At 41.3% G+C, this 69,545-nt stretch overlaps 4 protein-coding genes, 1 long non-coding RNA gene and 1 other non-coding gene across 11 annotated transcripts in view; 5 read left to right on the top strand and 1 right to left on the bottom strand.

Moving 5' to 3' along the window:
* The window catches only part of LOC103476353 (mitochondrial Rho GTPase 1-A-like), an 11,104-nt gene extending 4,279 nt beyond the window's left edge, over positions 1-6,825 (top strand). Inside the window, exons 8-19 of one of the 2 annotated variants that reach the window (XM_081615711.1) lie at positions 647-760; positions 1,049-1,147; positions 1,275-1,383; positions 1,475-1,595; positions 1,916-2,000; positions 2,129-2,274; positions 2,415-2,509; positions 2,729-2,859; positions 3,984-4,067; positions 4,188-4,310; positions 4,388-4,593; positions 6,592-6,825. In XM_081615711.1, the coding sequence (XP_081471837.1) occupies positions 647-760; positions 1,049-1,147; positions 1,275-1,383; positions 1,475-1,595; positions 1,916-2,000; positions 2,129-2,274; positions 2,415-2,509; positions 2,729-2,859; positions 3,984-4,067; positions 4,188-4,310; positions 4,388-4,593; positions 6,592-6,706 (1,428 nt within the window). In that variant the 3' untranslated portion in view covers positions 6,707-6,825. Of the gene's footprint in view, positions 1-646; positions 761-1,048; positions 1,148-1,274; positions 1,384-1,425; positions 1,596-1,915; positions 2,001-2,128; positions 2,275-2,414; positions 2,510-2,728; positions 2,860-3,983; positions 4,068-4,187; positions 4,311-4,387; positions 4,594-6,591 lie in introns of both variants that reach the window. The other variant, XM_081615712.1, reaches the window with a different exon arrangement.
* Positions 6,826-8,992: 2,167 nt separating this feature from the next.
* Positions 8,993-13,954, top strand: LOC103476354 (hepatitis A virus cellular receptor 1 homolog). Its single transcript, XM_081615754.1, has 7 exons — positions 8,993-9,548; positions 9,954-10,301; positions 10,853-10,921; positions 12,081-12,145; positions 12,362-12,446; positions 13,348-13,480; positions 13,614-13,954. The coding sequence occupies exons 1-7, from the start codon at positions 9,515-9,517 to the stop codon at positions 13,645-13,647; spliced, it is 768 nt and encodes a 255-aa protein (XP_081471880.1). The 5' UTR covers positions 8,993-9,514; the 3' UTR covers positions 13,648-13,954.
* Positions 13,955-14,936: 982 nt separating this feature from the next.
* LOC103466164 (uncharacterized) lies at positions 14,937-22,719 on the top strand. Of its 3 annotated transcripts, none has more exons than XR_014090927.1 (5): positions 14,937-15,005; positions 18,351-18,408; positions 19,295-19,370; positions 19,532-19,732; positions 20,917-22,719. It is a non-coding gene; the product is annotated as an uncharacterized LOC103466164 (long non-coding RNA). The 3 variants fall into 3 exon arrangements; XR_014090928.1 differs by lacking the exon at positions 14,937-15,005 and adding an exon at positions 15,158-15,172; XR_014090929.1 differs by lacking the exon at positions 14,937-15,005 and adding an exon at positions 15,247-15,278.
* A 2,989-nt stretch (positions 22,720-25,708) lies between these two features.
* On the top strand, positions 25,709-34,017 carry LOC145554864 (hepatitis A virus cellular receptor 1 homolog). 2 transcript variants are annotated; one of them, XM_081615660.1, is made up of 8 exons: positions 25,713-26,851; positions 27,141-27,374; positions 27,715-28,062; positions 28,943-29,011; positions 29,215-29,279; positions 30,612-30,702; positions 31,726-31,750; positions 33,098-34,017. In XM_081615660.1, the coding sequence occupies exons 2-8, from the start codon at positions 27,341-27,343 to the stop codon at positions 33,249-33,251; spliced, it is 786 nt and encodes a 261-aa protein (XP_081471786.1). In that variant the 5' UTR covers positions 25,713-26,851; positions 27,141-27,340; the 3' UTR covers positions 33,252-34,017. The 2 variants fall into 2 exon arrangements, with proteins under 2 accessions (XP_081471787.1, XP_081471786.1); XM_081615661.1 differs by having other exon boundaries at positions 25,709-27,374; positions 29,218-29,279.
* Positions 26,030-26,101, top strand: trnad-guc (transfer RNA aspartic acid (anticodon GUC)). Its single transcript has one exon. It is a non-coding gene; the product is annotated as a tRNA-Asp (tRNA).
* Positions 34,018-35,333: 1,316 nt separating the features above from the next.
* On the bottom strand, positions 35,334-38,388 carry LOC108166853 (uncharacterized). Of its 2 annotated transcripts, none has more exons than XM_081615662.1 (5): positions 38,222-38,388; positions 37,088-37,192; positions 36,837-37,004; positions 36,648-36,755; positions 35,334-35,770 (listed from the first exon to the last, which is right to left on the bottom strand). In XM_081615662.1, exons 1-5 carry the CDS (start codon positions 38,268-38,270, stop codon positions 35,487-35,489), a joined length of 714 nt encoding a protein of 237 aa, XP_081471788.1. In that variant the 5' UTR covers positions 38,271-38,388; the 3' UTR covers positions 35,334-35,486. The 2 variants fall into 2 exon arrangements, with proteins under 2 accessions (XP_081471788.1, XP_081471789.1); XM_081615663.1 differs by having other exon boundaries at positions 37,088-37,232; positions 38,222-38,385.
* Positions 38,389-69,545: the final 31,157 nt, after the last annotated feature.

Below are 69,545 nucleotides of genomic sequence, written 5' to 3'. Positions count from 1 at the left end.
GAGATCTGGTTCGGTTTGTCCAACTTGTTAGCAGAGGATGTAGGCGTGAGATGCTGGTGGTTTGATAACTCTGAGTAAAAGTATCAGAGTTTACAGTATTTACACAAAAATCTCATATTGTTTCCACAGATAACATGGGGCTGCTCTGGGACAGCGTGTGATCATCACAGAAAACCCCCCGTGTCTCTGACTTGTTGTCCAGCATCAAACACTTTCACCTGCGGAAACAATATGAGATTTTTGGAAATGTAGCTGGTTAAAACCTTTGTTTGATTTTTAACAATTAATTAAAATCCCCACCCCCCAAAAAAAATTGGTTCCGTTTGCTACATTTTTGTGAGGATTTGCAAAAACGGTTTTAGTTTTATACATTGCTAGATGTTAAAAACTGCAAACAAAAGGTGAAAACCTAAATTTGAAAGAGATTTGTGTTGGTGTAATAAAATCAACTCTAAAGTCAACAGGAGGCATTGACTTTGGAGAAAGAAGTCCCTTTGTGTGCAGAGTAAGTAAATACGTATGAGGAAATGTATCCTTATGAGAATACTGCATTAGTATTTTGCATATGTATTTATCTCCATCATTGAATCTCTACTAAGCCTTTTTTCTGTGCAGATTTCTAGTTGGACATTTCTTTTCCCCACAGTGTTCTGCCAAGAACCTGGAGAACATCTATGAGGTTTTCTCCTTCGCCCAGAGGGCTGCTCTCCGCCCGATGGGAGAGAAAGCTTTCCTCCTCTACTGCCCAGAGGAGAAGAAGGTGAGGTTTGTTAGAAGCAGAACACATTTTGGATCATCTAGGAATTAGGAAGTCATCGTAACATCGAGTTTATTTTCGAAATGCTGCTTCTAGGATTTTGATGCTGAAGGTCTGACCAGCTGATGCCAGTTTTAGATTATTCAGATTTATCTTTAATAGATTCAAGCTCAATCCTGCATATAAAAAAGAGGAGAGGGAACTAAAGAGTACTTTTCCTCTCTGATGTCACCTTCAACAGATCTAATTATTTTAACCCTCATACATTTCAACCCCTCCTGTGTGTTGCAGCTGAAACCTTCCTGCATTAGGGCTTTAGCTCGGATATTTAAGATCTCCGATCTGAACAACGATGGGGTCCTGAACGACGACGAACTTGACCTCTTCCATGTAATTCTTTAATTTGATTGTCAGATCTGTTGCTACAGAAATTAATGTAACCTTATTTAAAGAGCTATATTTAAGTATGAACAAATCTGGGAAAAATATCTCAATGTGTTACTGCTTATGTTTACAGATAGTCTGTTTCAATACGCCTCTGGCACCTCAAGTCTTAGAAGATGTGAAGGACATGGTGATGAGGGACATAAACAACGGATTGAGATATGATGGACTCACCCTGAGAGGTCAGACTTGTGTCTCTTTTGTTTCCTTTACCTCTCTGTCAGGTTTTGACCGGATCCCAGATCCCATCCTCTCATTGGCTGGTCGTTGCAGGCTTCCTCTTCCTGCACGCTCTGTCCATCCTGCATGGTCTACACGAAACCGTGTGGACGGTGCTGAGGAAGTTCGGATACGACGACAACCTGGAGCTCACGCCGGCATATCTGTTCCCTCTGTAAGCATTTACTCAAGACACAGTTCTGTTTGACACTAGAAATTATAAAAACATACAGATAGAGGAGTCTTGCTGAAAACACTATTTCCCTTCTCTGCATTTAAGAGTGCAGTCAAATAAAAAAACAACACCTCAGTGATTCAGTCTGACTCTTGAAATGTTTTATTACCTCATGGCTATGAAAACCTGCCAGCAGTCATATGGTCCTGTGTGGTTGCCTTATGTAACACAAACTGACCCAGAGTCCGTCTCTGTTTAGATGCTGCTGTTGGAAACTCGTCAGGTCAGCTGCTGAACTAATGTTTGCTCCTCTATTTCAGGATAAAAGTCCCTCCAGGCTGCACCACTGAGCTAAACCACAACACTTACCTCTTTCTGGAGAGCGTCTTTGACAAACACGACAAAGTGAGTGGTCATGCACAACAGAGCTGTTTAGCTAGTTTGTGCCTGTTTAGTTCAAAATATGCTCCTAATTTTTAATGCAGCAGTTTTTCTGCCAAAGCCAAAAGTTTTACCTGATTGGTTTAATGCAGGACAAAGACTGTGCGCTTTCCCCAAAGGAAGTGAAGGACCTGTTCAGCGTGTTTCCCTACATGCCCTGGGGTCCAGATGTCAACAACACGGTGTGCACCAACCACCAGGGATGGATCACATACCAGGGATACCTCTCCCAGTGGATGTGAGTGGCTTTCTATTAATACATGCATTCAGGCGCCTCTATCCCACCAACTTTGATTAACCCAAATACCTTCAACACAAGGTCAGACACCAGAGTTTCAGAGCATCTAAGTTCTGATTTCTCCTTGTTGTTGCTGGCAGGTTAACAACATATCTGGACTTCCAGAGGAGTTTGGAGTATTTAGGTTACCTCGGCTACTCCGTCTATGAACCTGACTCCGAAGCTGCTATTACTGGTAATGGATCAGATTGTGTTTAATGTTAAATGTTTTTTTTAGGTAAGCTGCAGCTGAACAAGTAAACAGGGATTTTTAAAAAACAATGGATGTTATCAATTTAATCTAAATGGTTTTGTTTCTGTAAAAGTGTCTAAAAGTTGTTAAACATATGCAACGGAATAATTATTATATTTATTTATTTGTTGCTTTTATTTTGTGTATCAATTTCTTCCTTAGTGACGCGTAAAAAGCACATCGATCTGCAGAAAAAGCAAACGCGGCGAAGCGTCTTCCAGTGCAACGTGTTGGGGGAGCGCGGCAGCGGGAAAAGTGGCTTCCTGCAGGCTTTCCTCGGCAGAAACCTGCAGGTTGGTCAGAGCGACCATGAAAACACTTTAGAAAATGCATCTCATATTATTTATTTCAGATGTGTCACATTATTTATTGATAATAAATGTTTGTATTTGTAGAATGTTGCAAATTACAATAAATGTAAATGATTGAGAACATAAAACTGAGTGAGGAAATGTTTGGTTTACAGAAAAAACTAATAACTATCTTAGTAGAATTTGTTTTTATATACAAATAATCTATGATTTGCTACATAATTTGATTTTCACGTCAAATTTCATTTCATTCATTAGTATTTTGACTTACGAACTGCAATGCACTCATTCAAAAACCAAAACAATGAGTTTTCACTACATTTTTTAAAAACGATTGAGAAATTTTGAAGAATGTACATTTAGTGTCGGGTTAGCTTGTCTGTATTTATAAGTCTAATACTTTCAGATTTATAACAAGGCTAATTTATTTTAATCCAGACATCAAATAAGCTGTTAAACAGCCCTGTACCTCACTCCAAAAAAATAAAGCCAATTTCAGAATTTTGTTGCGTTTTGTTTCATGATTTGTGGAACCTTTAGATAATAAAACCCAAATATTAATTGGAGGGTTGTCTAAAGACTCCAGACTGGAAAAGTATATTATTTGAAATAATAAAAAGCAGCCGGAGCCCCAAAACAATTAAAGGGAATAGTAGTTGTTTGCTCATGACAATAAATGGATCAGCCAGTGTTAAAATGCTGGTCAGCATCTACAACGTGAAATTTAAAGATCCAAAATTATTTTCTGCTTTGATATTTTATGGAAAACTTTCACTTGTTATGAAATCTAAATGTAACACTTGTTGAAAACTGTGTGGAAATAATTTATTGCACTCTACAGTACTTGTAGCACATCACCCAACACGCTTATTGTTAATCCATTCTTCAAAATGGCAAAGACAAGAGAACATGCCATTCAAGTGAGACAAAGATTTGCTGGTTTTTACAAAATGGCTGAAAGAAAAAAAACAAAAAACCCTTCCACCCAACCTGGCTGTCCTTATATCTGTCTACTTCTGTCAACAAATAATTCAAAATTAACTTATTTTAACTCAAAGCAAAAATGTTCCTTAAATGGATATTATTGACTTCATTGTCCACCACAGAGACAGATCCGGATCAGAGAAGACCACAAGTCCAACTATGTCATCAGTTCGACCTACGTTGACGATCAGGAGAAGTACCTGCTGGTAAGAACCTTTTATTCTGAGCAGAAGTTCTCCGGATTACTGCTAAATAATCGCTCTGTGTTACGGCTTCAGTTCGGGGCTGACAGCTAATCCCTCTGTTTCTTGTCCGCTCTCCTCCAGCTCCACGAGGTGATGTCAGATTTTGACATCAGTTCCGAGCCTGACCTGACCTGCGACGTGGTCTGCCTGGTGTACGACGTCAATGACCCTCGTTCTTTCGAGTACTGCGCTAAAGTCTACGAGGTGCGGCTCCAGACGGTTAGGTTGATAACTTTCTGTGTCAGTATTAGAGCAAAACATTTGATTATTTCTTCCTGCAGCAATGCTTCATAGACAGCAGGACGCCCTGCCTCGTGGTCGCTGCCAAGTCCGACCTGGCCGAGGTTCAGCAGCAGCAGTACAGCCAGTCGCCCTTCGACTTCTGTCGCAAGCACAAGCTCCACCTCCCGCAGCCGTTCACATGCAACACGACCGAGGCGCCCAGTATGAACCTCTACACCAGACTCACCCACATGGCCATGTACCCGTGAGTATCAAAACACAACCAAACCTTTTCTCCTCATCTAACCTGTTTTTTTCTGGGAGATTATCTGACCATAAGAGATTAAACACCATTGATTTTATTATGTAACTTCTACATGATGTGATTCACCTGAAGATGTTCAAGTTTGGTCTCAGTCTCTGAAATCAAGTTTCCACTTTTCCACCGTACGTCCCAGGAAAGTGTCTCTAACTCTTAGTCTCTAATAAACCAGAGCTGAATGGTTTCATTCAGTCATTTAAGTCTCTCTAAACCTGATCGGGGTCTTACAAACTCAAAGCTCTTTGATCAGATTAGAATTCAGATTGGATTATGAAGCACTTAAAGGGATGTGCTTGTTTAATCTCATTTTAGCCCCATTCTTTAAATACTGAAATCACACAATCTGCTGAGTGCGAGTAGCTATTTTTCAGTTCAAATAGAAGTCATGGCAGACGGGCTTCTGGGTAAACTGAGGCTTGGTGATGTTGGGGATAAAATCTGCTTTAAACATTAGATTATCAGCAAAACCAGCTTGTGTTTGTTCTATTGATTCTCTGCAGCCTGACTGTCCTCATGCTTCACTTCTCAATAAGCAGAACTTAGTCGTGCATTTTAAGTTTTTGGTTTACAGCCAGCAGGTTTTTGTAGAGAATTGTTTTCACATTATTTGAATTTTTGCCAGATATATGAATTTGATGTGATCAAAGTGATAAATGTCTGACTGGACATGGACTCGCCTCAACACACTAAGCAGCATGGTCAGGATAAAGCTGCTGTGAGGAGGAGTATTTATCTTCATCTTTTCTTTCGATGGTAATGAAGGTATAAATGTGTGTAAAAAAACAACAATTAATTCTCACTTCTACAAATTTTGTTTTAATTTAGTTGTAATCTTTTGGCTAAAATTTAACTTAACGCATTTAACTTGTCTGCTTTAAGTCGGCTTGAATTTTACATCTAAATTATTATATCACAACTATTAAGGAATTTTAGTCTGGTTTTTCGTTTTATGCTTACAAGAACAACATAGTGTTTCGTTTCACTATAAAGACGTCTTTAAAAAGAAGAAAAACTGGCTTTGGTTTTCTTTTTCTTATGCTTTTAACTGGTTTTTTGCTCCTTTTTTTGCTTTCTGTTTAGTTCGCAGCTCATTATTGCCTTTATTCGGTTAGCAAATGTTAAACAGCTCTGGAGGAAACAGGAGATTATAAGATGTGATTTTTATAGTAATAGAGTTGAGAAATGTTCAAGTTTCAAGGATTTTTCTTTTTTAAATAATGTTCTTCGAAAGCCTCTTCAAACCTGCTTATTTAATAATGTAAATAAGCAGGTTTATTTACCTGCTCATTTACATTATTAAATAATGTAAATATTTAACAATAACTCATTAGTTATGGTTTATAATTATTCATGTGAGATGTAGTTATAGTGCATTAATTACATTTCTTTATTCTGGTTTTGATAGATACAATTTTGAGAACATGTCATCTGAATTAGATTAATTAGATTTTTAATGCTTTCTCTTATTAGAGTGAAAGTTCACCAACCTGATCTTAGCCTGTTTTCTCTGGTAACTAACTTTTCATGCACAAAGCTTGTAGCTCACTGTATGTTTAAAACAAAGTTTGATAGCTGTCCAGACCAGAGATAAAGGAAGGGCAAATATCATACTGTATATTGTTTTTTATTTTATCGTCTCATTTCCCCCCTCCGATTCCTCCAGGGCTGCCATAGAAATTGGATAATAAAGTTTTGTTGTTAGATTTGCTGCTTTTCTGACACCCACCTGTTTCTGTCCCTGCATCTCCTCATTGTTTGACCCTGGATCTTTAAACCAAATGTCAAAACAAAGCCCAGGTTCATGTTTCAGGCTCATTTTTATCCTTCGTGGTTCAGATTCAGGAAGTTGCCCTCTGTGGAAACCCTTCAGCTTTGCTTTGTCAATCAGAGAAAGTTGGGTGTTGACCCGCCCTCACCTCCTCGGCCTCTCTCCTCTCTCAGGCACTTGGCCCAGCCGGACCTGAACAACTCCTCCTTCTGGCTCAGGGCCGGCCTCTGTGCCGGCGTGTTCGCAGCGCTGGGCTTCGCCATGTACAGAGTGCTAAAACACTGGTGATGGCGCGGCACAAGACGGCGGCTACTTTCCACTTGGGTCCTTTTTGTTCCTTTCTACTAAAAGGAACAAAGAGACTAAAATAAAATAAAATAAAAAAAAGACTGCCTGAGCAAACCAAACCTGCCTCTCCCCTTTTCTGTCCAAGCAGCACAAGCGAGAAACAAACTTTTATACAATTCTGGTTTATCTGTATGTAGTTGGCAAAGAAAAGAGACACTATTTCTAAATAAATTACTCGTCTGCACTAATATGTTCTGGGACAAAAGAGACGCTAATGAGAAGGTCTCCCTCTCCCACCGCATTTTACTGAGAAGCACTGAGTACATCCTGGTTCTACAACTGAGATGACTGAGTCCTGTTCCCTGGCTGTCCCGTCTGAGAGCTGAGACAGACTGGACAATGCAGACTTCAGGATCAATGCAGACTTCAGGATCAATACAGACTTCAGGATCAATACAGACTTCAGGATCAATGCAGACTTCAGGATCAATACACACTTCAGGATCAATGCAGACTTCAGGATCAATACAGACTTCAGGATCAATACAGACTTCAGGATCACAGAGGAGCTGGCAGGCATGCGGTCAATGAAAGGGGGAGTGAGCTCTTGACAGAGGGAAATGCATGTCTGTGTTACCAGGTTGTATTTCTCTTTCGTTATAATTACACAAAATGTAATTCATGTTGTTCCTTACCTGACTGAAACACGTTTAAAAGCTGCCATGGTTTTAACCGTGTTACTTTAAGATTAGAAGCCCCTCCTTTTTATTTCTTCTTCTGTGGTATTGTCTTTAAATTGTTTGCGCCCCTTAGATCCTTTTGTCATGTCGTCCTGAGGGAGAGGTGTGTGCTGTTTATTTTTCATCTAAATACATCCAGTTTATTTATAGATCTATTAAGTTAATTTTTATCATCACTATTGCAATATATGAATATGATTGAATAAATGAATCCATTCTGTAATGTAAATATTTAAGTGAACCTACGATGGCAAAATAGCAGGAATTAACTTTAATTTTGTTATGTAGTTTTGTTTAGTGTAGGCCTTGGAGCAGGCAGACCATAACATGTTTTTTTTTCTATTTGTTGTTCTCATCAGAAATAAATTGAGAAACCATCAATTTTAAAGAAATCCCATGTCACAGCCCTGATCATTCAATAAAACCTGAAAGGATCCGGTTACATCTGGAAAGCTTCTCGCTGAAATGGGACAAACTGGTGGGCGTGACAACAGATCTGTTGGTCAGCTGTTCAACATAACAAACCATTTCAGATGTGAAGAGATTAACAAATTTAAAAATTAAATCTGATGACAGTGTTAATTTGACAGAATTGGTATTAATTCTCGTTTCAAACCTAATTGTTCGGCCCTGAACAATTTGTTCACTTTTATGAATATTTACAGAATATTCAGATTTCTTGTTACCAAAAGAAGCTGATTTAAATATTTCATTATTAAAGAGATGTGAGAAAACATATAATGAGTCGAGATTAAATTTGAGTCATTGTTGTTTCGGCCCTCCAACACATTTCAGATTTTTTGGGGGCCCCTGAAAAAATAAATTTCCCTCCACATCCTGTTGTAGAAGATTATTTTGATAGCAAAGCGTATAAAATTAATTAGCTGCTTTATTTTAACTAAACTAATAGTAATAAAATACACACTTTTGTTAACCTGTAGATCAATAAATTGTTGAACTATTTAACATCTTACTTTGTTTATGATGGCATATTATTATAAGCTAATAAGCTACTGATTACTAACTTGTTCCAAAATTCAGGTGTTTAAAAACAATCATTCTGTATGAATGTTCATATTCTACAACATTTGAGCTTGTGACAGCAAAATAGAATAAAATAGTCTGTGAAACAAATGGTTTACCATGGAGAGTAAAACATAAATAAATAGAATACATATAAAATGTTTCTAGATGCTAGAATGTCTTTTATGCATATTTTGTCCTCAGAATGTCCATGGATTAAATTCCCTGGGTTACAGCTTTACCTGACCTATAGAAAACAACACAGTGGTTTGGCAGCAGGTGAAGCGGCGTGGAGAGACACGGCGGAACAGACCGGAGCTCCAGAGTTGGTCTGGATATTCAGAAACTTGAACTGGATGGATGAAGAAGACTTCTGGATGGATGAAGAACTGGATGGATGAAGAAGACTTCTGGATGGATGAAGAACTGGATGGATGAAGAAGACTTCTGGATGGATGAAGAACTGGATGGATGAAGAAGACTTCTGGATGGATGAAGAACTGGATGGATGAAGAAGACATCAACAGCTGGCCAAACGGATCGGTCCTGATTCCTGGAGTGAGTTTGGTGGAGGCGCTCCAGGCCTGGAGAGTATCGGAGGGATGCTTCAGTTTTGGTTTGGGTTATTTAATATGAAGGACTGCAAGAATGACTGATTACTTTTTAAATTTTGGTTAGAGCAGTTAACTTTTGTTTACTAAACATACACATAAAATGTGTACTACCTGCACTACAAAGCTGAGGTGTTTGATTGTTTTTTCTGGCGTTAATTAGGACAGGCTGTTTAATCATGTGCAATCTTCCGTTTAAGCAGGGATTTGTTACAAGCTGTTTATGTCGCTTAGATGTTTATTAAAAGATGAGAGGAAGCAGCAGGTCTGGTTTGGTGTCTCCAGTTCCTGGAAGCTCTGAAGGCTCACCGTCCCTCAGCCCTCTCTACTTCCCCTCAGACCACTTTGAGGTTTAGTTCTTGTCGCCGCCCCGTGTGAAGCAGTGAGCAGCAGAGTTTCAGCAGCTGGTAGTCAAAACGTGCTGCTTGTTCATCATGAAGGTCGTGCTGCTGATCGCGCTGCTCACAGGTAATCATCCTGTTCTGATCTCATTAATGTTTTATAGACTAAAAGGAATAAATAACCTCTACAGGTTCTGCTGCCTGTTATAGTACTATTATAGGTCTGATTACATGGTTTAAAGCAGGATTTACAATGCTTTTGTTGTTTTAAATGAAGAACGTCCATCTTGTCTCTGAAGGTTCTGGTTCTTGTTAGAAACTTTCTCATGTCAAATCAGCCGCAGAGTCGAAGCTCTGCTGATCTCTGACATGTTCTTTAGAGTCTTTCAGACTCATCAGACTTTATGAGTCATTGAGGTCAATGATGACCATTAAATCATATTAAACCACTAAATTACAATAAACTGGTTTCTGTCTGTGAAGTGAGCCAGAGATGGAGACGTTTCACTGATTGTTAATCTTCTGTTTTCAGTGTCAGGATGTGACGGCAGGAGAGTTGTTGGTCAGACGGGTCAGAATGTGACTCTGCCCTGTAAATATGATATAAAGACTAAAGGAGCGGTGTATGTTTGCTGGGGTCGAGGAGAGATATCATCATATGGCTGCTACAATCAGCTCCTCTCTACAGACGGATATAAAGTTCTAGAAGAGACCAGAACTTCCAGCAGGTATCAGCTACTGGGACGACTGGATGAAGGAGACGTTTCTCTGACCATCCTCAACCTCACAGAGGACGATGCTGGAATATACGGATGCAGGGCAAAGATACCTGGATGGTTCAATGATGAAAAGCATCATGTTGACTTGACAGTTGAAAGAGGTGAGAAATCACAGATTTTCATTTAAATGTTTATTTTCTGAAGCCAGTTATCAAAAACTGGACAAAACCATCAAATTACAATTAAAATGTTTAAAGGATTTTGATAAAAAATATTCTAATTAATGAATTGCTTTATTTCCTAAAATGTTGTCAGCTTTGATGGGTAGAATTTCAAAGACTAGCAGCTAAAATTCTCCCTCTTAAAATTATTACTGGCTGTAATTTATGACTCAAACACTTTTCTTGTTTTTCAGTAACTACGTTAATATTTTATTATAAAAATAACTCAAATCTAAACATTAATTAAAGTGTTGGGCTGAGACACGCTTAGTCTGAAGTGAAACTTTTTAACTCGTTTAGGTAGAAAATGTCTCTTTTGCAGCTCAATCACTTAAATTTAGTTCCTAACTTTGGGATTTTTCCAAAATGTTCAGTAGAACATAATCTGGAAAGAAGTTTGTTTTGATTGAACCTGATGATGATGATGATGATGATGATGATGATGATGACGACGACGACGACGACGATGATGATGATGTGTTTGTGTCCAGCTCCGACCACCTGGACCCCATCAAAACCTCAGATGTCCTCAGAGAGACCAGCTTCTGCTCAGACTGCAGGTAGAAACTCAGCTGGTCCATCAGATCTGCAGCAAGAAGCTTGAGACTGCAGGGTCCACATGACTCAGTCTGATTAAAGTGTGAAACTTCCTGTTAGTAAAACAGGAAGTTGATTGTGAGAAAACGAAACATCAGAGCCTGTCATGGTTGTTCTGTCTGCAGAACTCTCTCCCTCATCTCTGCCATCAAGCATCTGATGCTGCTTGACTTTGAAAAAAACGTTGTTTATTTTAACATTAATACTTTGTCATTCAGTTCAGACATGACAGCAAAATTATGACTGATTAAACCTAATGATTTACCAAATAATGATTTAACAAATCTCTTTCTCTTTCCCCCCCTCAAACCATTTTATCATTACATAGATACTTTGTGGACATATGAGGAGGTTTTATAACAGGATGTCTGTGCATCCTTAAAAACTCTTAAATTCATGTATTTAAACTGAAGGCCTTAAAATATCTTAAATGTATTTTTTAAAGTGTAAGTTGGCCTTAAATCCATTCATCTCAGGCCTTATTTTTTGTCATTTGAAAACTATTTAATCTCTTATATTCCATGTAGTATTTTTGTTGTTGTTGTTTGGTTGGTTTGTTCTTGCTGGACTTTTCTGTCAGGCAAAAGTTTGAGTCGCACTCAGAAATCTTCATTATGTTCTGTTATTGTTGCGACTACCGCTAACTAGCTGCTAATATGCCCTTGCTAGCTAGCTAGCTATCATGGGGAAATCCAAGTTCATCGTCAGTTGGCCGGACGATGCTCACTTTTGTTGCCAAACCCATACAATGCTAGGTTGATTGTGTGCTCAAACACTCAGCCCTATCAGGGCTGACTGTTTATCCTGCAGAGATCCATATGCAGAGTTAGAATCACACAGCTGCTGCCCAGAGACACAAACAGACCAGAATGTCTCAGTTGATCTGCCCTGGAACGGCTAAAGCTCCCTAAGAAATGACAGGTTCTGATGCTACTTCATCTTTCAGTTCAATTCAAATGATCAACGTTCAATTCAAATGATCAACGCTCTCGCACTGCTGAGTCATCTGTTATTTTTAACCTTGCAAATTCACACCTTTCTACAAGTATTCACTACCCCTGATTTAAGACTTTGTTCACTCTGACAAGCTGTTCTAAAATCATCTGCTTTCATTTCCTCCAGCAGATCAGCTGACAACAGAGAGCCTCCTGACTTCCTGTTCTAATAGCGGCAGTTTCACAGAGGAGGTGAAACTCGATTCTGCCTCTAGACCAGTGAAATAATCCAACAGTGATGGTTTTCATCAGACATGTCACAGTTTTAAACCAGAGCTGATTTTAGAGACATTTAAAAACAGCAGTGCTTTTTTTCCCAGTCGAACAACCTGAAACGTTTATGAACAGTAATCGAACTGATCACTTCCTGAATGAGTTGATGATCCTTCATGTCTCTCTGATCAGCAGCAGGGCAGCATGCTGACTCTGGGTCTGGTACTGGTGGTTCTGCTGCTGGTGGTTCTGGTCACTGCAGTTGGACTCTTCAGTAAGGGTGAGTTTGCTGTGGCTGATTTAGGATCAGTCAAGGAAAAATGGTGAATGTGTGAACCTTTAAAAGGGAAATTACTTAAAATGAGAGCCAGTTATGCTTGTTGAACCCTGCAAACCGGATCAGTGAGATGCCGCTCTCAGAGTGTCAGAAGAACTGTCCCACCACCTGCTGAGCAACCTGGGAACGCCAACAAATGCTGTTCATTTTCATTACTCAGCAGTAACTGAGAATCAAAACATGGAGCAGCTTCTTCAGCCATAAACAAAAATTAGAAATTGGTGGTTTTTATCTTTCATCTCAGTTTTTGCTCTGCTGACTTTTTCTACTTTCCTTATGATGTGTCACTTTTTGTGTTTATGGCAACACTTGGATGTTTGCACAATATTTTTGCTCATTTTTTTGTGCGTTGTCCTTAAAGCTACTAATTAAATACGATCACATGCACACAAGATGAACATATCTGTCATCAAGCAGTGCTCTGTTTACAGCAGCAATAATGGCCGCTGGTGTCTATGGATGGATTTTAGAGTTGCTTTGGGCCGACAGCATGGTCACCAGATCAGAACCAGCTTCAGCCGTTGCTTATGTTGAGATTTACCGTGTCTGCCTTCTTCTGCTGCAGAATTATGACATAATTATCAGATAAAATGCAATCTAACTGTTCAGACTGCAGACGCTTTGAAAACTATCGGATGCTTATCTGATTTTGTTCTACATATGGTAGTGACATAAATTTGACTTTTCCTCGTTCTGAAAAGAATTGAGCCGTTCAGACTGATATGGGTCGCATTCGCCTGCAGTCTGAACGCAGCTTTACTAGACTAAATTTCCTCCTCCTGCTGCTCATGGTGAATTATGGCGGTGGAGGAATGGTGATCTGGGCTTGTTTTCCCCCCCACAGGATCTGAACACCTCGTAGTCTGTGATTGGACCAGAACGTCTTGTGTTTACCAGACAGTTCTGGAGTCAGAAGTGAGCCGATCCGTCCAGCAGCTGGAGAGGAAAACGACCACTGAGGCCGTTTACTGCTGCAGGTGATTGGACCTGCTCTGGGGTCACAGTTGGGGTCAATTATTTTACATTTTTAAAAATGTTTATGGTGTTTCTGTTTGTAGCCAGAAGCAGCTCAAACTGTGAGTGTTTGATTCTCTTTCTGTTCGTTTTTAGAAACTCTGAACTGTTTCTGACACCAAAAGGTTAAAGGTCGCCATTAAACTGAACCACTGATTCATTCAGCTTGCAGCCTCCACCTCTGGAGCTCCTCCTGGAAACTTTGATGCATCGTTATCGTCGTCACTCAGTGATGAGAGAAACCGGCTGAAACCTCAAACCTCATAGGTTTCGGAGTCACTTAACTCCCATGATGCATGAAATGAAACATACTATAAGGGAAATTAATTAATAATTCTTTGATTGCTGTTACAAAGGGAAAGTAAAGCCTATTTCTTTTCTGTTTTATCAAGTTGCTGGCCTGATTAAAAACCACCCACCTTGTTCTACGCTTCACACACTTGTATGGAAGCCCATTTCCGCCATGAAAAAAAAAAAAAAGCTAAACAGGAAGTCATAATTTCGACTTTCAAAGTCATAATTATGAGATTTAAAGTCATAATTTCGACTTTCAAAGTCATAATTTCGACTTTCAAAGTCATAATTATGACTTTCAAAGTCATAATTTCGACTTTGAAAGTCATAATTTCGACTTTCAAAGTCATAATTTCGACTTTCAAAGTCATAATTATGAGATTTAAAGTCATAATTTCGACTTTCAAAGTCATAATTTCGACTTTCAAAGTCATAATTATGACTTTCAAAGTCATAATTTCGACTTTGAAAGTCATAATTATGAGATTTAAAGTCATAATTTCGACTTTCAAAGTCATAATTTCGACTTTCAAAGTCATAATTATGAGATTTAAAGTCATAATTTCGACTTTCAAAGTCATAATTTCGACTTTCAAAGTCATAATTATGAGATTTAAAGTCATAATTTCGACTTTCAAAGTCATAATTTCGACTTTCAAAGTCGTAATTATGACTTTCAAAGTCATAATTTCTACTTTGAAAGTCATAATTATGAGATTTAAAGTCATAATTTCGACTTTCAAAGTCATAATTATGAGATTTAAAGTCATAATTTCGACTTTCAAAGTCATAATTTCGACTTTCAAAGTCATAATTATGAGATTTAAAGTCATAATTTCGACTTTCAAAGTCATAATTTCGACTTTCAAAGTCATAATTATGACTTTCAAAGTCATAATTTCGACTTTGAAAGTCATAATTTCGACTTTCAAAGTCATAATTTCGACTTTAAAAGTCATAATTATGACTTTGAAAGTCATAATTTCGACTTTCAAAGTCATAATTATGAGATTTAAAGTCATAATTATGACTTTGAAAGTCATAATTTCGACTTTCAAAGTCATAATTATGAGATTTAAAGTCATAATTATGACTTTCAAAGTCATAATTATGAGATACCGGAGCAGTTGGAGAGAAGCCTCCTTAGGATAACAGCGTGCTCCAGCTCCCAGTTAATATGATCCTAAATCCAAGGTAAGCATAATTATAACCTCATTATTCCGTAACATTTGCTATTGGGTTAAGAGTCAGTAAAAGGTCGGTTCGCCATTTTTTATTTTATTTGGTTATAGTTGTGTTAGTTAGTTTTGTGTCGCCATGGAAACGCCTGCAGACTGGCTTTATACGTAAACGAGTGAACTGTAAGTATCAGGAAAAAAGCTGGTGGATAGTTTCTGATTATATTCCTTCGTTTTAAATGCTTTTTGATCGTGTGGTGGTGTGTACATCGGTCGTTGTTTCAGCAAAGTGAGCTAGCTGCAGGTTAACCGTCAGAGCGTGCTAACCTTGTTAGCATATTTAACAGTGTTTTTTTTTAATTAGATCGTTTTTATTTCAGTGCGATAAGAAGTTCGTTAATGTACTCGAAAAATTCAACAAGTTAATATGTATAATTATTTTGTGGCATAAATACAAGCACTAGCTAGTAGGTTAAAGCTCACTCCACAGCTTGTTGTATGCACGTTTTGTTATGCATAATGTGATTCACTATATTCCCGTTAAATTGTTTTTGTCGATATATAGACAAGAGTAAAATATGCAAGTACAATATGCATCAGTTTTCAAACTGTTTTCTTAGCAGTTTTATGTACTTAAGCTAATGCTGGAGATCTACAGTTTTAGATTGACAATATTTCTAAAAGCAATTAAAAATAAGAAAAATTACGGAAGCGCATTGCTATCACGCAGGAAAAAAAAAATTCGAGCGCTATCACGTTATAACGTGATACGTATCTTGTTAAAACGTGATACATATCACGTTATAACGTGATACTATCTTGTTAAAACGTGATACATATCTTGTTAAAACGTGATACGTATCTTGTTAAAACGTGATATTTATCTTGTTAAAACGTGATAGTTATCTTGTTAAAACGTGATACATATCTTGTTAAAACATGATATTTATCTTGTTAAAACGTGATACGTATCTTGTTAAAACGTGATATTTATCTTGTTAAAACGTGATACGTATCTTGTTAAAACGTGATAGTTATCTTGTTAAAACGTGATACGTATCTTGTTAAAACGTGATAATTCTATGTCCAGGAAGTGGCGGTATTATGCTAGGCTAGTACAGTGGCTGACATGAATTGGTCAGGTTTCCCTTCATGTTTGGTCTACACGGATATGGATGCTGCTTTGCACTGTGGTTAAAACCATTAATAGCATGCTACTCTGAGCAGGATCCTACACAGAACGGGGCTGCACAGAAGGAAACGTCAGTTTGGTTCTCTAGCTGTGGCGACGTTCCTGACTGTCTGGATCGAAGCTGAAGTTGGCTTTCGATTGTAGCTTCTGATTCGGGAAATGGCTAAAGAGCGATTAGAACGGAGGCTCAGATGTATTTGCTGAACATTTTCTGTAAAACATTTTTATTGAACAGTACAATAGGTGCATAACGGCAACGGCTGTTCGTAACCAAGCAACCAAAATAAACAGAAGGCTAGATAGTAGCAAAAGACAAAAAATTAGATCCTGTTAAGCATTCTTCAAAATAAAAGACTTCCTCTCTCTTCCATTTTGTCAAAATAAATCATAAATAAAGCTTTGAATTTAATTATTTTTCACATCACCTTTTTGTAATTATGTACAATCAAGTTACATTCAGTAAATAATAATAAGCATTTAAATTATACTTAACATATGACTGTAATTAGGTAACTCCGTCCATTTTCTTTACACCCTTGTACGTTAGTGGGCTCGGGAGGGGTGTTGGTGCCTATCTCCAGCTGACATTCTGGGCGAGAGACGAGGTACACCCTGGACAGGTCGCCAGTCTGTCTCAGGGCAACAAAGAGATACACACTCACACCTAGGGACAATTTGGAGAGGCCATTTAACCTGACAGTCATGTTTTTGGACTGTGGGAGGAAACTGCAGTACCCGGAGAAAACCCACGCATGCACAGGGAGAACATGCAAACTCCATACAGAAAGACCCGTGCCAGGAATCGAACCCAGAACCTTCTTGCTGCAAGGCATCAGCTCTACCAACTACACCACTGTGCAGCCCTGTAAATAAGTAACTAATCATTGAATTAGATTTAACATGCAAGTGTTAAGAAATCACCTGATATGCTTTAAAAACAAACATACATCGACACTTCAAATCTGGAGTAGATTATTCTACGCCAGTGGCAGAATATTTCAAACCTAGTTTGTGATTTGTGAAACCTTTATCTGAATTGTGAAACTTCAAACATGAGAGATTTAAAAACCTTTTCGTATCTGGAATGCATTATAAATGAACTATCACATTTACAATATTTGTTATTATTTTAGCCTTCTGTTATCTTTCATTTTTTTGTCCTAGAGCACCTGCCTTTCTGTTTGGCTATTGTTTCTTACAGGGATGCATTTTAACTTGAGAGGAAGTCTTTTATTTTGAAGAATGCTTAACAGGATCTAGTTTTGTCTTTTGCCACTATCTAGCCTTCTGTTGATTTCGGTTGCTTGGTTACGAACAGCCGTTGCCGTTGTTCAGCAAGTGTACTGTTAAAAAAAAAGAAATCTGAACAGAAAATGTTCAGCAAATACATCTGAGCCTCCGTTCTAATCGCTCTTTAGCCATTTCCCGAATCAGAAGCTAAAATCGGAAGCCAACTTGACGTTTCCTTCTGTGCAGCCCCGTTCTATTTAGGATCCTGCTCAGAGTAGCATGCTATTAATGGTTTTAACCACAGTGCAAAGCAGCATCCGTATCCGTAGACCAAACATGAAGGGAAACCTGACCAATTCATGTTAGCCACTGTAAAAGCCTAGCATAATATCGCCACTTCCTGGACATAAAATTATCACGTTTTAACAAGATACGTATAACGTTTTAACAAGATACTTATCACGTTTTAACAAGATACATATCACGTTTTAACAAGATACATAACACGTTTTAACAAGATACTTATCACGTTTTAACAAGATACATATCACGTTTTAACAAGATACATATCACGTTTTAACAAGATAGTATCACGTTATAACGTGATATGTATCACGTTTTAACAAGATAGTATCACGTTTTAACAAGATACATATCACGTTTTAACAAGATACTTATCACGTTTTAACAAGATAGTATCACGTTATAACGTGATATGTATCACGTTTTAACAAGATAGTATCACGTTTTAACGTGATATGTATCACGTTTTAACAAGATACGTATCACGTTATAACGTGATAGCGCTTGAATTTTTTTTTTCTTGCGTGATAGCAATGCGCTTCCGTAAAAAATAGAAAAAACAAGGAACTTAAAAAATCCCTAAAACAAGCAGGCCCTGTTGAAAATTTTAACTCTTTAACTTTACTCAACTTTCAGGATACCTACAAAAGAGACAGAGGAGGTTCCTTTGACCTGAACCTAAACCTAAACAGAGGTAAGTTGCAACTCTTGTGAAAATCCAATTCATAATATTGTCTGTTTAAATGAAAGTAATTAAGATCAAAACTAAAATCATTCTGATTATGTTCATGTATTTCACTGTTTTATAAAGATGAGAATTTCATTTTGAGAATTGATCAACCATTAAAATATTTTAGGGGAAAAATGTAAACAGAACTTTCAGACTTAAGCTCTACAATTTACCATTTAGTTGTGGAAACACTGGTAGAGTTTTCTTTATTACTTTTATGTAGTTTATTTTTGTATTGATTTATTATTGCAAATCTGCACAGCTGTTTGGTTGTCTATTATCTTGATTTTTTTAGCAGGAGCTTGAGTTTGAAATACAGTTTCTATCTGCCATGTAGGGTTGGACAATAAATCAGTTATATGTATCACAACACACACGTGATCAATATCAATAGATAGTAAGTCTGATAGAATATTCAATATATAGAATATTCTCTGAACTCTGATCCGGAACCATATACCATTCTGGAGGATGTAGGCAGAGTCAATGCTACTCAACCTCTCAAGGCTAGCTCAGCTAGGTTGATGGCATCATTTAACTCTGGTGAACTAACAACAAGCTGTGGAGTAACTTGCGGAGCAGCAGTTTTATGTTTCACCACTGTGCCTCATAAATGTTTTTAAAAAACATTATGGTGTGAAAGCTGTGTATAAAATGGGAAAGGTCACATCACCAGTTTGGCAGTATTTCAGATATTTAAAAAATTAAAAAAATATTAATATGAACTAATGTATCGTTAAATGTTTTTCAGTAATATCATCCAGCCCTACTATCATGTTCATAATAAATCTTTTGCAATGTTATATTTTATTAGACATTATTCATTAGTTATTGTGTGTAATTCTCACAGGATGGATGAGATATATGACTTCTTAAAATCACGGGATGTTTCAGAGGAAGTCATACAACGACTGCAAAAGGATAAGGTAGCTAGATTGCTAAGGAAATCAGTACATTTAGAAGTTATCATACAACACTATTATAGAGACATAGTGAAGACAGATCAGTTTTATCATGTGACTGTTTTTAATGGGTTTTTCCCCCATTTTTATAGGTTAAATAACTGTTTTAACATTTTTTTTTCTAGATTGACTCCAGTGTCCTTCTGCTCATGACAGATGAGCAGCTTAAGGAGTATCTCCCATCTTATGGTGACCGACTGGCACTTCTCGGATATTGCAGACGAAGGGAAAATGATCCTGCTGGCCGGAAATCAAAACTTTTTGACCGATTGAGAGCCAAGATTTCAAGGAACAAAGGCAACAATCAAAAGCAGATCTCAGAAAATGTTAGCATCAGAAATGCTCAAAAAGTGTTCGAAAAGTTGAGATAGGATGGATGAATTCTCGAGATGGGAAGTTTTTTCAAGTTCGGACAAAGAAAGGTGGTGGAACAAGAAAAATTGATGTGTCAAAGGACTGTAGAAAAATGAATTAATTGAGAAGGCAGTGGGTTTGTTTTTTCCGTCTCAAAGAAATTCACAGGGAAGAATTACAGATTTTGAGGTTGACATGACAGATTTTCAGGAACATTCACTTGATGAACATATTACTGTTGGAGAACTTTATGAGCAGACAAAACTCCCGGTTTTGCGATTTTACCTAACAACCAACAAGAAGGACACTGGCACTGACTCAGAACCAGTCAACCTCAGTGGAAATGACCAAGACACTTTTAGTTTTTCTACTCGCTCTCAGTCTCAGTCTCTACTGACTCAATCCAAAGCACCAGACAGCATTGATGTCATATATGTTGGAACCAACAGTGTCCTGACAAACAGCAGCAGTGATAATGTTCACCTAGTTTACTCTCCTGATGACATGGCTGATTTGTCCAATGTCCAAGAGCTACATGCAGGAATCAACGGGGACATTTTAGAAGACAGTGGCACTGTCACCTTTTTCACAGGACACATTTCTAACACAGATAGTCTCAGTCTTGATGACACCCTTCCTCTGTCTCCACAGCCATCTAGTCCAGTGCTTTCTTCTTCACTAATTGATTCTTTGAACGAGCCCATTGTTCAGAGAGAAGGGATTAAGAAAATCCTTGTTCTTCACCGTGGCCAGATCCTGAAAGAACTAATTTCACATTTTTGTGATCCAGGTGTCACTCAGGAGGACATATGCATTCAAGTGGTGCTTCCTGACGGAAGGCGAGAAAAGGCTATTGATGATGGAGGAGTTTTGAGGGATGTCCTCTCTGAGTTTTGGCAGGACTTTTATGAACAGTGCACAATGGGCAATAACTTTAAGGTGCCCTACTTGCGTCATGATTTTGGACAGCAACAATGGGAAAGCATTGGCCGAATTATTGCCTTTGGCTGGCAAAAACAGAAGTACCTGCCTATAAAACTTGCTCCAGTAATACTAGAACAAGCAGTTCTTGGTTCTATAAAGAGTCCTCTTGTTGATAGCTTTTTAAGGTATGTTACAGAGTACGATCGAATGATGTTTGAATCTTGCCTTTCAGATTTTCAGAGTGTTGACAGAGAAGAGCTTCTGGAAATCATGGATATCCATAACTGTCGAAGAGTACCAACAGGTGATAACATTGAGCTACTACTTGAGGAACTTGCCCACCAAAAGCTCATTCAGCAACCTGCCTTTGTTATTGAACAGTGGAGCACTGTCCTTTCCCCGCTGAAGTCAGAGATGGAAAGTATTACAGCTGCATATGAAAATCTCCAGCCAACATTAAGAAAGGTTATACAGTCAATTGTATACCCTGCAGTCATGAATGCACAGCAGAAAAACATCAGCAAATATTTAAGTTCTTATCTCAGAGAATCAGACTCACAACACCTGTCACTTTTTCTTCGGTTCTGCACAGGATCTGATTTGTTTCTTCAAAAAACTATCAGTGTTAGCTTCACTCAACTTCAAGGTATTCAGAGACGGCCAGTTGCCCACACATGCGGTTGCTACCTAGAGTTGCCAGTTAATTATGATAACTATCCAGAGTTTCGACACGAAATAAACAAGGTCCTAGAAAGTAGTGTATGGGTGATGGATATAGTGTAACAGACATCAGCTGAAGAACATATGAGTTTAAGGAATCTTTGGTAACACTTTATTTGAAGGGGTGTGCATAAGACTAACATGACACAGTCATAAACATGACATAACTCCTGTCATGAACATAATGAAGTCTTTATGAATGTTTATGACTGTTGTCATGAAGTGTCATTCGGTAAATAATGACACTTTTTATGCAAAGTTGCTCTAAAGGCTGCATTAAAAGTTCATTAAAAATGCCAACTTTGCATGATTTTGTAAATTATGATAATTTCATGCAAAGTTGGCATTTTTAATGGACTTTCAGTTTAACTTTTAGAGCAACTTTGCATTAAAAGTGTCGTTATTTACCGAATGACACTTCATGACAACTGTCATAGACATTCATAAAGACTTCTTTATGTTCATGACAACTGTTATGTCATGTTTATGACAGTGTCATGTCAGTCTTATGCACACCCCTTCAAATAAAGTGTTACCAAATCTTTTTGTATTAAACTTTCAAAGTTTAGCATTATCTTAACAGTTTTTTTCTACTTTTTGCAATTTATTTTTCTCTGGAGTATTTATAAGACCTGCAATGTCTCAGTAGGCACTTTCCTACTAGTGTTTATGTTTTTTTTTCTGTTTAAGTTCTCCAAAGTTAAAGTTTAAAGCATAAATTTAAGTTGGCCGTAAAATGTATTTTCTCAATATTTTGGGTTTAATAAATTTAAAGATTTGGTATTGTTACAAGAATTTTTTTACTTTTAATAATTTTACTTGGCTGAAAAAGCTGGTTTATTCCGCAATTAAAAATAAAATATGGCCGCCACGCTTGTAAACAAGCAGCTCTTAGTTGTATAAATAATTTATGAATAATTTCAGATGTTTTGTTTCTTATATTAGTCACATAATTTAAATGTTCAGTGGATGAACATGTTGCTACTCTGTTTGAATGTGGTTCTGGGAGAAATGGAGTAAAGTGTTTTATTTACCCTTATTCCTGAAAACAGTTCTTTTGTTTACTCAGCATTTTATTCATATTTTGTTATAAGTAAACATAACCTTAAAATATTTTCAGTAACAGATTGGTGCCATTACAGTTACTCAATATCAGATTTAACCAGAAAACTGAAAAAGAACACTTTTTTCTTTCTTTTTTTACACCTTGAAGCATTGTCATTATCTTAAAGAATTACTTAAAAAACTCAAAGGTGTCTGTAATGGCTATGTAGAGACTTTAATTTTGAAGTACAATAAACCACTTTTTCCAGTTTATATGTGTGATTTATTTGGGGTGGGGGAAGCTTTAAATCAGCATTGGGTTGCACACCTGAAAAATAATGAGGTTTCTACTGCAGTTCTCAATTCCTTTATTTCCTGTTTAAGAATCAGCATAATGTTAGAACTGTAATGCAATGATATTGATAATAAAGGGAAAATATCAAAACCAAAAATCATCTGACCATACTAGTGCAATGTATCAATATATTTTTCTAATGTCAGACTTATTTTATCAGCTCAGCATGCATTGATCTTATTTTAGTGTCTCTTCTTGTTTACAGATCTTGTGAATGGTTTTGACCCATATTTATTCTGGTGTAACAATGTGTTAAAGCAAATGCAGGCACTCTCAGAATGTCATCAAATATCTACTGAAGTCCAAATTAGTGATGAGGTAGCAAACTGTCAACGCAACAAAATGTTTTTACATTTATCACTGCAGCTCCAAATCTCTGGTAATCAGCTGTCTGAGTCTTATGTACAGATCAGTTGTTGCAAACACATCATCTGTGACATCCAGGTTATGCTCTGAAATCAGGTCCACACAAATACTGAAGACATCTTCATCGCATGGAAAGTCTTTGAAAACACAGTTTTCCAAGCAGGCTTCAACCCTGTTCAAGTCAATGCTGTGTAGATAGTCTCTGGTTCCATACGCCTGAGGTACTGTGTACATTATGAATGGTCGCCCATGAGGACTTCGTGAATTGTGTGCTGGACGTATCCTGTGGTGGTCCCAAGCTGAAGCAACTTCATTTAGTTCTTTCTAGAAGAAAACAAAAACCCGACTAAACTCATAGCTTTGAAATAAGCATTCAAAGTAAAACGGAAGTGTGAATCTAGCATGACTGCTATTTATCCAAAAACAGGGAAGTTTAAGTCAAGCAACTACCCAAACATGCAATATTAAAATGTGCTATTAATTTAGTATCATACTCAGAAAATAAATCTTTGCACATTATAACCACTTTATAGCAATTATAAATATTTTCAATAGGTGAGAAGACAGAGCAGCTCAAATCAAGCTCACCTGTATTATGTGGAGAAAACAGAACTGAATCAAGGCTTTGTCCAAGAAGTTGTCCGAGAAGTGACCATCTGCTTTCAGTTTGTCAAAGAGGTCCATCCAGAACTGGATACATTCACTTCGCAGGGTCAACCACCATCTTTCAATCCGCTGATTTCCAGTGCTTGGACCAGATATTACATTATCACTTTCAGGTTGATCTTCTGTAAGATGCAAATATCTTTGCATGCCAGCTGCATTAACATTTTCTGTCCCTAAATCCACTCTCAGTCTTTCAGGACAACCCTCAGCATTAATCACTGCATCCATGAAGTATCCAGCAATGACTCTTGGATCATTATTTGTTTTGTATGCCTCAAGCCATATCAGCCTTCTGGAAAAACCGTCAATGCAACCATTGATCCCAATTCCAAATGGTTTCAGCTTATCATAGCCGTCCATATGCCAAACATAGTTTGGACCACGACTATAGTAAATCCGTCTCCTCAGTCGATTTCTTGACCTTAGGTCCACTCCTTCACCATCTAGTAAGCGTAAAAGGACTCAAACTGTTTCCCTGTCTGTAACAATACCATTCATCCAGCATTTTTGGTGCATCCATCGATATCCGTGACATTGTCCAGAGGTTTCAAGTTGCTGACGAATGAAAGCTGCCACTACACTCACATCAGTTTTGTTCTTTCGGCGCCAAAGTTTCTTCTTATTAAGAATCCTTTCTAGTGTCCTCTTGCTAAGAATAACCCCATGAACCTCAGCCAGCAAAGCAAGAATTTCATCATTGGTTAAACCACATCTGAAATACTCCTCAATTTGTTTATAATCCATTAAAAGGAAAAATCTGTGTTTTACTGGTTAGACAAATCAAATGGAATACTGTGTAAATCTCATACAAGACAGCATGTCTACTTTTTTGGAAAAGTGGAAATTATGACTTTGAATCTCATAATTATGACTTTGAAAGTCGAAATTATGACTTTAAATCTCATAATTATGACTTTGAAAGTCAAAATTATGACTTTGAAAGTCGAAATTATGACTTTAAATCTCATAATTATGACTTTGAAAGTCGAAATTATGACTTTAAATCTCATAATTATGACTTTGAAAGTCGAAATTATGACTTTAAATCTCATAATTATGACTTTAAAAGTCGAAATTATGACTTTGAAAGTCGAAATTATGACTTTGAATCTCATAATTATGACTTTGAAAGTCGAAATTATGACTTTGAAAGTCGAAATTATGACTTTAAATCTCATAATTATGACTTTGAAAGTCATAATTATGACTTTGAAAGTCGAAATTATGACTTTGAAAGTCGAAATTATGACTTTAAATCTCATAATTATGACTTTGAAAGTCGAAATTATGACTTTGAAAGTCGAAATTATGACTTTAAATCTCATAATTATGACTTTGAAAGTCGAAATTATGACTTTAAATCTCATAATTATGACTTTCAAAGTCGAAATTATGACTTTGAAAGTCGAAATTATGACTTTAAATCTCATAATTATGACTTTCAAAGTCGAAATTATGACTTTGAAAGTCATAATTATGACTTTGAAAGTCGAAATTATGACTTTGAAAGTCGAAATTATGACTTTAAATCTCATAATTATGACTTTGAAAGTCGAAATTATGACTTTGAAAGTCGAAATTATGACTTTCAAAGTCGAAATTATGACTTTGAAAGTCATAATTATGACTTTGAAAGTCGAAATTATGACTTTGAAAGTCGAAATTATGACTTTAAATCTCATAATTATGACTTTGAAAGTCGAAATTATGACTTCCTGTTTAGCTTTTTTTTTTTTTCATGGCGGAAATGGGCTTCCATAGGAAATGGGCTTCCATACATTTTAGTAGTGTGTATACGCAATTTGAGTATTTTTTGAGTGTGCATGATGTTTTTTTAGAGAGTGCGTGATGTTTTTTTTGAGTGTGCGTGATGTTTTTTTGAGTGTGCGTGAGTTTCTTGTAGTGTGTGAGAGACAAAACATAGATTTTGTCCTAAACGGCCCCTCATAGAAACAGGCTATGACGTGTTAACAACGGATTAAACAGTTTTAACTGCTGAAAAAAGTGACAGAAGGCACATATATTGGAAGTGCGGAAGCTGCTACTGTATCAAATCGATATAAGAATAACAGAGTTGGCCACGGCTGACTATGGGCGGACAATGCCCATGCCGACAGACCTGAATTAAATCCGAAACCCTTTATGTCGTCACAGTGGATAAAATCGGTACTGAAATAGCTAGTTTTCGCGGCATTCCTCGTTAGTATAGTGGTGAGTATCCCCGCCTGTCACGCGGGAGACCGGGGTTCGATTCCCCGACGGGGAGGCACAATTTTTTATTTTTTTTTATTTATTATTATAATGCGAACAGTTTGGACGCATAGCGCCGAGTTTAAAGGCCAACAGAGTAGTTATTGCACAGTATCTACCAAGGGAAGTATATATCCCCATTTACTCTTGGAAATAGTCTGTCATTTCACTATTAAAAGCAGTGGATTAAATGGAGATCAAGCAACAAATACAGTGAATTTATTTAGTGCGGTGAGGTAGATTTGATCATTAATAGGAACTTAAGAGGATTAGATTGTCCTGTCAACAGGAGTTAGTTTATGATTGCATCAAGGACAGTTATGATGTTGTATGTTGGTCCTTTTGCTTTGTATGAGCGGCGCCCCCCCGTGGACACTAGGGCAAATAGACGGTGTTTATAATGTAAACTCTTATTGATTATATGTATTAATTTGGTGAGACAGCCACGACCTGGAGATGTTATCAAAGTGAATATAAGCCTTATAATCTATTTTTAGATATTAATTTATATTTCACCAACTTGTTGTCGGCTTTGTTTGTCTAATAATTACCATCATGTTGTAACCACAGCAGAAACTGAGACCTCTGTGGTCTCTGTCTGTATTCATAGCAGGTGTTTTCTGCACAGCTGGCTTCTGCTCTCGCTTCTGCAGAGAAAAATTATGTAAAACTCACAGTTTGAGGCTGAGATGCAGAACCAGAATAGAGAGCACTGACCGAGTCCAAAAGTCCAGACCTGGTGGCTCTCTGGCATCGTCATGAAGAGGTAGGTCTGAGCTGTGGTGTGCTGTTAATTTAATCTGACTGAGTGAAGCTGTTATTTTTTGTCATTTATAAAATGAAGGTGCTATTTTGATGCACATCCTGTTGATTCAGTAAACGTGAAACTAAATTTATTGTGACATAATATCAGCAACAGCTTGATTCTCATGAACAAAAGAAACCACTGAAGCCACTAAACTTAGAAAATATTGCATGAATAATTTAAAGCTTATATTAGAACTGTTAGCTGCAGACACATATTGAGGAAGATTAAAGCTGTTTATGTCGTTTAGATGTTTATTAAAAGATGAGAGGAAGCAGCAGGTCTGGTTTGGTGTCTCCAGTTCCTGGAAGCTCTGAAGGCTCACCGTCCCTCAGCCCTCTCTACTTCCCCTCAGACCACTTTGAGGTTTAGTTCTTGTCGCCGCCCCGTGTGAAGCAGTGAGCAGCAGAGTTTCAGCAGCTGGTAGTCAAAACGTGCAGCTTGTTCATCATGAAGGTCGTGCTGCTGATCGCGCTGCTCACAGGTAATCATCCTGTTCTGATCTAGTTTGTGTTGCTGCAGTTCTGTGTGTTTCTACATGCAGGATTTTCAGGGTTTTTGTTTTAAATGAAGAACGTCCATCTTGTCTCTGAAGGTTCTGGTTCTTGTTAGAAACTTTCTCAGGTCAAATCAGCTGCAGAGTCGAAGCTCTGCTGATCTCTGACATGTTATAGCTTCAGTCTTTAGTTTCGGTCTTTGAGTCATTGAGGTCAATGATGACCATTAAATCATATTAAACCACTAAATTACAATAAACTGGTTTCTGTCTGTGAAGTGAGCCAGAGATGGAGACGTTTCACTGTTTGTTAATTTTCTGTTTTCAGTGTCAGGATGTGACAGCAGGAAAGTTGTTGGTCAGGCGGGTCAGAATGTGACTCTGCCCTGTACATATGATATAAAGACTAAAGGAGCGGTCTATGTTTGCTGGAATCGAGGAGAGATATCATCATATGGCTGCTACAATCGGCTCCTCTCTACAGACAGATATAAAGTTCTAGAAGAGACCAGAACTTCCAGCAGGTATCAGCTACTGGGACGACTGGATGAAGGAGACGTTTCTCTGACCATCCTCAACCTCACAGAGGAAGATGCTGGAAGATATGGATGCAGGGCAGAGATACCTGGGTGGTTCAATGATGAAAAGCATCATGTTGACTTGACAGTTGAAAGAGGTGAGAAAGATTTTCATGTTCTTAATGCAGCAGCTCTTCACACAGAGCAACTGTGGATCAGGGTTAATGTTGACTGTTAATGAAATTTATATTATCTTAAAATTCATACACTTTTGTGACTAAAGTTTAATTTTACTCTTAGATATTATCAGTGAAGAAGGAAAATATAAATCATCTGCTCTTCCCAAACAGTTACAGCAGCTGGAGTTTGGTGCTCTAGTTTTCCTGAGTGGTTATGATTTATGGCTCAGATATGACAGATATCAGGTCTTAATCCTTTAGAACCTGAAGAGGAGTCTATAGAGTTTATAGTTTTAGCCTCCAGTTTAGTGTTGGTGAGGAAACATGATTCCCTGAACAGAACCACATCATTACCATCCAGAACAGAACATCCATTCTTCCATCCAGATTTCCCTGTAACCTTCAGAAACTGGTCTACGTTATATGTGTCCAGATTCTGTCCTTTTGGGTCATTGTCCTGTAAGCTTTAGTTGAGTCTCTGCTCCGTCATGGTTCATTCAGTCGGTCCAATACGTCCTCAACATGTCCAGAGGTTCTGCTGATGAACCATGACTGGATTCAGGTTTGTTGATCCAGAGAAAGAACTGAAAGATGCAGCAGGACAGCGTTTCTGGAGGACCAGCTTTGGACACCATCGATACTTTTAGTTCTTTAGATATTTGTTGGTTAAAGCCCAGATACCTAAAACTCATCGATGAATCAACACAGAGCAGAGAAACTAGCAGAGAATCATTTAGGTTTGATCTGTTTTTACTTTATTAACACTAGTTTGGAGAGTTTTCTGAGATTTTTGAACATTGTGTCTCATATTGATCTATTAATTAACCGATGCTGATGCTGATGCTGTGTTTGTGTCCAGCTCCGACCACCTGGGCTCCATCAGAACCTCAGACGTCCTCAGAGAGACCAGCTGCTACTCAGACTGCAGGTATCCATGCAGGGAGGCTGCAGGGTCCAGGATGACTCAGTCTGATCAAAGTGTGAAAGATTAAATCTTGATTTCAAAACAGGAAGTTGGTTCTGAGAAGGAAACATCAGGTCCTGTCGTTCTGTAATGTGTGACTCTCTCCTCTGTTGTCAAGCTGCTGATTCTGCTGTTCTAAAATCATCTGCTTTCACTTCCTCATCCAGCAGATCAGCTGACCACAGAGAGCCTCCCGACTTCCTCTTCTAACAGCAGCAGCTTCACAGCCGAGGTGAGGACCATGAGGTCATCCTGAGAGACAACAACCAGAAAAAAGCCAGTCAGGGTCACGCAGGGCCTGATGGGTTCCAGCTAAACTCGTTTCTACCTCTAGACCAGTGGTCATAATGATCTGCTTCTTTATCAACATGAGTTTAGAGTGAAATAATCGGTCTGGGTCGCCACAGGGCCAGATTTTATCACATGTGTTCCAGTTTTAAACCAGCACTGCAGGTTTCTCAACCAGAGGCGGTTCAGAACCACATCTACCATCTAGATCAGACTGACCACCATGTTGGTCCACTTCCTGTTGGATCTCAGCAAACCCATTAGATCTATAAACACAAGATCATCATCAGGCAGGACCAAAAGCTCCTGAACTCTCAGTCGTGTTGAAGCTCAGAGTTTTGAGATGATGATTCTCCTCTGGACTCATTGCGCTACCAAACTGATGCTAGTGTTAGCTAGCCTCCAGGTTTGTTTGTTGTGGCTGAAAACTGAAACTATGAGGGAACTACAAACCCCATAATTCAGATAATGTATCCCGACTTTTTCCTGCTTTCACTTCAGCCTCCTGAAAACGTCTTGCATCATCTACATCATGACGACATGATATTGGCTAGTAGACAGTTAGCTAACGGTTATGTAACTGTCTATGTGCACTTGTTATTGAAGTTGAGTGACCAAGGGTCAAAGTTCACATGGAAGCACTGGAAAACACCAGCTGACAAAGCAGAGCGTGACTTCTTGAAGCTGTAATGAGGCGGTGGGAACACTTCGCTAATGCACTAAAAGTGGAGCTAAGGATTTTGCTTAGCTTCCTCTAAATATCATGTATGTATAGCACTTTAGCAATAGCTCAACTAATGTTTGTAAATAGTGGGTTTGGATTAGCGCAGCTAGCTTTTTCGCTAGCAGTGCCCACCACTGCTATAATGGAAGTTGAATACAAACTATTTCCCTATATTCATGTTTTTTTTCATATTTCATGTCGGTCATAAATTCATCTTAATAATTTATAGATAATTTATAGAAACGTGCAGAAACTCTTTGTTTAGCTCCTTTTCTATCTGCTATGCTAACTGAGGGTTAGCATGGAGCTCTCAGCGTTCTGATAGGTTGCTGCTGTTCTTGGCCCCGCCCCCAGATGCTGATGGAAGCGGTTCCTTCAGATCTCCAGTCCTGCTGCTTCTACATGCATGCTGCTCCCCCTGAATCAGAGTTCTGGTTCTGATCCGTTCTGCCGGTACAGCTGTCGGAGAGCAGACGGTTCTAGAAACTCAAGAAGCAGCAGGAGGTCCGAGTTTGGTTCTGATCTGATGACGCTTCATGGTTCTGTCTGCAGAAGCAGGAGGGCAGCATGCTGACCGTGGTTCTGGTGCTGGTTCTGTTCCTGCTGGTGGTTCTGCTCACTGCAGCCGGACTCGTCATCATGGGTGAGTTCACTGTGGCTGATTCAGCAGCAGTAAAGAGAAAAGTGTGAACCTGTAGAGGAAACGACCAGAGGTAGCTGCTAATTAGTTTATTTCAAACTTCACAGTTTTCAGCTGAAGCAGAACTCAGTCAACCACATCAACACCCAGAACCTCTTATTTTAATCAACACCAGACAAACTGTTTGTTTATAGAAACGGGTCAAATTTCCACAACTAAACGAGTTCCTGGAGTCAGAAGTGAGGTTTTAGTTTGATAACTCCGTTGGTATTAGTTTGTTTTTAGAGTGTTTACTAGTTTTATCAGTTAGATATTGTTTAGTTATAGTAGTAGTTTGTTCTTTCACACTTTGGTTGATTTTTAGGTGCAGAATTTAAAAAGGTGAAAGTTTTGTGGTCATGTAAACATGGACCTGGTCATGAAAACTCAGCAGAACAATCTATTTTCTAAAAATGTATTCAGTTTTTGTTGACCAACCAGCTGACACTGGAGTTTTCTAACAACTTCTGCTGCAGACATTTTGTGGACTAGCATAGCGTAGCGTAGCATAGAGTAGCGTAGCATAGCACAGCGTAGCGAAGCCGCCAGGAGGAATATAAAAGCTGTAATTTATCGACAGCTGACTTAAACTCAAATGTTTCTAAAACTTGACCTTTGAAAGGTTAATAAATAAATTCATAAACACAAAGGATATTACATAAACAATTTCAAAATATTTAGTTAGTTTTATAACAGTTCCAGTTAGTTTTAGTTTTTTTTCCGTTTTATTTATTTCACTTAAAATGTTTAAGTTTTCATTATTTCGTTAGTTGAATTTGGTTATAAAAACTTGTTTCAGGGTTTGGCGTCAGTTTTAGTTTTTTCTGTTTTTTTGCATGTGATGTTCTTTGATTCTTACATTTAATTAATTTTATAATCTGAAACCAACCAGATTAGTGTGAACTGTCAGAGGGTGCACTTTCTGTTTTATTACTGAATCAAACATTTTGGTGTTTTTAAAAATGTTTCTGATGTTTCTGTTTGCAGCCAAAAGATGGAAGCAGCTCAAACTGTGAGTCTTTGATTCTTCTGTTCACCTTTACAAACTGAACTGTTTCTGTCACTAAGAGGTTAAAGGTCACCGTTAAATGAGCCGCTGATTCATTCATGACTCGGCTTCTTCGGCTTCTCCTGGAAACATTGATGCATCTTCATCAGATCATCATCATCATCACTCGCCTCGGTGTTCAGAGTGAAACTCGGGGAAAACGCCTCAAACCTCACCGCAGGTCTCAAGCCGTTTAACTCCCATGATGCAAAGCGGCCTTCAATTTCATGGTCCGAACAGGAGATCTGAGCTAAAACGTTAGAACTGTCCAACGGTTTCTGATCAGGCGGTTTAACCTTTACTGCCTGGATTCATCAGACAAACCAGTTTGATCCGATTCCACCGCTCAGCCTTTAATACGCAGAGTATTTCATATTTTACTAGTCAATGCAGCTGGAAACAACTCAACTCTGCAGCTTTAATATTGAGACCCTTTAACAAGTGTCACCTCTGAGTCAGATTTCCTTCTTCACAAGAAAGCGAGACCTGAGCGTTTTTCTCTGACTCATGTCATCCTGTCGGCGTTCAGCTGATGCAAACAGTTTCAAATGTCACGGTTCAAACGTTACGATGAGAGCCAAACATCACGAGACCACCGGGGAGACGAGGAGTTAACCGCAGGGTGACAACAAGCTGCAGAGGAAGAAGAGACGACCTTTAATGTTCCGCTCAGTCAGCCACACGCTGACCCACATCTGCACATTTAAAGGAGCATTTCTCTCTAAAACAGCCGATTCACCACAGCAGCAGTTTCACTCAATTATTTCAGGTTATTAGATTCAACAGGAACAGAAGAATAAACTAGTTAAAATTATTTACTTCATTTAATTCTGATGATTTTAGCTCAGAGAAAAAAAACATAAAAATATGACCAATAAAAATAAAGTGAATAAATCTGACCACCTCAAGGTTTTCTTTGAACTCTCATTGCTTTAAAAATAATAATCCACATAAAGCAGTGTCATTAATTTTTTACCTTTAATACGCAGAATATTCCATTGTATTTATTTTTAGAAAATATAAAACATTTTGGACAAAACAGCCAGAAAAACACAGAAGAGGTTTAAAGAGGTTGATTTCATTTCTTTATTTGCGTCTCAAGGTGCTGAAAAGATTTAAAGTGAAACTTTTATTTTCGTTTAACCTGAAATGTAAAAAGTTGAGTCAATTTAAATGTGCTTTGATGGTTAATTTGTGTCAGGAATTAAGTTCAGAGCGATGTGAACTGATTCCTGTAGCTTTAGTGGTTATAAAGCTCAGTGGGTTCTGCTTCATCAGCTGGTTCTGGTTCTGGTTCTGGTTCCGGTCCAGGCCTCCCCAGCAGCAGCAGCAGCAGCGGCGCCAGGTCCAGATCAGCTCCACCTCCTCCACCCTGCAGCTGCACCAGCGGACCTCCGTTGTGGAGAACATCTACCAGATAGACGGAGCCGCCAACGAGGGAGGAGACTACGAGTTCTGCCCCTGAGGCCCTGCCCACTTCCAGCGTCGCCACGGAGACAGGGAACATAATGGGAGTCGTCCAATCAGAGCTCAGCTGGCAGGTTGATGTTCAGGTCAGAAGGTCAAGTTAGAGGAAGAGGAAATTCCTGGAAGCTATTATTATCATCATTATTATTATTATCATTGTTATTGTTACTAATGTCTGACATGCAGCTGATTCAGGTTTTAAATGTTTAAAACGAGGATTAATGAGTCATTCTAAATGATCTGAGCTTCGTTTCTGACGGCGATGCTAAACAGTGAAAAGCTCATGAATCAAAACACCTGGAAGGTCAGAGGTCAGCGACTGGAATGACATCATTAGAGAAGAAACATCCTGCTGGAAACCGATAAACTCTGTGGGAAACAGAAAACCCGATGGAATGACCAGCTGGGCCAGATCTCTGCTGGATCAGAACCGGTTCTGGTTGGTGGGGGAACCCAGAGGTTCTGGTTCTGGTTCTCCTGACTCCTCTAAGAAGCAGGTTCTAACCAGACGGCTGCCGTTCTTACGAAGCATGTTGTTGTTTTTCTGTTTGTGAGAAGTTTGTGATTTTATTTCTGTGTTTATAGAAATAAACTTTACTAATTAATTTCTGCCTGGAAACCTGAGAATCTATTTGTCCATTAAATCCACTGAAAACTTTTTACTGCAGATCATGAACACAGAGTCTGACTGACTGAAGGCTGAGGCTCATAGTTCATTTTAATCCCAGTGTGTGAAGTCAGATTAAAGTGTTTCTGTATTTTAACATCCGTTTCTGTGATGTTTTGTTTCATTTTTGTTTTTTCTCTCTGTTGTTTTGTGAATCCGTCTGGTTTCCTGTAGAAATAAAATTAAAATCTGACGGCTTCTCTCCACAGTCACCTGCCCTCATTTGAGGCGTTGAATGTGAATCAACAACAGTAACCTGGAATATAATCCGTATAAATCCATATAATCCCTCCCTAATCATCTGCTCTAAAGCTCAGCTGGGAGTCAGACTGTCTGGATGCCTTTGTCTTCTTCCTACCTTAAAATAACTTCTCTAATGAATGAGCATATTTAACATCTCAATAAGAAAAAAAGTTTAAATTCACTTTTTTTCTTATTTGTGTTTAAAGTTGAAGCCTGAAAAATGAATCCAGCACTGAGACGGTTTTAGACAAAATAATGCAGAACTGATCAAATTTACAGGAAAATTACAAACTATACAATTTATCAACTGATTTAAGTTTTAGTTACACTTTAAAAAGTGAATCCAAGGAGTTGGTATTTGGTAAAAAGAGTAAAATAAAAATTATGTAATTAGACAAGACAGTCCAAATTCTGGCGTTTTAAACACTAAAATTTATATAAAACTTTTCAAATTACTATGGCAGATAATCTAAAGTATTTAGTGTATTTTCACTTGCTCTCCAAATGTCTCAGCAGATAGAAAATAACAGATTCATTCATAATGCTGAAAGTAAAAGGTATGTTTTAGTAAAGTTGAGTTTTTCCTGAAGTAAAGTGAGTATCTGGCACCCGGCCGGTCCCAGGGTGTCGGGTGACTCAGGCGGAGAATCAGAACCAGAGGAAAGAAAAGCCGACCCAGAAACGTTTCCAGTTCAGCGTCAGATAGCGTCTGATTGTCTATGAAATCATGTTCCTCTCATATTTACTAACGTCATTTCATTCTTCACATCTTCTCCCAGGCGCCTCCAGCTGTCTGCTTTACTCTCCGTCTCCAGTTATAATGTTACAGGCTCCATTATTTCTCTGTTGTTTATGACATAAAGGCTCCCAGGAGACCAAAATCCAGCTGAAAACGAAATCTATTGAGCTTCTCCTGGACACGTTAAAAAGCTAAGATAAGAAAACATTTTATCTACTGCGTGTCGATTAACATACTGAGAACAGGAGAAACCCTAAAACAAAACCCTGAGGAACGCCGCATGAAGGACTGACAGAATCTGATTCATATAATAATGAAATCTAGACTGGTTATCGGCTGATTCATTACAAATCATGTTCAAGTAAAAAGAAATTGTCGTTTTTAAATTCAGAGGAATCTGAAACTTAAAAAGCACGACGTAGTCTTAAAAATCACATTTAATCTGTTTTATAAGGTATTAAAGGCTGAGAGAAAACCAGAGAAACAAGAAAGTGAAACTTTTTTTACAGTTTTATACAATTAAACTTATTCATAACATATTAATGATTGCAAAAAAATGTTTACGTTAGTTTAATATTTAACTCCTACCAGCCTTGCATTGATTTGTCATTGATTAGAGCGCAGACCAGCAGACCAAGCAGCAGCTGGAGCAGCTCCAGTTTCACACCAGAACCACCACTGGTCTGTATGGGTCTTACTGGTGGTACTGGTAGTACTGGTGGATTGTTGCACAAACTGGTCCCACAGCAGCTCAGTTTGCTGATGTTGAGAGGAACACCGTCATCCTGGAACAGGCGACCGAGGTCGGCGTCACACAGGTTATGAGTCATGCAGCCCAAAAATGGATACGTGTAGTCGTCTATATTCACTGTGGAGAGACAAACCAGAACTGATCAATCAGATCAACCGATATTCAGGAAACCCTGACTTCCAGCTGCTCTCAGTTTGGTCCAGGATCTGCTGATCATGTGATCTATCTGCGTCTGGATGAAGGACAAAACCTCCAGTACAATTTATTCTGGACAGGTGAGACCAGAATGGAGATGTTGGACCATGATGGACAGAACCAAACACCCCATAGCGGCACCGCTAACTAAACAGCTAGCTGCGCTAACCCCGAAGGATTAATCATGTACATTAGTTTACCTAACGCTAATGCTAACATGGTATTTAGCATAAGCTAATGTTAAAGCGCTAAATTCAACCATGTTCATACCCACCATGTCTGAATGGGTTAGAGTTTTGAACTTTATTCATCTCAAAGTTTACAAAACAGCCAACAATTTATCTGGAGAAATTAATTGAGGAGAAGCTAAGGCAGCTAAGCTAAAAATTAGCTAATCTGCTAGTGGATTTGCAGAAATGTGCTCTGATGCCAACTATCAAGTATGGTGGAGGAGGTGTGATGGTTGGGTTTGTTTTGCTGCCATAGAACCTGGACGGCTTGGCGTCATTGATTGGACCAGGAGTCCAACATGAGTCCAGGAGTCCAACAGATAAAACTGGGTCATAAACAAAACCAGCAGCTGATCTACAGCAGAACAGCTGAAATTATTCCGGGTCTAGTCAAAGTTCAGACCTGTGCCTGACAGAACCATGGGACCTACAGGGAGCTGAGCATTAATCCACCACACGAGGCTGCTGAGGTTAGACAGAAACCTTCTGCTGGACCAGGGGGTGTACTTAGTTTGACATCAGGTTGTTCCTCTCAGTGAATCGTTCAGCTGCGACCAGCAGAAACTCACAGGTTGATGTGAAGCACTGACTCTCCTCTCCTGAGCAGCTGACCTCTCTGCAGTCAGTGAGGTCACAGGAGAAACACTGCAGGGTGTTTGGCACCGGAGGAACAGGGACTGAAACGAGACGGAGAGAACGTCTCAGGGGAAAAGAAACCTGGATCAGAACCGGCTTTAACGTGTCATTATGGATCTCACCAGGCAGAATTGGGTCGTTGCAGTCGCTGGTGTTGCAGCACAGAGCAGATGCTACTATCGTCACCTCACCTGTGCTGAGTGAAAAGGTTGTATTGCCTGAGCTCAGACAGATAGAGGAGGATTCGCAGCCTTTATAGATGAGCTCCTGTTCTCCTGAAGATGAATCAGCTGTAGAATCAAAGAGCTGTTAGAGTCGATGGAAACCAAGCAGAAGCTCATTTCATCATGGAGGAGGATTAAGAGGATGTTACCTCGGAGAGATGCTGTCATGCACATTGGCTCAGATGAGGAGCATGTCTGTTTTTCTGGGCTGGAACAAATCGGGTCTGTGCAGTTATAACAGCTCAGAGCTTCAGCTGCAATCAGGAGAGGAAGATCCAGAGACACGCTGTCAACCTGTGATGCACACTGCTAGTCAAAACGTTAGCTGCACTAAAGCAAAAGCACTAACTGTAAACATTAGTTCCACTAACCCTAAAGCACTAATTGTAAACATTAGTTCCACTAACGCCAAAGGACTATACCAACACAGTACTAAGGGGAAGCTAATGCTAATGCGCTGCACCAACACATTTAACACAGAGTTCCAATTCTCCGAGTTGAGGTCAAGATGTAAACCATAAACCGATTCATCATCCATTCAGTTACTGAACTGAACATGTTCTGATGTTTTTTCTGATTATTCCTTCTGAAAACCCAATTTAAAAAAAAAATTGTTAATAGAGAAACATTACATGCTGACCATATCATGGTGGACACATTCTGCTTTGATGCAGTAATTCATGCAAAAGGAGCCCAGACCAACTGCTGAGAGCAGGTACAGTTCTGGTGAAGTACCAGTGGATCAACAGAACCAGCCTGACCAGTTTCCACCAGTAGTTGGTAGTAGTTGATGGAAAACAACTGATCAAGCATTCCTTAACTTTTTAAACTCTAAAATATTTAGAATTCTGAAACTTTTGGTTTCAGAATTCTAAATATTATTCACAGTCCTGCAAATTCAGAAAGTTAAAGATAAAAAATATGACATATGGTTATAATTCTTTTGACTAAAGAGAATTATTGTTTTATATGCCAGAAATCATTTATCTCCTTTGCAATAATAAATGGAAATATATTATGAACATTACAGTATAATAAACTTTTCTTCTGGTTTTTCTCCCTAATTTACACTTAGCTCCACAGATTCTCTATCAGAACCAAGTCAGGACTTTGACTGGACCGCTCCAGAACCTTAATATTCCCTCCAGTCAGCAGAAACCTGCTTGTTTCTGGGACCCTTCAGTTCTGTTCTGACTGAACCAAAGTGATCCAGATGAGCAGAGAATGTGTTCGTCTCTCCCTGGTGAATCAATTCTGAACTGAACATGTTCTGATGGGATTACCTGTTCTACAGAGGGTCCAGATCAGAGTCAGAGAACCGATCAGCTTCATCCTGATGTTCCGCTGGATTCTGGTACCAAACGCACAAACTGAGCTGCATTTATATCCAGGACAGAATCACGTCACTGACCCAAAACAAAAGCAGCACTACATTGTTAGCCCAGGTCAGCTGGTTCTCCTCTTGGGTTAAAACCAGAAACCAGCGGTTCAGATAGATCTTCTACTGGATTCATCATGTTTCATATTCCTTTTATGTCCATTTACTCACATGTCATTTTCTTCTTCTTCTTCTTCTTCTTCTTCTTCTTCTTCTTCTTCTTCTTCTTCTTCTTCTTCTTCTTCTTCGTGTGAGAGGAGGGTGCTTGGAGAGCGGAAGGAGAGCGAAAGAGCGAGCGAGTGGGTCTTTTCCTATCTTTGCGTTTTCTTTCGTATCTTTGTTTCACTTGGTGTTTATGTTTATATTTTAGTTGTGTTTTTGTGTTAACTTGTATCACAGTTTGTTCAGGGGGTTTTGTGTTTCGGGGTTTGGGTGTGGCCGTCAGGCGTGCCTGGCTTGGCCGGCGTCTGACGCCATGGTGGTGGTAGGTGGTGGTTGTTTCTCCGCGCTGACGCGGAAAAACGGCGTCAAGGTGGGCGCCGGGGTTCCGTGCAGCGTGGAGGAAGTGTGTCTGGCGGTGGGGACGTTGATAGGACACGGGGCAATTAAATCAGCAGCCAGGATGAACGGAGCAGTGGTGATATTTGTGGAAAAGGTCGAGCAGGCCCAACGGTTAGTGGAGGTGGGGGTGACTGCTAACGGCCTTTTCCTACAGGTATCACCACTAGCATTACCTTCAGTTAAGGTAACCCTGTCCAACGTCCCCCGTTTATCAGTGACGAGTTCCTGGTAAAAGAGCTATCGAGACATGGTAAGGTGGTCTCACCGATAAAGAAAGTGCCGTCCGGTTGCAAGTCCCCCTTATTAAAGCACGTTGTATCCCACCGGAGACAGCTCTTCATGATTTTAAACAGAAAAGACGAAGAGCTAAATTTAAGTTTCCGGGTAAGGGTGGACGATTTTGATTATATTTTATTTGCCACTTCGTCCAATTTGAAGTGCTTCGGCTGCGGGAAAGAGGGGCACATCGCCAAAATGTGTCCCGACAGAGCAGGGCAAGCGCCACCGGGTCCGGCCCAGCAGCAGCCTGCTGCTGCCGAGCGGGTAGAAGACCCACAGGGCGAAGCAGAGGAGGTGCCCGCTCCGACCGCGGGAGAACCTGCTGCCGCGGCGGAGGAACCCGCGGCGGCCTCGGCGGGGAAATCCACAGAGGCCGCGGAGAGATCCGCGGCGGCTGCGGAGGAACCCGCTACAGCCGCGGAAGAGCCCGCCGTGGCGGCGGAGGAACCCAGCGCGGCGGCGGAGGAACCCACCACGGAAGGGAAAGCAGAAGAGAGGGCTGAGGTGGTGGTAGGTGGAAGTGTGGGAATGAATGAAAGAGTGGGAGAGAATGAGAGCACGGTGGAGTGTGGTGATGGGAGAAACAGTAACGGTGGTGAGATGAACGGTGGTGGAGAGAGTGAAGTGAGAGAAAGGGAGAGCGTGCAAGGGGAGCAGCAGGTGGAGGTGAAGGAAAGCAAGGAGCAGTCAGAGATAGACAACCAGGGAGAGAAAAGTGAGGCGAAGGTGGGAGGAAAGAGTAAAGGCGAGAATAGCGAAGGTTTAACTTATGAAATCGACATGGAAAAAATGACAGGGGAAACGGAAGAAACTATGGAAGTGGAAGTTTCAGACCCACAAAAAAGACGGAGTAAAAGAAAAAATGTGGTAATGGCTGAAAAAGCCAGCAAACAGGCCTACAAATTAACTGTTGAAAAGAATGAGGCATCCGACAGCAGTGACGCTGAGAATTACTTCTCAGATAGTAGCGACATGTCAACCACGCAGTTAAACAGTAGAGCACCAAAATATCCTGTTGAGTTATACAGAAACTTTTTAAGAGACACCAAAGGGTTTAGAGGGATAAAGATAGAGAGCTACTTCCCTGATCTTAAAACCTTTTACTTCTCCGCAAAAAGTCACATCCGCAATAAAGATACATCCGGTTTCTCTGACAGAGATATATTCCGACTAAAGAAAATCATGACAAAAGTTCGAAAACAAATTTGATGTAATGATGCAGAGCACCATTTTATCATTTTGTACAGTTCTTTTTTACTTTTTCTACCTTGTTTTTAGCCTCTTTTTACCCAACATGGATTCCTTTAAAATAGCATCTTTAAATCTTAATGGGGCAAGGGAGGCTGAAAAGAGAGCACTGATCTATCAAACGCTCAACCAGAAAAAGATCGACGTAATATATCTGCAGGAAACACATAGTGATCAGCAAACAGAAACGGACTGGGTTAGAGAGTGGAGAGGGGAGGTTGTTTTAAGCCACGGCACCTCCCAGAGTGCAGGGGTGGGCTTCCTCTTTTCAAGAGCGTTCACCCCGAACTCCACTGAGATACAGCACATAGTACAAGGGAGGTGTCTTTTAGTAAAGGCACATTTTGACGGTTTTAGTATAGTTTTTATCAATATTTATGCTCCCACCACCAATGCAGAGAAGAAGCGTTTTTATGAGAAAATTGGGGAAGGGCTGGGTGATTGTGGGTCAGGAGATTACGTTTTTATAGGTGGGGATTTTAATTGCACTGAGAATGAATTTTTAGACCGCAATCACGCAGAGCCGCATCCAGCAGCCCAACGTGCGCTGGGGCGGCTGGTCTCGTCCAATGGCCTGGTGGACGTCTGGAGAAGGATGCACGCAGGTGCCAGGCAGTACACATGGTCCCACCTTAGTGAAGGCAAAATCTCTTTAGCCCGGCTCGACCGTTTTTATTGTTTTAAACACAATTTTAATGTGTTTAGAACATGCCAGATTTTACCAGTAGCTTTTACAGATCACTCTTTGCTTTTGGGTAGTGTTTTTATCCGAAACATTGTACCCAGAAGCGCCTACTGGCACTTTAACGCGGCATTGACACATGACCGGAGTTTTAAGGAGGTTTTAGCGTTTTTTTGGTGCGGTTTTAGACAAAGGAAATCTGATTTTACTAGTCTTAAACAGTGGTGGGACCATGGGAAAGTACAGATCAAGCTACTAAGCCAACAGCATACTCTCAACGTTACACGCGACATTACCGGATCTATCAGAGATCTGGAGATAAACATAGTGGAGTTAGAACAACTTTGTGTATCCACAGGAAATCGAGAGCATATTGAAGCTCTCAAAGCCAAAAAGCTAACCTTAGCAAACCTGCTGGAGAGCAAAGTCCAGGGCGCACTGGTCAGGTCCCGGATCCAAAACATCACAGAGATGGATGCTCCCTCTAGCTTCTTTTTTAGCTTGGAGAGGAAGCACGGGCAGAGGAAGCAAATCCACTCATTGCTATCGGACACAGGGCAACAGCTGAGCGAGCCGGGTGAGATAAGGAGGAGGGCGGTGGGTTTCTATCAGTCGCTGTACAAGAGCGAGTATAGGGAAGACGAGAAACTGTTTGGGGAGTTCGGGGACGAACTACCCCAGGTCTCTGAGGAGATCAACTCCGAGATGGAGCGTCCCCTAGGACTCCAGGAACTCCACGCGGCCCTCCTCGGAATGCAGGGCCAGAGGTCCCCGGGCGTTGATGGGCTCACGGTGGAGTTTTTCAAGGCCTACTGGGACCTTCTGGCCCCGGACCTCCTCGAGGTCTACAATGAAAGCCTCACCACCGGCTCGCTCCCTTTGTCCTGCCGCAGGGCAGTCATTGCCCTGCTACCAAAGAAGGGAAACCTGCAGGACATTAGGAACTGGCGCCCTGTGTCCCTCCTCTGCACCGACTATAAGATCCTCTCCAAGGCCCTGGCCGCGAGGCTGGGGAAAGCTATGGAGCAAGTCATCCACCGGGACCAGACCTATTGCGTCCCCGGCAGGTCCATGGTAGATAACATCTACCTGATTCGGGACGTTTTGGAAGTCTCCGGTTCATTGGGTGTAGAAACAGGCTTGGTCTCACTAGATCAAGAAAAGGCATTTGACCGCGTTGAACACGGCTTCCTCTGGAAAACCATGAGGGGGTTCGGGTTCAGCGAGGGTCTTATTGCCAAGATCCAGGTACTGTACAGTAACATTGAGAGTATGTTGAAGATCAACGGTAACCTGTGTGCTCCTTTTAGGGTGTGTAGAGGCGTTCGACAGGGCTGCGCCCTCTCCGGGATGCTCTACACCCTCTCCCTGGAACCCCTCCTCCGGAAAATACGTTCGTGTGTGCATGGTTTGTTTTTACCCGGTTTTACTAGCAATGTTGTTTTATCCGCTTACGCTGACGATGTTGTCATTTTTATAAGAGACCAGCAAGACATCAAGGTTTTAACTGCAATCACAAAAGACTTTTCCACACTGTCCGCGGCGAGAGTAAACTGGGGGAAAAGCGAGGCCTTGGCCGTCGGCCAGTGGTCCGCTGGACTCCCGCTTCTCCCCCAAGGCCTCACATGGAAGAGAGATGGTTTTAAATACCTTGGTGTCTTTTAGGGAATAAGGACATTGTAAAGAGAAACTGGGAAACCACCGAACAAAAAATCAAGGAGAAATTAGCCAAGTGGAAGTGGCTACACTCCCAAATGTCATACAGAGGTAGAGTTTTGATTTTAAACAATCTGGTAGCAACACAGCTGTGGCACAAGTTGTGCGTGTTAGACCCACCAGCAGATTTGCTGGTAAACATACAAAGAGAAATGGTAAACTTTTTTTGGAGCGGTCGACACTGGGTGCCACAGTCTGTGTTGTTTTTAACCAGAGAGGAGGGGGGCCAGGGCCTAGTCCACCTGGCCAGTAGAACCGCAACATCCCGTCTTTTATTCATACAAAAGTACCTGACGGGATCCCCTGTGTGGAAAGACGTGGCCAGCTGTATCCTCAGACGCGTTAATTGTCTGGGGCTGGATGCTGCTCTGTTTCTAACCGATTTTAGTTGTTTAAAGCTAAAGGGGTTACCTCAATTTTATCAGGGTGTTTTTAAGTCCTGCGCTCTTTTTAAATGGAAAAGAGCACAAACGCATGACTCTCTGCATTGGCTTTTAGCAGAACCTATGGTGAACGGAGCCAGATTGGACGTACAAGACAACAGTGTACCGGGACTGAACGAGGCGCTGACCAGATCTGGAGCCGTGACGTTGCAGCAGGTGGTACGGGTGGCCGGACCGGACCTCGCGAACATCGAGGAGGTTGGCTCACTGCTCGGGGTCCGGTCCGCCAGACTGGTGCGGCGCTTCTTGGAGCGGGTCGAGGCACGATTAACACCTGAAGAGAAGCGGCTCCTACAGCTGCACGAAAAAGGAGAACGCCTGCCTGACCGGAACGACCCGTTCCCAGAGGTAACCATGGAGGCCGACCTCGGGGAGGACAGCGGGCCCCTGTTGGAGGTAGCGGATCTGAGCCTGTGTGCGGCAGGCTCCAAGAGCATATACAGATCCTGCGTGAAAGCATTAAATAAAAGGACACTCAACAAAAGACCGACCGACATATGGAGTGACAAACTGAAAGGACGAAAACCACAATGGAGAACATTATACAAGCCGCCGATCAAAAAAAGGACCGGCGACCTCCAATGGAGGATTCTCCATGGAGCGATTGCTACGAACGCGTTTTTATCGGTTATTAACTCTGAGGTTTTTAACGAGTGTCCTTTCTGCAAACTGTCAGAGAGTGTTTTTCACGTTTTTATAGAGTGTACACGTTTAACCAGTTTTTTTAGTGTTTTAATGAGAGTTTTTAGCCTGTTTAATATGGTTTTTACAAACTCTGTTTTTATCTATGGTGTGCATTATAACCGAGCCACCAGTTTTAAATCCCGCATTTTAAATTATTTAATCGCCGAAGCCAAAATGGCTATATACATAACTCGAAGAGACAGAATGCAGGCAGGACCTCAGAGTGATGTTGTGGCTCTGTGGAAGGGTAACATAAAAGCAAGGATTAGATTAGAGTTTTACTTCCACAGAGCCACCGGGGATTTTAATGGTTTTGTACAATTGTGGGGTTTTAACGGTGTGCTGTGTAACATTGATGACAAAAGAGAACTAAATTTTAACAAGATGCTAATATAACTATATATTTATTTATTTATTTATTTGTATCTGTTTTTATTTAGTTTGTGTTCTTTTGTCGTGAAACAAATGTGAAAAGAAGAATGCACCCTGTTTTGTTGCGAAATTATTGTCAAATAAATGTGTTGTTAAAAATAAAATAAAAAAATCTTCTTCTTCTTCTTCTTCTTCTTCTTTTTTTTTTTTTTTTTTTTTTTTTTTTTTTTTTTTTCCTTCTTTTAATTAAACAATTCAAGCTGTACAGAGTCACATGGCATGTACATACATAAAGACGATAAGTCTCAAGATGACAAAAAAAAAAAAAAAAAAAAAAGGGGGCACTAGTTTTCAAATAAATTCACATCATTATAGGCATCCAAGAGCTGCAGTCCATGCTTGTTTTTCATCCGTTTTAAAGTTCTGAAGTGGCTGTCCGTTAGAAGGTTTTTAAAGCATGTAAAGTCAGGTTTTCTATTTCCCCATTTACATGAGTGGATGAAGAATTTTGCAAGGATCAGTAGGTTGTTAAGTATGAGGTCGGTTCTTTTGTCTCTGTGGGTGGTTCCAAATATTATATCCTCTCTTTTTAAAGGATGATTTAGGAAAAGTTTTGATGAGATCCAGTCCTGAAAGTTTCCCCAAAATGTCCCAGTGTGCACACAGAAGAAAAAGAGATGATCTGTTGTTTCAATGTCATTATCACAGAAAGTACAGCTGTTAGTGTCAAAATTGAATCTTTGTCGTAATAGTTCCCTGGATGGAAAAATATTATTGAGAATTTTAAAATGAACTTCTTTAGCTTTAGGGCTTAGAGGGAATTTAAGGTAAGCTGTTCTCCACTTATTAACCTCTGAATCAGGAAACAAATTTAAGATGGAGTTTTTATTTGACCGGACAGGAAATATTAAATTGGTTAGATGTTGGCGCATCCTTTTGTTAGAATTACTTTTGTCCAAAAGGTTAACTCCAAACAGCTGAAGTGCAGGTAACTGAAGGTCAGCTGATTGAATGTTTATATTCTGAACCAGAAATTTGACTGCAGTGGGAATAGAGTTCAATACTGTGTAAAACTGAGAGCGCGAACAGTCCAAATTATGTAATAAGCAAAATTCATCATAAGACAACCAATCTCCACTGTCATTAAGAAAATGTCTTATGGACCAAATACCCTTTTCCATCCAGTGATCCAAATACAGAGACTTATTCCTGTGCAGCACATATCTGTTGTTCCAGATGGGAGTCTGGTGAGGAGTAAAGTTGTGCGTGTACATGAGTTTCCAGCACAACAACACTTGCTTGTGAAAGGCAGACAACTTAACAGGAAGTCTGTCAACACCAAAGTCACATCTAAGAACAAAATCTATGCATCCCATTTTTTTAAACAAACCCTTGGGGAGACAAAACCAGATACTATTTCCATCAATTAAAAATGATTTCAGCCAGTTTACCTTTAAGACTGCATTTAAACATTCAAAGTCAATAGCTTGTAAACCTCCATCTTTAAAGTCTTTAACCATATTGGCTTTCTTTAAGTAGTGAACACGATTTTTCCAGATGAAATTAAAGTTCAGCTGATTTATATCTTTAATGTATCTGTTAGGTATGGCCATAGAATAAGCTGGGTATATGCATCGGGACAGCGACTCCATCTTGGTTAAATAGGTTCTCCCAAACAGGGTCAGATCTCTTTGGAGCCATCTATTTAACTGAGATTTGCAATTCTGTATCTTATTCTCTTGTTAACAGTTTCACTGAGTTTGGCTTCTTTAGTTATTAGAATTCCAAGATATTTAACTGAAGATTTAATGGGAATATTATAAGCTTCTGTCAGATCAGAGCCATGAATCGCCATCAGTTCACACTTCTGCAGGTTTAGGGTTAATCCTGATGCTTTGGAGAAAGTTATTAATTAACTCAAGGACTGTAGGGGTTTGGTCTAGATTTTTCAAAAAAAAGTGGTGTCGTCAGCTAGCTGACTGATTATAATTTGGTGATCAAAAACTTCCAATTTAGGTATATTTGAGTTTTTCATAAAAATACTCATCACTTCAACGGCCAAGATGAAGAGGAAGGGGGAAATATTACATCCCTGTTTTACTCCCCTATTAATGGTGAAACGAGGAGACGTACCGTGTGGAAGCGCCACTGAACTTGAGGTACCGTTATAAAAGCTTTCAATTATTCTACAGAAGTTTGGCCCAAATCCAAACATGTGTAAAACCTTGAAAAGAAACTGATGCTCCAACATGTCAAAGGCTTTGTAGAAGTCTAGGAAAAGGATGAAGCCTTTGTCCTCAATCAGGTCACTGTACTCCAGTAAATCCTGCACCAGTCTGATGTTATTGTGTTTAGACCTTTTGGACATAAAACCTGTCTGTGTTTCAGAAATAACACCCTTAATCCCAGACTTTAGTCTGTTTGTGTAGATATACGTCAATAGCTTATAATCACAGTTTAGAAGAGTGATTGGACGGTAGTTGTCTAGAACCTTGCTGTCTCTTCCTGGTTTGGGTATGAGGGTGATAACGCCCTGCTTCATGCTGTGTGGAAGTGAGTTATTACACAGGATCTCTTTAAAAACCTGGAATAAAAATTCTTTGAGACAATCCCAGAAATGTCTATAGAAATTGGCAGTAAGGCCATCAGGACCGGGGGATTTATCAAGTTTCAAGCACATGATGGCACCATCTAGTTCTTCGATATTAATGTCTTTGTCACAATTTTCCTTGAAATCCTCAGAGATTTGAGGGACGAAGTCTTTGACTTGGTCCAGCAGAAAGTTGCAGTCTGGGGTTGAGAAAGAAGAGCAATAAAGGTTTTGATAAAAGTTGCTAATTTCTTTTGCAATTAGAATTTGGTCCGTACATTCGTTGTTGTTAATAATAAGGGAATGAATGTGATTTTTAACTTGCCTCCTCTTTTCTAGTCTGCAGAAGTATGAGCTATTTTTCTCCCCTTCTTCAATCCATTTTGCTCTGGATCTGACAAAAGCTCCTCGGGCCTTTGTTTCATAGATTGAGTCTAATTTAGCTTGTAGGGCCAGGAGGTTATTTTTGTCTGCATCAGTCAACATCTGTTTAACACATAAAAGGTTTAGCTCTTTCACTAACCTTTCTTCTTCCAGGTCATTGTTTCTTTTTAAGTTTTTGCTAAAGTTAATAGAGTAAGCCCGTATCTTATATTTTAGGTATTCCCATTTTTTGGTGTAGGTTGTTATTGAATCGTCTAAAAGGATCTTTTTCATTAGTTCTTTGATTTCCTGGCAATACAGCTCATATTTTAAGAGATTTGCATTGAATTTCCAATACCCTCTATGTCTCAAACTCTCAGGAAGAGAAATAATTAATAAATTTATGCTGCAGTGACCCGTCAGAGGAGTTGGAGACATATTACAATCTGAAGTTAGTTTGAGAATATCTGTTCCTAGCCAAAAGTCTATTCTTGATCTGCTTGATGCGTCTGATTTAAACCAAGAGAATTGTTTTTCGTTAATATGTTTGTCTCTCCATAAGTCAATAAGTCCTAAGTTGTTACAGAAATCAGACAAAATGCGGTTTGGATGGGCATTGACGAATTTTTTTGGGTATCTATCAAGAGCTTCGTCCATAACCATATTCCAATCTCCACCTAATAAAACATATTTAGTAGAAAATGTTTGTTTAAGTTGTTCAACATTTAATTCAATAATTGTAAGAAGCTCTTTATTTTTGGAGATATTACAATAGCCATAAATATTACCTAGGATTATTAATGAGTCCTCAACATGTAGTACGGAAAGAGACCAATGGCCATCACTATCATGTTTTGTATGAATTATTTTCCCTGGAAAGTTTTCAATAATATAGCCACACCTGCTGATTTTGTTGTTCCATGTGAATAAATAATCTGATCTCCCCACTGATTAGACCAAAATTTCTCATCAGAGTTCGTTGAATGGGTTTCTTGAAGAAGAATACAATGTGGATTATTTTTTCTACAATACATAAACATTGCCTTCCTTTTTACATTTTCTCTTAAGCCCCTTACATTTAGCGACAAAAAACTAAGATTAGTTTTTAAAGACATAAAATTGATTTTAAAAAAAGAAAAAGTTAGTTTTAAAGACACAAACAGTAAAGTTGAAAGTTTTGTTTAGATAGAACGAATTAAAGGCAAGCCCCTGGAAAGTCAAAGGATGCCCTTTACCTTATACCTTGGAGAAAACAACCTTGCATCCACAACCTTCCCTAAACATAATATAAAACTACTCCTTTTTCATTTGAGCAAAAACAGAAACAACCTCTGGAGCGCAAGTCAGATTCTTTCTATGACAAGCAGATATAATTCAATATTAAAAGGGAAGGCAGTGCTGTTTTTTAATCCTGTAATAGGAGGATGCAGTGAACAGAGAATAATCTATAGTCTCAGAAGGGAGAAGAAGCCTTGGTCACCTTGCCGTCGATCACTGCGATGTGACCTCTGTAAAAGGCCACCTTACCCTGGGATCTGGCTTTTGTAATCTTAGGCCACAGTTCTTCTCTTGCCAGCCGGTCTTCCTTAATAAGATCTTGAGCAAAACGCAGACCTTCTTCTTTGCAGACTGCTGAATCCTTGGTCACTTTCCAGACTGCGTCTCGATGGCGCCTCCTAGTGAACTGCAGGATGACCTGACGGGTCCGTCCTTCTTCCTTTCTTCCCAAACGGTGTATTGTGTCGATCACATCTCCTGCCTGGTTTGCCCATTGTGGTACGATTCTTGAGAGAAGATGTTCTGCCTTTTCTCTGAGGTTTTCTCCTTCTTGCTCTTTGAGGCCCGACAGCCTCAGGTTCCAACGACGCTTGTATCTTTCAGCCTCCAGGAGTTTTTCTTTCAGAGCTGCGTTTTCTTTATTCATTGCAGTAAACTTCTGTTCAAGGTTTTCCATAGTAGACTTACATTCAGCAATGCCGAGTGTGTTCTGCTCCACTTGGAGAGTGATGCGGGCAAACAGGGCAGAATTTTCTTTTAGCTGTTTTCCAAAGTCGTCAACCTTGCTATCCAGGCTTTTAATGGCTGCTAACACGGCGGCTAAGGAGACCTCAGTCTCAGTGGCTTGTTTTTTAGCAGGTGGGAGTTTGGTTGGAGTCGCGTTTAGTTGCCGTCTTGTACCGGAGGCATTTTTTGACGTCTCCATCGGTGTTTCAGCGCTAGCAGCAGCAGCATAGTTATGCAAGTTTAGCTTAGCAGCGTTAGCATTCTTCAGACTAGAGAAATCTTTCTCATTAACGGCCGACATCGTTTATAAAAACTCAATTTTTTTCCTCCTTACTTTAGAACGTGGTTATTCGGGTCCACCTTGAGAATGAAATTATGTGTAAAGGGCCAGTTTATGTAGCTGGTTGAGGGCTGCACGAACGGAGCTCAGAGTAGCACGTGTGCCCACATCGCCGACATCCGTTCCCTCTCTTCTTCTTCTTCTTCTTCTTCTTCTTCTTCTTCTTCTTCTTCTTCTTCTTCTTCTTCTTCTTCTTCTTCTTCTTCGTGTGAGAGGAGGGTGAGTGGAGAGCGGAAGGAGAGCGAAAGAGCGAGCGAGTGGGTCTTTTCCTATCTTTGCGTTTTCTTTCGTATCACTGTTTCACTTGGTGTTTATGTTTATAGTTTAGTTGTGTATTTGTGTTAACTTGTATCACAGTTTGTTCAGGGGTTTTGTGTTTCGGGGTTTGGGTGTGGCCGTCAGGCGTGCCTGGCTTGGCCGGCGTCTGACGCCATGGAGGTGGTAGGTGGTGGTGTTTTCTCCGCGCTGACACGGAAAAACGGAGTCAAGGTGGGTTCCGGTGTTCCGTGCAGCGTGGAGGAAGTGTGCCTGGCGGTGGGGGCGTTGATAGGACACGGGGCAATTAAATCAGCAGCCAGAATGAACGGAGCAGTGGTGATATTTGTGGAAAAGGTCGAGCAGGCCCAACGGTTAGTGGAGGTGGGGGTAACTGCAAACGGCCTTTTCCTACAGGTATCACCACTAGCTTTACCTTCAGTCAAGGTAACCCTGTCCAACGTCCCCCCGTTCATTAGCGATGAGTTCCTGGTGAGAGAACTGTCGAGACATGGCAAAGTGGTCTCACCGATAAAGAAAGTACCGTCAGGCTGCAAGTCCCCGCTCTTGAAGCACGTTGTCTCCCACCGGAGACAACTATTCATGATTTTAAACAGGAAGGACGAAGAGCTGAATTTAAGTTTCCGAGTAAGGGTGGAAGATTTTGATTATGTTTTATTTGCGACTTCGTCCAACCTGAAGTGCTTCGGATGCGGAAAGGAGGGGCACATCGCCAAAGTGTGTCCCGCCAGAGCAGGGCAAGCGCCACCGGGTCCGGCCCAGCAGCAGCCTGCTGCTGCCGAGAGGGGAGAAGACCCACAGGGCGAAGTAGAGGAGGTGCCCGCTCCGACCGCGGGAGAACCTGCTGCCTCGGCGGGGGGACCCGCGGCGGCCTCGGCGGGGAAATCCGCAGAGGCCGCGGAGAGATCCGCGGAGGCTGCGGAGGAACCCACCGTGGCGGCGGAGGAACCCAGCGCGGCAGCGGAGGAAGCAGAAGAGAGGGCTGAGGTGGTGGTAGGTGGAAGTGTGGGAATGAATGAAAGAGTGGGAGAGAATGAGAGCACGGTGGAGTGTAGTGACAGGAAAAACAGTAACAGTGGTGAGATGGATGGTTGTGGAGGGAGAGATAGCGCACAAGGGGAGCAGCAGGCAGAGGTGAGGGAAAGCAAGGAGCAGCCAGAGATTGACAACCAGGGAGAGAAAAATAAAGGCGAGAATAGCGAAGGTTTAAACTATGAAATCGACATGGAAAAAATGACAGGGGAAACGGAAGAAACTATGGAAGTGGAAGTTTCAGACCCACAAAAAAGACGGAGTAAAAGAAAAAATGTAGTAATGGCTGAAAAAGCCAGCAAACAGGCCTACAAGTTAACTGTTGAAAAGAACGAGGCATCCGACAGCAGTGACGCTGAGAATTACTTCTCAGATAGTAGCGACATGTCAACCACCCAGTTAAACAGTAGAGCACCAAAATATCCAGTTGAGTTATACAGAAACTTTTTAAGAGACACCAAAGGGTTTAGAGGGATAAAGATAGAGAGCTACTTCCCTGATCTTAAAACCTTTTACTTCTCCGCAAAAAGTCACATCCGCAATAAAGATACATCCGGTTTCTCTGACAGAGATATATTCCGACTAAAGAAAATCATGACAAAAGTTCGAAAACAAATTTGATGTAATGATGCAGAGCACCATTTTATCATTTTGTACAGTTCTTTTTACTTTTTCTACCTTGTTTTTAGCCTCTTTTTACCCAACATGGATTCCTTTAAAATAGCATCTTTAAATCTTAATGGGGCAAGGGAGGCTGAAAAGAGAGCGATGATCTATCAAACGCTCAATCAGAAAAAGATCGACGTAATATATCTGCAGGAAACACATAGTGATCAGCAAACAGAAACGGACTGGGTCAGAGAGTGGAGAGGGGAGGTTGTTTTAAGTCATGGCACCTCCCAGAGTGCAGGGGTGGGCTTCCTCTTTGCAAGAGCGTTCACCCCAAACTCCACAGAGATACAGCACATAGTACAAGGGAGGTGTCTTTTAGTAAAGGCACATTTTGACGGTTTTAGTATAGTTTTTATCAATATTTATGCTCCCACCACCAATGCAGAGAAGAAGCGTTTTTATGAGAAAATTGGGGAAGGGCTGGGTGATTGTGGGTCAGGAGATTACGTTTTTATAGGTGGGGATTTTAATTGCACTGAGAATGAATTTTTAGACCGCAATCACGCAGAGCCGCATCCAGCAGCCCAACGTGCTCTGCGGCAGCTGGTCTCGTCCGCTGGCCTGGTGGACGTTTGGAGAAGGATGCACGCAGGTGCCAGGCAGTACACATGGTCCCACCTTAGCGAAGGTAAAATCTCTTTAGCCCGGCTCGACCGTTTTTATTGTTTTAAACACAATTTTAATGTGTTTAGAACATGCCAGATTTTACCAGTAGCTTTTACAGATCACTCTTTGCTTTTGGGTAGTGTTTTTATCCGAAACATTGTACCCAGAAGCGCCTACTGGCACTTTAACGCGGCATTGACACATGACCGGAGATTTAAGGAGGTTTTAGCGTTTTTTTGGTGCGGTTTTAGACAAAGGAAATCTGATTTTACTAGTCTTAAACAGTGGTGGGACCATGGGAAAGTACAGATCAAGCTACTAAGCCAACAGCATACTCTTCTTCTTCTTCTTCTTCTTCTTCTTCTTCTTCTTCTTCTTCGTGTGAGAGGAGGGTGCTTGGAGAGCGGAAGGAGAGCGAAAGAGCGAGCGAGTGGGTCTTTTCCTATCTTTGCGTTTTCTTTCGTATCTTTGTTTCACTTGGTGTTTATGTTTATATTTTAGTTGTGTTTTTTGTGTTAACTTGTATCACAGTTTGTTCAGGGGTTTTGTGTTTCGGGGTTTGGGTGTGGCCGTCAGGCGTGCCTGGCTTGGCCGGCGTCTGACGCCATGGTGGTGGTAGGTGGTGGTTGTTTCTCCGCGCTGACGCGGAAAAACGGCGTCAAGGTGGGCGCCGGGGTTCCGTGCAGCGTGGAGGAAGTGTGTCTGGCGGTGGGGACGTTGATAGGACACGGGGCAATTAAATCAGCAGCCAGGATGAACGGAGCAGTGGTGATATTTGTGGAAAAGGTCGAGCAGGCCCAACGGTTAGTGGAGGTGGGGGTGACTGCTAACGGCCTTTTCCTACAGGTATCACCACTAGCATTACCTTCAGTTAAGGTAACCCTGTCCAACGTCCCCCCGTTTATCAGTGACGAGTTCCTGGTAAAAGAGCTATCGAGACATGGTAAGGTGGTCTCACCGATAAAGAAAGTGCCGTCCGGTTGCAAGTCCCCCTTATTAAAGCACGTTGTATCCCACCGGAGACAGCTCTTCATGATTTTAAACAGAAAAGACGAAGAGCTAAATTTAAGTTTCCGGGTAAGGGTGGACGATTTTGATTATATTTTATTTGCTACTTCGTCCAATTTGAAGTGCTTCGGCTGCGGGAAAGAGGGGCACATCGCCAAAATGTGTCCCGACAGAGCAGGGCAAGCGCCACCGGGTCCGGCCCAGCAGCAGCCTGCTGCTGCCGAGCGGGTAGAAGACCCACAGGGCGAAGCAGAGGAGGTGCCCGCTCCGACCGCGGGAGAACCTGCTGCCGCGGCGGAGGAACCCGCGGCGGCCTCGGCGGGGAAATCCACAGAGGCCGCGGAGAGATCCGCGGCGGCTGCGGAGGAACCCGCTACAGCCGCGGAGGAGCCCGCCGTGGCGGCGGAGGAACCCAGCGCGGCGGCGGAGGAACCCACCACGGAAGGGAAAGCAGAAGAGAGGGCTGAGGTGGTGGTAGGTGGAAGTGTGGGAATGAATGAAAGAGTGGGAGAGAATGAGAGCACGGTGGAGTGTGGTGATGGGAGAAACAGTAACGGTGGTGAGATGAACGGTGGTGGAGAGAGTGAAGTGAGAGAAAGGGAGAGCGTGCAAGGGGAGCAGCAGGTGGAGGTGAAGGAAAGCAAGGAGCAGTCAGAGATAGACAACCAGGGAGAGAAAAGTGAGGCGAAGGTGGGAGGAAAGAGTAAAGGCGAGAATAGCGAAGGTTTAACTTATGAAATCGACATGGAAAAAATGACAGGGGAAACGGAAGAAACTATGGAAGTGGAAGTTTCAGACCCACAAAAAAGACGGAGTAAAAGAAAAAATGTGGTAATGGCTGAAAAAGCCAGCAAACAGGCCTACAAATTAACTGTTGAAAAGAATGAGGCATCCGACAGCAGTGACGCTGAGAATTACTTCTCAGATAGTAGCGACATGTCAACCACGCAGTTAAACAGTAGAGCACCAAAATATCCTGTTGAGTTATACAGAAACTTTTTAAGAGACACCAAAGGGTTTAGAGGGATAAAGATAGAGAGCTACTTCCCTGATCTTAAAACCTTTTACTTCTCCGCAAAAAGTCACATCCGCAATAAAGATACATCCGGTTTCTCTGACAGAGATATATTCCGACTAAAGAAAATCATGACAAAAGTTCGAAAACAAATTTGATGTAATGATGCAGAGCACCATTTTATCATTTTGTACAGTTCTTTTTACTTTTTCTACCTTGTTTTTAGCCTCTTTTTACCCAACATGGATTCCTTTAAAATAGCATCTTTAAATCTTAATGGGGCAAGGGAGGCTGAAAAGAGAGCACTGATTTATCAAACGCTCAACCAGAAAAAGATCGACGTAATATATCTGCAGGAAACACATAGTGATCAGCAAACAGAAACGGACTGGGTTAGAGAGTGGAGAGGGGAGGTTGTTTTAAGCCACGGCACCTCCCAGAGTGCAGGGGTGGGCTTCCTCTTTTCAAGAGCGTTCACCCCGAACTCCACTGAGATACAGCACATAGTACAAGGGAGGTGTCTTTTAGTAAAGGCACATTTTGACGGTTTTAGTATAGTTTTTATCAATATTTATGCTCCCACCACCAATGCAGAGAAGAAGCGTTTTTATGAGAAAATTGGGGAAGGGCTGGGTGATTGTGGGTCAGGAGATTACGTTTTTATAGGTGGGGATTTTAATTGCACTGAGAATGAATTTTTAGACCGCAATCACGCAGAGCCGCATCCAGCAGCCCAACGTGCGCTGAGGCAGCTGGTCTCGTCCAATGGCCTGGTGGACGTCTGGAGAAGGATGCACGCAGGTGCCAGGCAGTACACATGGTCCCACCTTAGTGAAGGCAAAATCTCTTTAGCCCGGCTCGACCGTTTTTATTGTTTTAAACACAATTTTAATGTGTTTAGAACATGCCAGATTTTACCAGTAGCTTTTACAGATCACTCTTTGCTTTTGGGTAGTGTTTTTATCCGAAACATTGTACCCAGAAGCGCCTACTGGCACTTTAACGCGGCATTGACACATGACCGGAGTTTTAAGGAGGTTTTAGCGTTTTTTTGGTGCGGTTTTAGACAAAGGAAATCTGATTTTACTAGTCTTAAACAGTGGTGGGACCATGGGAAAGTACAGATCAAGCTACTAAGCCAACAGCATACTCTCAACGTTACACGCGACATTACCGGATCTATCAGAGATCTGGAGATAAACATAGTGGAGTTAGAACAACTTTGTGTATCCACAGGAAATCGAGAGCATATTGAAGCTCTCAAAGCCAAAAAGCTAACCTTAGCAAACCTGCTGGAGAGCAAAGTCCAGGGCGCACTGGTCAGGTCCCGGATCCAAAACATCACAGAGATGGATGCTCCCTCTAGCTTCTTTTTTAGCTTGGAGAGGAAGCACGGGCAGAGGAAGCAAATCCACTCATTGCTATCGGACACAGGGCAACAGCTGAGCGAGCCGGGTGAGATAAGGAGGAGGGCGGTGGGTTTCTATCAGTCGCTGTACAAGAGCGAGTATAGGGAAGACGAGAAACTGTTTGGGGAGTTCGGGGACGAACTACCCCAGGTCTCTGAGGAGATCAACTCCGAGATGGAGCGTCCCCTAGGACTCCAGGAACTCCACGCGGCCCTCCTCGGAATGCAGGGCCAGAGGTCCCCGGGCGTTGATGGGCTCACGGTGGAGTTTTTCAAGGCCTACTGGGACCTTCTGGCCCCGGACCTCCTCGAGGTCTACAATGAAAGCCTCACCACCGGCTCGCTCCCTTTGTCCTGCCGCAGGGCAGTCATTGCCCTGCTACCAAAGAAGGGAAACCTGCAGGACATTAGGAACTGGCGCCCTGTGTCCCTCCTCTGCACCGACTATAAGATCCTCTCCAAGGCCCTGGCCGCGAGGCTGGGGAAAGCTATGGAGCAAGTCATCCACCGGGACCAGACCTATTGCGTCCCCGGCAGGTCCATGGTAGATAACATCTACCTGATTCGGGACGTTTTGGAAGTCTCCGGTTCATTGGGTGTAGAAACAGGCTTGGTCTCACTAGATCAAGAAAAGGCATTTGACCGCGTTGAACACGGCTTCCTCTGGAAAACCATGAGGGGGTTCGGGTTCAGCGAGGGTCTTATTGCCAAGATCCAGGTACTGTACAGTAACATTGAGAGTATGTTGAAGATCAACGGTAACCTGTGTGCTCCTTTTAGGGTGTGTAGAGGCGTTCGACAGGGCTGCGCCCTCTCCGGGATGCTCTACACCCTCTCCCTGGAACCCCTCCTCCGGAAAATACGTTCGTGTGTGCATGGTTTGTTTTTACCTGGTTTTACTAGCAATGTTGTTTTATCCGCTTACGCTGACGATGTTGTCATTTTTATAAGAGACCAGCAAGACATCAAGGTTTTAACTGCAATCACAAAAGACTTTTCCACACTGTCCGCGGCGAGAGTAAACTGGGGGAAAAGCGAGGCCTTGGCCGTCGGCCAGTGGTCCGCTGGACTCCCGCTTCTCCCCCAAGGCCTCACATGGAAGAGAGATGGTTTTAAATACCTTGGTGTCTTTTTAGGGAATAAGGACATTGTAAAGAGAAACTGGGAAACCACCGAACAAAAAATCAAGGAGAAATTAGCCAAGTGGAAGTGGCTACACTCCCAAATGTCATACAGAGGTAGAGTTTTGATTTTAAACAATCTGGTAGCAACACAGCTGTGGCACAAGTTGTGCGTGTTAGACCCACCAGCAGATTTGCTGGTAAACATACAAAGAGAAATGGTAAACTTTTTTTGGAGCGGTCGACACTGGGTGCCACAGTCTGTGTTGTTTTTAACCAGAGAGGAGGGGGCCAGGGCCTAGTCCACCTGGCCAGTAGAACCGCAACATCCCGTCTTTTATTCATACAAAAGTACCTGACGGGATCCCCTGTGTGGAAAGACGTGGCCAGCTGTATCCTCAGACGCGTTAATTGTCTGGGGCTGGATGCTGCTCTGTTTCTAACCGATTTTAGTTGTTTAAAGCTAAAGGGGTTACCTCAATTTTATCAGGGTGTTTTTAAGTCCTGCGCTCTTTTTAAATGGAAAAGAGCACAAACGCATGACTCTCTGCATTGGCTTTTAGCAGAACCTATGGTGAACGGAGCCAGATTGGACGTACAAGACAACAGTGTACCGGGACTGAACGAGGCGCTGACCAGATCTGGAGCCGTGACGTTGCAGCAGGTGGTACGGGTGGCCGGACCGGACCTCGCGAACATCGAGGAGGTTGGCTCACTGCTCGGGGTCCGGTCCGCCAGACTGGTGCGGCGCTTCTTGGAGCGGGTCGAGGCACGATTAACACCTGAAGAGAAGCGGCTCCTACAGCTGCACGAAAAAGGAGAACGCCTGCCTGACCGGAACGACCCGTTCCCAGAGGTAACCATGGAGGCCGACCTCGGGGAGGACAGCGGGCCCCTGTTGGAGGTAGCGGATCTGAGCCTGTGTGCGGCAGGCTCCAAGAGCATATACAGATCCTGCGTGAAAGCATTAAATAAAAGGACACTCAACAAAAGACCGACCGACATATGGAGTGACAAACTGAAAGGACGAAAACCACAATGGAGAACATTATACAAGCCGCCGATCAAAAAAAGGACCGGCGACCTCCAATGGAGGATTCTCCATGGAGCGATTGCTACGAACGCGTTTTTATCGGTTATTAACTCTGAGGTTTTTAACGAGTGTCCTTTCTGCAAACTGTCAGAGAGTGTTTTTCACGTTTTTATAGAGTGTACACGTTTAACCAGTTTTTTTAGTGTTTTAATGAGAGTTTTTAGCCTGTTTAATATGGTTTTTACAAACTCTGTTTTTATCTATGGTGTGCATTATAACCGAGCCACCAGTTTTAAATCCCGCATTTTAAATTATTTAATCGCCGAAGCCAAAATGGCTATATACATAACTCGAAGAGACAGAATGCAGGCAGGACCTCAGAGTGATGTTGTGGCTCTGTGGAAGGGTAACATAAAAGCAAGGATTAGATTAGAGTTTTACTTCCACAGAGCCACCGGGGATTTTAATGGTTTTGTACAATTGTGGGGTTTTAACGGTGTGCTGTGTAACATTGATGACAAAAGAGAACTAAATTTTAACAAGATGCTAATATAACTATATATTTATTTATTTATTTATTTATGTATCTGTTTTTTATTTAGTTTGTGTTCTTTTGTCGTGAAACAAATGTGAAAAGAAGAATGCACCCTGTTTTGTTGTGAAATTATTGTCAATAAATGTGTTGTTAAAAATCAAAAAAAATCTTCTTCTTCTTCTTCTTCTTCTTCTTCTTTTTTTTTTTTTTTTTTTTTTTTTTTTCCTTCTTTTAATTAAACAATTCAAGCTGTACAGAGTCACATGGCATGTACATACATAAAGACGATAAGTCTCAAGATGACAAAAAAAAAAAAAAAAAAAAAAAGGGGGCACTAGTTTTCAAATAAATTCACATCATTATAGGCATCCAAGAGCTGCAGTCCATGCTTGTTTTTCATCCGTTTTAAAGTTCTGAAGTGGCTGTCCGTTAGAAGGTTTTTAAAGCATGTAAAGTCAGGTTTTCTATTTCCCCATTTACATGAGTGGATGAAGAATTTTGCAAGGATCAGTAGGTTGTTAAGTATGAGGTCGGTTCTTTTGTCTCTGTGGGTGGTTCCAAATATTATATCCTCTCTTTTTAAAGGATGATTTAGGAAAAGTTTTGATGAGATCCAGTCCTGAAAGTTTCCCCAAAATGTCCCAGTGTGCACACAGAAGAAAAAGAGATGATCTGTTGTTTCAATGTCATTATCACAGAAAGTACAGCTGTTAGTGTCAAATTGAATCTTTGTCGTAATAGTTCCCTGGATGGAAAAATATTATTGAGAATTTTAAAATGAACTTCTTTAGCTTTAGGGCTTAGAGGGAATTTAAGGTAAGCTGTTCTCCACTTATTAACCTCTGAATCAGGAAACAAATTTAAGATGGAGTTTTTATTTGACCGGACAGGAAATATTAAATTGGTTAGATGTTGGCGCATCCTTTTGTTAGAATTACTTTTGTCCAAAAGGTTAACTCCAAACAGCTGAAGTGCAGGTAACTGAAGGTCAGCTGATTGAATGTTTATATTCTGAACCAGAAATTTGACTGCAGTGGGAATAGAGTTCAATACTGTGTAAAACTGAGAGCGCGAACAGTCCAAATTATGTAATAAGCAAAATTCATCATAAGACAACCAATCTCCACTGTCATTAAGAAAATGTCTTATGGACCAAATACCCTTTTCCATCCAGTGATCCAAATACAGAGACTTATTCCTGTGCAGCACATATCTGTTGTTCCAGATGGGAGTCTGGTGAGGAGTAAAGTTGTGCGTGTACATGAGTTTCCAGCACAACAACACTTGCTTGTGAAAGGCAGACAACTTAACAGGAAGTCTGTCAACACCAAAGTCACATCTAAGAACAAAATCTATGCATCCCATTTTTTTAAACAACCCTTGGGGAGACAAAACCAGATACTATTTCCATCAATTAAAAATGATTTCAGCCAGTTTACCTTTAAGACTGCATTTAAACATTCAAAGTCAATAGCTTGTAAACCTCCATCTTTAAAGTCTTTAACCATATTGGCTTTCTTTAAGTAGTGAACACGATTTTTCCAGATGAAATTAAAGTTCAGCTGATTTATATCTTTAATGTATCTGTTAGGTATGGCCATAGAATAAGCTGGGTATATGCATCGGGACAGCGACTCCATCTTGGTTAAATAGGTTCTCCCAAACAGGGTCAGATCTCTTTGGAGCCATCTATTTAACTGAGATTTACAATTCTGTATCTTATTCTCTATGTTAACAGTTTCACTGAGTTTGGCATCTTTAGTTATTAGAATTCCAAGATATTTAACTGAAGATTTAATGGGAATATTATAAGCTTCTGTCAGATCAGAGCCATGAATCGCCATCAGTTCACACTTCTGCAGGTTTAGGGTTAATCCTGATGCTTTGGAGAAAGTATTAATTAACTCAAGGACTTTAGGGGTTTGGTCTAAATTTTTCAAAAAAATAGTGGTGTCGTCAGCTAGCTGACTGATTATAATTTGGTGATCAAAACTTTCAATTTAGGTATATTTGAGTTTTTTATAAAAATACTCATCACTTCAACGGCCAAGATGAAGAGGAAGGGGGAAATATTACATCCCTGTTTTACTCCCCTATTAATGGTGAAACGAGGAGACGTACCGTGTGGAAGCGCCACTGAACTTGAGGTACCGTTATAAAAGCTTTCAACTATTCTACAGAAGTTTGGCCCAAATCCAAACATGTGTAAAACCTTGAAAAGAAACTGATGCTCCAACATGTCAAAGGCTTTGTAGAAGTCTAGGAAAAGGATGAAGCCTTTGTCCTCAATCAGGTCACTGTACTCCAGTAAATCCTGCACCAGTCTGATGTTATTGTGTTTAGACCTTTTGGACATAAAACCTGTCTGTGTTTCAGAAATAACACCCTTAAGCCCAGACTTTAGTCTGTTTGTGTAGATATACGTCAATAGCTTATAATCACAGTTTAGAAGAGTGATTGGACGGTAGTTGTCTAGAACCTTGCTGTCTCTTCCTGGTTTGGGTATGAGGGTGATAACGCCCTGCTTCATGCTGTGTGGAAGTGAGTTATTACACAGGATCTCTTTAAAAACCTGGAATAAAAAATCTTTGAGACAATCCCAGAAATGTCTATAGAAATTGGCAGTAAGGCCATCAGGACCGGGGGATTTATCAAGTTTCAAACACATGATGGCACCATCTAGTTCTTCGATATTAATGTCTTTGTCACAATTTTCCTTGAAATCCTCAGAGATTTGAGGGACGAAGTCTTTGACTTGGTCCAGCAGAAAGTCGCAGTCTGGGGTTGAGAAAGAAGAGCAATAAAGGTTTTGATAAAAGTTGCTAATTTCTTTTGCAATTAGAATTTGGTCCGTACATTCGTTGTTGTTAATAATAAGGGAATGAATGTGATTTTTAACTTGCCTCCTCTTTTCTAGTCTGCAGAAGTATGAGCTATTTTTCTCCCCTTCTTCAATCCATTTTGCTCTGGATCTGACAAAAGCTCCTCGGGCCTTTGTTTCATAGATTGAGTCTAATTTAGCTTGTAGGGCCAGGAGGTTATTTTTGTCTGCATCAGTCAACATCTGTTTAACACATAAAAGGTTTAGCTCTTTCACTAACCTTTCTTCTTCCAGGTCATTGTTTCTTTTTAAGTTTTTGCTAAAGTTAATAGAGTAAGCCCGTATCTTATATTTTAGGTATTCCCATTTTTTGGTGTAGGTTGTTATTGAATCGTCTAAAAGGATCTTTTTCACTAGTTCTTTGATTTCCTGGCAATACAGCTCATATTTTAAGAGATTTGCATTAAACTTCCAATACCCTCTATGTCTCAAACTCTCAGGAAGAGGAGTAATTAATAAATTTATGCTGCAGTGATCCGTCAGAGGAGTTGGAGACATATTACAATCTGATGTTAGTTTGAGAATATCTGTTCCTAGCCAAAAGTCTATTCTTGATCTGCTTGATGCGTCTGATTTAAACCAAGAGAATTGTTTTTCGTTAATATGTTTGTCTCTCCATAAGTCAATAAGTCCTAAGTTGTTACAGAAATCAGACAAAATGCGGTTTGGATGGGCATTGACGAATTTTTTTGGGTATCTATCAAGAGCTTCGTCCATAACCATATTCCAATCTCCACCTAATAAAACATATTTAGTAGAAAATGTTTGTTTAAGTTGTTCGACATTTATTTCAATAATTGTAAGAAGCTCTTTATTTTTTGAGATATTACAATAGCCATAAATATTACCTAGGATTATTAATGAGTCCTCAACATGTAGTACGGAAAGAGACCAATGGCCATCACTATCATGTTTTGTATGAATTATTTTCCCTGGAAAGTTTTCAATAACATAGCCACACCTGCTGATTTTGTTGTTCCATGTGAATAAATAATCTGATCTCTCCACTGATTAGACCAAAATTTCTCATCAGAGTTCGTTGAATGGGTTTCTTGAAGAAGAATACAATGTGGATTATTTTTTCTACAATACATAAACATTGCCTTCCTTTTTACATTTTCTCTTAAGCCCCTTACATTTAGCGACAAAAAACTAAGATTAGTTTTTAAAGACATAAAATTGATTTTAAAAAAAGAAAAAGTTAGTTTTAAAGACACAAACAGTAAAGTTGAAAGTTTTGTTTAGATAGAACGAATTAAAGGCAAGCCCCTGGAAAGTCAAAGGATGCCCTTTACCTTATACCTTGGAGAAAACAACCTTGCATCCACAACCTTCCCTAAACATAATATAAAACTACTCCTTTTTCATTTGAGCAAAAACAGAAACAACCTCTGGAGCGCAAGTCAGATTCTTTCTATGACAAGCAGATATAATTCAATATTAAAAGGGAAGGCAGTGCTGTTTTTTAATCCTGTAATAGGAGGATGCAGTGAACAGAGAATAATCTATAGTCTCAGAAGGGAGAAGAAGCCTTGGTCACCTTGCCGTCGATCACTGCGATGTGACCTCTGTAAAAGGCCACCTTACCCTGGGATCTGGCTTTTGTAATCTTAGGCCACAGTTCTTCTCTTGCCAGCCGGTCTTCCTTAATAAGATCTTGAGCAAAACGCAGACCTTCTTCTTTGCAGACTGCTGAATCCTTGGTCACTTTCCAGACTGCGTCTCGATGGCGCCTCCTAGTGAACTGCAGGATGACCTGACGGGTCCGTCCTTCTTCCTTTCTTCCCAAACGGTGTATTGTGTCGATCACATCTCCTGCCTGGTTTGCCCATTGTGGTACGATTCTTGAGAGAAGATGTTCTGCCTTTTCTCTGAGGTTTTCTCCTTCTTGCTCTTTGAGGCCCGACAGCCTCAGGTTCCAACGACGCTTGTATCTTTCAGCCTCCAGGAGTTTTTCTTTCAGAGCTGCGTTTTCTTTATTCATTGCAGTAAACTTCTGTTCAAGGTTTTCCATAGTAGACTTACATTCAGCAATGCCGAGTGTGTTCTGCTCCACTTGGAGAGTGATGCGGGCAAACAGGGCAGAATTTTCTTTTAGCTGTTTTCCAAAGTCGTCAACCTTGCTATCCAGGCTTTTAATGGCTGCTAACACGGCGGCTAAGGAGACCTCAGTCTCAGTGGCTTGTTTTTTAGCAGGTGGGAGTTTGGTTGGAGTCGCGTTTAGTTGCCGTCTTGTACCGGAGGCATTTTTTGACGTCTCCATCGGTGTTTCAGCGCTAGCAGCAGCAGCATAGTTATGCAAGTTTAGCTTAGCAGCGTTAGCATTCTTCAGACTAGGGAAATCTTTCTCATTAACGGCCGACATCGTTTATAAAAACTCAATTTTTTTCCTCCTTACTTTAGAACGTGGTTATTCGGGTCCACCTTGAGAATGAAATTATGTGTAAAGGGCCAGTTTATGTAGCTGGTTGAGGGCTGCACGAACGGAGCTCAGAGTAGCACGTGTGCCCACATCGCCGACATCCGTTCCCTCTCTTCTTCTTCTTCTTCTTCTTCTTCTTCTTCTTCTTCTTCTTCTTCTTCTTCTTCTTCTTCTTCTTCTTCGTGTGAGAGGAGGGTGAGTGGAGAGCGGAAGGAGAGCGAAAGAGCGAGCGAGTGGGTCTTTTCCTATCTTTGCGTTTTCTTTCGTATCACTGTTTCACTTGGTGTTTATGTTTATAGTTTAGTTGTGTTTTTGTGTTAACTTGTATCACAGTTTGTTCAGGGGGTTTTGTGTTTTCGGGGTTTGGGTGTGGCCGTCAGGCGTGCCTGGCTTGGCCGGCGTCTGACGCCATGGTGGTGGTAGGTGGTGGTGTTTTCTCCGCGCTGACACGGAAAAACGGAGTCAAGGTGGGCTCCGGTGTTCCGTGCAGCGTGGAGGAAGTGTGCCTGGCGGTGGGGACGTTGATAGGACACGGGGCAATTAAATCAGCAGCCAGGATGAACGGGGCAGTGGTGATATTTGTGGAAAAGGTCGAGCAGGCCCAACGGTTAGTGGAGGTGGGGGTGACTGCGAACGGCCTTTTCCTGCAGGTATCACCACTAGCTTTACCTTCAGTCAAGGTAACCCTGTCCAACGTCCCCCCGTTCATTAGCGATGAGTTCCTGGTGAGAGAACTGTCGAGACATGGCAAAGTGGTCTCACCGATAAAGAAAGTACCGTCAGGCTGCAAGTCCCCGCTCTTGAAGCACGTTGTCTCCCACCGGAGACAACTATTCATGATTTTAAACAGGAAGGACGAAGAGCTGAATTTAAGTTTCCGAGTAAGGGTGGAAGATTTTGATTATGTTTTATTTGCGACTTCGTCCAACCTGAAGTGCTTCGGATGCGGAAAGGAGGGGCACATCGCCAAAGTGTGTCCCGCCAGAGCAGGGCAAGCGCCACCGGGTCCGGCCCAGCAGCAGCCTGCTGCTGCCGAGAGGGGAGAAGACCCACAGGGCGAAGTAGAGGAGGTGCCCGCTCCGACCGCGGGAGAACCTGCTGCCTCGGCGGGGGACCCGCGGCGGCCTCGGCGGGGAAATCCGCAGAGGCCGCGGAGGCTGCGGAGGAACCCGCTACAGCCGCGGAGGAACCCACCGTGGCGGCGGAGGAACCCAGCGCGGCAGCGGAGGAAGCAGAAGAGAGGGCTGAGGTGGTGGTAGGTGGAAGTGTGGGAATGAATGAAAGAGTGGGAGAGAATGAGAGCACGGTGGAATGTAGTGACGGGAGAAACAGTAACAGTGGTGAGATGGATGGTGGTGGAGGGAGAGATAGCGCACAAGGGGAGCAGCAGGCAGAGGTGAGGGAAAGCAAGGAGCAGCCAGAGATTGACAACCAGGGAGAGAAAAATAAAGGCGAGAATAGCGAAGGTTTAAACTATGAAATCGACATGGAAAAAATGACAGGGGAAACGGAAGAAACTATGGAAGTGGAAGTTTCAGACCCACAAAAAGACGGAGTAAAAGAAAAAATGTAGTAATGGCTGAAAAAGCCAGCAAACAGGCCTACAAGTTAACTGTTGAAAAGAACGAGGCATCCGACAGCAGTGACGCTGAGAACTATTTCTCAGATAGTAGCGACATGTCAACCACCCAAATAAACAGTAGAGCACCAAAATATCCAGTTGAGTTATACAGAAACTTTTTAAGAGACACCAAAGGGTTTAGAGGGATAAAGATAGAGAGCTACTTCCCTGATCTTAAAACCTTTTACTTCTCCGCAAAAAGTCACATCCGCAATAAAGATACATCCGGTTTCTCTGACAGAGATATATTCCGACTAAAGAAAATCATGACAAAAGTTCGAAAACAAATTTGATGTAATGATGCAGAGCACCATTTTATCATTTTGTACAGTTCTTTTTTACTTTTTCTACCTTGTTTTTAGCCTCTTTTTACCCAACATGGATTCCTTTAAAATAGCATCTTTAAATCTTAATGGGGCAAGGGAGGCTGAATAGAGAGCGATGATCTATCAAACGCTCAATCAGAAAAAGATCGACGTAATATATCTGCAGGAAACACATAGTGATCAGCAAACAGAAACGGACTGGGTCAGAGAGTGGAGAGGGGAGGTTGTTTTAAGTCATGGCACCTCCCAGAGTGCAGGGGTGGGCTTCCTCTTTGCAAGAGCGTTCACCCCAAACTCCACAGAGATACAGCACATAGTACAAGGGAGGTGTCTTTTAGTAAAGGCACATTTTGACGGTTTTAGTATAGTTTTTATCAATATTTATGCTCCCACCACCAATGCAGAGAAGAAGCGTTTTTATGAGAAAATTGGGGAAGGGCTGGGTGATTGTGGGTCAGGAGATTACGTTTTTATAGGTGGGGATTTTAATTGCACTGAGAATGAATTTTTAGACCGCAATCACGCAGAGCCGCATCCAGCAGCCCAACGTGCTCTGCGGCAGCTGGTCTCGTCCGCTGGCCTGGTGGACGTTTGGAGAAGGATGCACGCAGGTGCCAGGCAGTACACATGGTCCCACCTTAGCGAAGGTAAAATCTCTTTAGCCCGGCTCGACCGTTTTTATTGTTTTAAACACAATTTTAATGTGTTTAGAACATGCCAGATTTTACCAGTAGCTTTTACAGATCACTCTTTGCTTTTGGGTAGTGTTTTTATCCGAAACATTGTACCCAGAAGCGCCTACTGGCACTTTAACGCGGCATTGACACATGACCGGAGATTTAAGGAGGTTTTAGCGTTTTTTTGGTGCGGTTTTAGACAAAGGAAATCTGATTTTACTAGTCTTAAACAGTGGTGGGACCATGGGAAAGTACAGATCAAGCTACTAAGCCAACAGCATACTCTTCTTCTTCTTCTTCTTCTTCTTCTTCTTCTTCTTCTTCGTGTGAGAGGAGGGTGCTTGGAGAGCGGAAGGAGAGCGAAAGAGCGAGCGAGTGGGTCTTTTCCTATCTTTGCGTTTTCTTTCGTATCTTTGTTTCACTTGGTGTTTATGTTTATATTTTAGTTGTGTTTTTTGTGTTAACTTGTATCACAGTTTGTTCAGGGGGTTTTGTGTTTCGGGGTTTGGGTGTGGCCGTCAGGCGTGCCTGGCTTGGCCGGCGTCTGACGCCATGGTGGTGGTAGGTGGTGGTTGTTTCTCCGCGCTGACGCGGAAAAACGGCGTCAAGGTGGGCGCCGGGGTTCCGTGCAGCGTGGAGGAAGTGTGTCTGGCGGTGGGGACGTTGATAGGACACGGGGCAATTAAATCAGCAGCCAGGATGAACGGAGCAGTGGTGATATTTGTGGAAAAGGTCGAGCAGGCCCAACGGTTAGTGGAGGTGGGGGTGACTGCTAACGGCCTTTTCCTACAGGTATCACCACTAGCATTACCTTCAGTTAAGGTAACCCTGTCCAACGTCCCCCCGTTTATCAGTGACGAGTTCCTGGTAAAAGAGCTATCGAGACATGGTAAGGTGGTCTCACCGATAAAGAAAGTGCCGTCCGGTTGCAAGTCCCCCTTATTAAAGCACGTTGTATCCCACCGGAGACAGCTCTTCATGATTTTAAACAGAAAAGACGAAGAGCTAAATTTAAGTTTCCGGGTAAGGGTGGACGATTTTGATTATATTTTATTTGCTACTTCGTCCAATTTGAAGTGCTTCGGCTGCGGGAAAGAGGGGCACATCGCCAAAATGTGCCCCGACAGAGCAGGGCAAGCGCCACCGGGTCCGGCCCAGCAGCAGCCTGCTGCTGCCGAGCGGGTAGAAGACCCACAGGGCGAAGCAGAGGAGGTGCCCGCTCCGACCGCGGGAGAACCTGCTGCCGCGGCGGAGGAACCCGCGGCGGCCTCGGCGGGGAAATCCACAGAGGCCGCGGAGAGATCCGCGGCGGCTGCGGAGGAACCCGCTACAGCCGCGGAGGAGCCCGCCGTGGCGGCGGAGGAACCCAGCGCGGCGGCGGAGGAACCCACCACGGAAGGGAAAGCAGAAGAGAGGGCTGAGGTGGTGGTAGGTGGAAGTGTGGGAATGAATGAAAGAGTGGGAGAGAATGAGAGCACGGTGGAGTGTGGTGATGGGAGAAACAGTAACGGTGGTGAGATGAACGGTGGTGGAGAGAGTGAAGTGAGAGAAAGGGAGAGCGTGCAAGGGGAGCAGCAGGTGGAGGTGAAGGAAAGCAAGGAGCAGTCAGAGATAGACAACCAGGGAGAGAAAAGTGAGGCGAAGGTGGGAGGAAAGAGTAAAGGCGAGAATAGCGAAGGTTTAACTTATGAAATCGACATGGAAAAAATGACAGGGGAAACGGAAGAAACTATGGAAGTGGAAGTTTCAGACCCACAAAAAAGACGGAGTAAAAGAAAAAATGTGGTAATGGCTGAAAAAGCCAGCAAACAGGCCTACAAATTAACTGTTGAAAAGAATGAGGCATCCGACAGCAGTGACGCTGAGAATTACTTCTCAGATAGTAGCGACATGTCAACCACGCAGTTAAACAGTAGAGCACCAAAATATCCTGTTGAGTTATACAGAAACTTTTTAAGAGACACCAAAGGGTTTAGAGGGATAAAGATAGAGAGCTACTTCCCTGATCTTAAAACCTTTTACTTCTCCGCAAAAAGTCACATCCGCAATAAAGATACATCCGGTTTCTCTGACAGAGATATATTCCGACTAAAGAAAATCATGACAAAAGTTCGAAAACAAATTTGATGTAATGATGCAGAGCACCATTTTATCATTTTGTACAGTTCTTTTTTACTTTTTCTACCTTGTTTTTAGCCTCTTTTTACCCAACATGGATTCCTTTAAAATAGCATCTTTAAATCTTAATGGGGCAAGGGAGGCTGAAAAGAGAGCACTGATCTATCAAACGCTCAACCAGAAAAAGATCGACGTAATATATCTGCAGGAAACACATAGTGATCAGCAAACAGAAACGGACTGGGTTAGAGAGTGGAGAGGGGAGGTTGTTTTAAGCCACGGCACCTCCCAGAGTGCAGGGGTGGGCTTCCTCTTTTCAAGAGCGTTCACCCCGAACTCCACTGAGATACAGCACATAGTACAAGGGAGGTGTCTTTTAGTAAAGGCACATTTTGACGGTTTTAGTATAGTTTTTATCAATATTTATGCTCCCACCACCAATGCAGAGAAGAAGCGTTTTTATGAGAAAATTGGGGAAGGGCTGGGTGATTGTGGGTCAGGAGATTACGTTTTTATAGGTGGGGATTTTAATTGCACTGAGAATGAATTTTTAGACCGCAATCACGCAGAGCCGCATCCAGCAGCCCAACGTGCGCTGAGGCAGCTGGTCTCGTCCAATGGCCTGGTGGACGTCTGGAGAAGGATGCACGCAGGTGCCAGGCAGTACACATGGTCCCACCTTAGTGAAGGCAAAATCTCTTTAGCCCGGCTCGACCGTTTTTATTGTTTTAAACACAATTTTAATGTGTTTAGAACATGCCAGATTTTACCAGTAGCTTTTACAGATCACTCTTTGCTTTTGGGTAGTGTTTTTATCCGAAACATTGTACCCAGAAGCGCCTACTGGCACTTTAACGCGGCATTGACACATGACCGGAGTTTTAAGGAGGTTTTAGCGTTTTTTTGGTGCGGTTTTAGACAAAGGAAATCTGATTTTACTAGTCTTAAACAGTGGTGGGACCATGGGAAAGTACAGATCAAGCTACTAAGCCAACAGCATACTCTCAACGTTACACGCGACATTACCGGATCTATCAGAGATCTGGAGATAAACATAGTGGAGTTAGAACAACTTTGTGTATCCACAGGAAATCGAGAGCATATTGAAGCTCTCAAAGCCAAAAAGCTAACCTTAGCAAACCTGCTGGAGAGCAAAGTCCAGGGCGCACTGGTCAGGTCCCGGATCCAAAACATCA

The sequence above is a fragment of the Poecilia reticulata genome, chromosome 14 (genome assembly GCF_904066995.2).
Source record: "Poecilia reticulata chromosome 14, P_reticulata-male-v2, whole genome shotgun sequence".
Lineage (NCBI taxonomy): Eukaryota > Metazoa > Chordata > Actinopteri > Cyprinodontiformes > Poeciliidae > Poecilia > Poecilia reticulata.
This window is presented reverse-complemented; position numbering and strand designations above follow the sequence as displayed.

Excerpts from the sequence above, each read along its gene's own strand:
- LOC108166853 (XM_081615662.1), bottom strand. The coding sequence starts at position 38,270 with ATGAAGCTGATCGGTTCTCTGACTCTGATCTGGACCCTCTGTAGAACA. Across the intron at positions 37,193-38,221 it reads CTGGACCCTCTGTAGAACAG|CTGAAGCTCTGAGCTGTTAT; the intron begins GTAATCCCATCA and ends TCCTGATTGCAG. Across the intron at positions 37,005-37,087 it reads CATGACAGCATCTCTCCGAG|CTGATTCATCTTCAGGAGAA; the intron begins GTAACATCCTCT and ends TTGATTCTACAG.
- LOC103476354 (XM_081615754.1), top strand. The coding sequence starts at position 9,515 with ATGAAGGTCGTGCTGCTGATCGCGCTGCTCACAG. Across the intron at positions 10,302-10,852 it reads TGACTTGACAGTTGAAAGAG|CTCCGACCACCTGGACCCCA; the intron begins GTGAGAAATCAC and ends GTTTGTGTCCAG. Across the intron at positions 12,447-13,347 it reads AGTTGGACTCTTCAGTAAGG|GATCTGAACACCTCGTAGTC; the intron begins GTGAGTTTGCTG and ends TCCCCCCCACAG.
- LOC145554864 (XM_081615660.1), top strand. The coding sequence starts at position 27,341 with ATGAAGGTCGTGCTGCTGATCGCGCTGCTCACAG. Across the intron at positions 29,012-29,214 it reads AGCTGCTACTCAGACTGCAG|CAGATCAGCTGACCACAGAG; the intron begins GTATCCATGCAG and ends TTCCTCATCCAG. Across the intron at positions 31,751-33,097 it reads AGATGGAAGCAGCTCAAACT|GCCTCCCCAGCAGCAGCAGC; the intron begins GTGAGTCTTTGA and ends GTTCCGGTCCAG.